Here is a 72,089-nt window from a genome sequence, read left to right on the forward strand (position 1 = left end):
TTGATTTTTGAGAGATAATGCCATTTGAAACTTGTTTAATTGCTAGTAATGATTATTTTGACATGTTATTTGAGTTAAATGCTTATGAACTTGGCGAACATTTTCGTATATGCTTATTTGAAAAAGTGTAGATTTGATAAAAATGTGAAAATGAGCTTAAGTTTGATATAAATTGATCATGTCATTGTAATTATTTTGATTGATGATTTTGCTGACACTAATGCATATTTGGATGCACAAAAATTGTGTTTGATGTGTTTTGCAGACTGAAAGGGGTGAATCTTCATCCCAAGCTCGCAATGCTCCTGCTGAGAATGCGGAACAACAGGAGGTGGATAACTACTACAAGCAGGATATACCTCATCCAGTCATGACATTTTCTGATATGCACTTGGAAGATTTGCACCCGAACCTGAGATTTGACAGACTTTGGATAGATTATCCAAAATACCAAAGGGGTTTGCATACTCTTCATTCTAAAGTTGTTGAGGTACCGAGGATCATAGAATGGGGACCCTTAGAAGCTGTAGAATTGGCCGGGCCAATTAGGGAATTACTTGTACAGAGGTATGGTAATTCTACTTTTAACGACTGGGTACTTTTATTCACCATGCGTAGACCTGTATATAAAGTATGGTGTGAAGAATTGTTGTGTAGTATAGAATTAAATGATCGGGTAGCTAGTTTAACCGATCGATCTTTTATTAGATTTTTGTTACGAGGTTCGATGCGCCACATGTCTTTACTAGACATGGCTCAGGCTTTACGTATATATATGCCTGAGGAGTTAGCATCTGCCGATTGTAGAGGGGTGATACTAAATGGTAGAAAGATAGATGAAAATTTTGATACACATGGTGTATGGAGTCAAATGACAAGCCATCACCGATTCAAAGGGGGAAATTACTCTTATTTGGATATAGATAGAGCTGAATTAAGAGTAATTCATAGGTTTTTAGCTAATTCGATTACACAAAGAGGTAAGAACAAGGAAAAGGTAAATGAACAGGATTTGTTTTACCATATGTGTATTCGAGACCCACAAAGCGCTGTAAGTATACCTTATTGTGTGGGATATTATTTACCAGCTATGGTTAGGGGGATGAGACCGCATAGCATAATAGGAGGTGGTATTTTTATTACTTTGATTGCTGAATATCTCGGTGTGGATATAAGTCGGGGGGATTATTAGTCGAAGAACCAGAACCCCGCGATACTATAGGTTTAAATGTATACCATGGTGCAAAAGTTTTGAAGAGGCGAAATAATGCCGTAGTACAATACCATGGTAGACATCCACATGTTGAGAGAAACCAACAGCAAGGTAATGTAGCAGGGGGAAATGAAATGCAAGAAATGCAAAGGTTTATAGCTTCACAGGAGTACGAAAATGCTAGACAGAGAGCATTTGAAGATTGGCAAGTTCATCAAAACCAAATCATAGCTCATTGCCAACATATAGGTAGAAACTATATTCCTACACCAAAACCCATATTCCCTCCCTGGTCTATAGAGATGCAACCACCGTATCCTACGTATAACCCTGCCGAAGCATTTTATAGCACCTATGGTTATGCTTGGAACCCCTATTGGTACCAGTATCATCCCTAGTCTACTTAGTTTTATTTATTTTGTAATTTGTAATGTTGATACGTTTAAAACTTATGTTAATATTGTAATAGTTTTTATAATTTTCTAACTTTTATTCTTAAATTTTAATAATTTTTGAATGTGGGGTAATATACCAAACTTCAAAAATATGTATATATGTTTGCAGTTTATCTTATGTACACAACAGGGTAAAACAACGCATTTTCAAAGACTGGCATTAAGTTCAGCAAAAGCAACTAATTTTGACGACAAGATGCAAAATATATGTGAAATAACAACAAGACGGAATGAACAAATGATGTGCACCATTTATCATTCAGCAAACAAACGCCAATATATTTGGAAACTTTGGTAAAAATTTAACCATTTTCACAAATCACCCTCAATAATTTAAATTGTTACTGATTTCTTGCAAATGAGGGCATTGCAAGATCTTAAGTGTGGGAAGGGGTTAAATTCTTTCGGATTTTAAAATTTTTTATTTATACACTTGGTTACCATTAAAAATACTAGAAAAGTAGTAGTTGTATTAGAATCTAGTGCTCTCTGATAATAAAGAACAGCCCTAGTCTTATATACTGACTACCCAATTCTAGTAAAATTTTTCAAAATTTTCAATTAAATGAACTCAAAATCATGTTTATACATATTTATGAACGATAAAACTAGGTTTTAACACCGAAATTATTGTTACCTCAGAAAGGACATAAATTGAGAAACAAACCAAAATGTTAAAATTCATTTAAAATGGAATAGAGGACAATAAAAAGGAAAATAAAAGTCAAGTGTGGGAAAATTCTCCAAGTTATTCAAAACATATATCACATATTTTTGTACAAATAACTGAAAATACTTTTGCTTTGGACTAAACTAAACTGTTTTACCCGATGAAAGAAAAGAAGAGATGGATCTACACGATGAATCAATTCCATCATTAAAAGGAAGTAAAGTATTCCGAAAAAGAAACGCGCTTCTTGATTTAGGTCATGAAGTTGTCGTCCAGACCAGCTGTAGGTTGACGAAAAATCTAGAAAAGTCATCACTAAAATCAGCAGGAAATCCACGGACCTCAGCATTAAACAGGGTCGCCAAGTGGTCAGATTTATCCTAACTATGAGAAGGATTTATCTCGTACAAGGGGGGGCACCATGAAAATTAGCTGGATAAGACTAATGAATCAGATACCCAGAAAGGATAATCTCCTTAAAGATCAAAAATCAGCTTTTAAGACTGATATTACTCAATTCTTGAGATTGACCTTAAAGATTGAGAATTACAAACTCATGGAATTCAATGATATCTAAACTCGAGCTTGAACGAGAAAATATTTTGATCAAAATTACAAACCGATTTGTTTTCTGAAAACCCTATTTTCAATGCGTTCATTACCATTGAACGTAAAATCCTAGGAATTCACCTGGAATTCATTAGGTCACCTGAACCAAATCGGGTGTCAACCGTAAGAACGGTGGTTGCATAGTGGTCAAAGACAGGACCTTGTGCCAGACCGAAAAATCATAAGGGTGAGCTTTACTATTGCTCCTACCAAGGATAGTAATTGCATCTGACACGTTATAGACCATAATCAAAAGCATGTCAGGGGACATTGCCTTAACAGTTGCTTGTTCAACGCTTTCCTTTACAACCGGACGGTAGTTTACCGAAAGGTAATATACGGGACAAGTAAACTGGATGTGTTGCTTTCCAAATACAAGGTTAGCAAGTGGGTGACACAAAACCGCAAGTTTTGAGCTAAAATTTTCAAATCTGAAACCCACCAAACCCACAAAAATATTTTGCAAACACCGGTAAAGGGTTATTCCGGAAACTTATCTAGGGTAAAAACTAGATTTAATTTTCAAAAGATCAAATGTTTTCATAAAGATCCAATTTCCTTAATGGATCTAAATTTTTATAGTCATGTGGGACTGTAAACCATATCGTTACTGCCATTGTTTATACCGCCGTATAGAAATCACTGATGTACAAAGTGTGAAGAATAAAGAAGTGATTCTAGTATTTCAAGACGATATTGCTTGAGGACAAGCAACGCTCAAGTGTGGGAATATTTGATAATGCTAAAAACGAACATATATTTCATAGCATTATTCCTCAAGAAAGACAAGCTTTTAGTTGCAATTGTTCTATTTACAAGTGATATTCGTTTAAATAATAAAAGGTGAAGACAAAAGACAGATTCGATGAATTGAAGACGCAAACGACCAAAAAGCTCAAAAGTACAAAATACAATCAAAGAGGTTCCAATTATTGATAAGAAACGTCTCGAAATTACAAGAGTACAAGATTCAAAACGCAAAGTACAAAATATAAAATTGTACGCAAGGACGTTCGAAAATCCGGAACCGGGACATGAGTCAACTCTCAACGCTCGACGCAACGGACTAAAAATTACAAGTCAACTATGCACATAAATATAATATAATATTGAAATAATTCTTATAATTATTTATATATTATATAAATAAATAAAAACCGTCGGCAAGAAACACTCCAAATTGTGTGAGCTGTATTTACAAACTCCGCGACTCGCGGAGTTTGAAGGCAAAATGGGCCGCGAGTCGCGGAGACCCAAAGTTTGAAACTCCCTATAAAGCCAACTGAATTCTGATCATTTTTCATAACATATATCCATCTCTCTATCTATATACGTAAAATATATATATATATAATTTATATTTTAATTTTAATTTTAATTTTAATCCTAATAATAAGGGTATGTTAGCGAATATTGTAAGGGTGTAAGTCGAAATTCTGTCCGTGTAACGCTACGCTATTTTTAATCATTGTAAGTTATGTTCAACCTTTTTAATTTAATGTCTCGTAGCTAAGTTATTATTATGCTTATTTAATCCGAAGTAATCATGATGTTGGACTAATTACTAAAATTGGGTAATTGGGCTTTGTACCATAATTGGGGTTTGGACAAAAGAACGACACTTGTGGAAATTAGACTATGGGCTATTAATGGGCTTTATATTTGTTTAACTAAATGATAGTTTGTTAATGTTAATATAAAGATTTACAATTGGGCGTCCCTATAAATTACCATATACACTCGATCGGACACGATGGGCGGGGTATTTATATGTACGAATAATCGTTCATTTAACCGGACACGGGAATGGATTAATAGCCACTAGAATAATTAAAACAGGGGTGAAATTATGTACAAGGACACTTGGTATAATTGATAACAAAATATTAAAACCTTGGATTACACTCAGTCGACATCCTGGTGTAATTATTAAACAAAGTATTAAAATCTTGTTACAGTTTAAGTCCCCAATTAGTTGGAATATTTAACTTCGGGTATAAGGATAATTTGACGAGGATACTCGCACTTTATATTTATGACTGATGGACTGTTATGGACAAAAACCAGACGGACATATTAAATAATCCAGGACAAAGGACAATTAACCCATGAGCATAAAACTAAAATCAACACGTCAACCATCATGATTACGGAAGTTTAAATAAGCATAATTAATTTATTTCATATTTTATTTCCTTTATTTTATATTTAATTGCACTTCTAATTATCGCATTTTTATTGTTATTGTATTTAATTGCATTTTTAATTATCGTACTTTTTAATTATCGCAAGTTTATTTTATCGCACTTTTATTATTCGCAATTTCATTATCGTTATTTACTTTACGCTTTAATTTAAGTCTTGTATTTATTTTTAATATTTTACATTTGGTTTTAACTGCGACTAAAGTTTTAAAATCGACAAACCGGTCATTAAACGGTAAAAACCCCCTTTATAATAATAATATTACTTATATATATATTTGTATTTTTATAAAAGTAAACTAATATAGCGTTAAGCTTTGTTTAAAGATTTTCCCTGTGGAACGAACCGGACTTACTAAAAACTACACTACTGTACGATTAAGTACACTGCCTATAAGTGTTGTAGCAAGGTTTAAGTATATCCATTTTCTAAATAAATAAATATCTTGTGTAAAATTGTATCGTATTTAATAGTATTTCCTGCTAAAATTAATAGCTATTTTATATACACCTCGCACGACATCAACATTGTATACGTGTCTATGGTATCCCAAGATTACATAATATATATTAGAATACATGAATAATACAATATAAGTTTGTTAAGTTATGATTTGTATAGAATTGTTACAATATTTCCCGTAGCTACAACAATCAAAAAATATCCAATCTTGTTTTACCCATAACTTCTTCGTTTTAAATCCGTTTTGAGTGAATCAAATTGATATGGTTTCATATTGAACTCTATTTTATGAATCTAAATAGAAAAAGTATAGGTTTATAGTCAGAAATAAAAGTTACAAGTCGTTTTTGTAAGAGATAGTCATTTCAGTCGAAAGAACGACGTCTTGATGACCATTTTGAAAAACATACTTCCACTTTGAGTTTAACCATGATTTTTGGATATAGTTTCATGTTCATAAGAAAAATCATTTTCCCAGAAGAACAACTTTTAAATCAAAGTTTATCATAGTTTTTAATTATCAAACCCAAAACGGCCCGCGGTGTTACTACGACGGCGTATGTCCGGTTTTACGGTGTTTTCCGTGTTTCCAGGTTTTAAATCATTAAGTTAGCATATCATATAGATATATAACATGTGTTTAGTTGATTTTAAAAGTCAAGTTAGAAGGATGAACTTTATTTGCGAACAAGTTTAGAATTAACTAAACTATGTTCTAGTGATTACAAGTTTAAATCGTTGAATAAGATAGTTTTATATGTATGAATCGAATGATGCTATGAACATCATTACTACCTCAAATTTAGTAGTTAAACCTACTAGAAGTGACAAGAAATTATCTAGCTTCAAAGGATCTTGGATGGCTTGAAAGTTCTTGAAGTAGGATCATGACACAAAAACAAGTTCAAGTAAGATTTTTACTCGAATTAAGATAGTTTATAGTTATAGAAATTGAATCAAAGTTTGAATATGATTATTACCTTGAATAAGAAAGATAACCTACTGTAAATAGCAAAGGTTTCTTGATCTTAGATGATTACTTGGAATGGATTAAAAAGCTTGGATGTAAACTAGTAAACTTGAAAGGATTTTCGAAGTGTTCTTGAAGTGTTCTTCCTAAAATGATTATAGCTTGATTCTTGAAGTAATTTTTGATGAAGATGATGATTAGCTACTGGAAAAATTCATTCATAAGAGTGTGTGTGTGTGTGTGTGTGTGTTGAGACAGAATTAGAAAGAGAATTGGAAGTGAAATGGAGTGAATGATGAGTGGTAAGTGGTGAGTGGTGAGTGGGGTTAAAAGGAGTTCTAGTTAGTTGACTAGTTCAAGGTAGAAGTTATAATTGATTAGTCATACATGACATAATCAAGAGTGGAATCCCATGCTAGTTCCTATTGGTATATACCTACAGTAAGTACGTCTAGAAGCTGTGTATAATACGGGTATGAATACGACTATAATTCTTGATGAAAAAAATGGGAATGTAACTGTACCCATTTTCATTAAGTATGAGTGTTTTGATATATGTCTTGAAGTCTTCCAAAAGTATATTAATACATCTAAATACACTACATGTATATACATTTTAACTGAGTCGTTAAGTCATCGTTAGTCGTTACATGTAAGTGTTGTTTTGAAACCTTTAAGTTAACGATCTCATTTAATGTTGTTAACCCATTGTTTATTATATCTAATGAGATGTTAAATTATTATATTATCATGATATTATGATATATTATTATATCTTTGTATGATATATATACATTTAAATATCGTTACAACGATAATCGTTACATATATGTCTCGTTTCGAAATCCTTAAGTCAGTAGTCTTGTTTTTACATATGTAGTTCATTGTTAACATATATAATTATTATTTTATCATGTTAAATATAGTGTAACAATATCTTAATATGATACATATGTATTTAGTAAGACGTTTTAATAACGATAATCGTTATATATACCGTTTCGACTTTCTTAACTTAGTAGTCTCATTTTTATTTATATAACTCATTGTTAATATACTTATGGAGATACTTACATATCATAATCTCATGTTAACTATATGTATATCTATATATATATCGTCATGTCATTTTTACAAGTTTTAACGTTCGTGAATCGCCGGTCAACTTGGGTGGTCAATTGTCTACTTGAAACTCATTTCAAATAATAAAGTCTTAACAAGTTTGATTGCTTAACATGTTGGAAACACTTAATTATGTAAAAATAAATTTCATTTAATATATATAAACATGGAAAAGTTCGGGTCACTACAGTACCTACCCGTTAAATAAATTTCGACCCGAAATTTTAAGCAGTTGGAGGTGTTGTCGTATCTTCTGGAAATAAGTGCAGGTATTTCTTCTTCATCTAATCTTCTCATTCCCAGGTGAACTCGGGTCCTCTATGAGCATTCCATCGAACCTTAACAATTGGTATTTTGTTTTGCTTAAGTCTTTAACCTCACGATCCATTATTTCGACGGGTTCTTCGATGAATTGAAGTTTTTCGTTAATTTGGATTTCGTCTAACGGAATAGTGAGATCTTCTTTAGCAAAACATTTCTTCAAATTCGAGACGTGGAAAGTGTTATGTACAGCCGCAAGTTGTTGAGGTAACTCAAGTCGGTAAGCTACTGGTCCGACACGCTCAATAATCTTGAATGGTCCAATATACCTTAGATTTAATTTCCCTCGTTTACCAAATCGAACAACGCCTTTCCAAGGTGCAACCTTAAGCATGACCATCTCTCCAATTTCAAATTCTATATCTTTTCTTTTGATGTCGGCGTAGCTCTTTTGTTGAATTTGGATGATCTTCTTGGTAGTTTCTTGTATTATCTCTGGACCCGTAATCTGTCTATCCCCCACTTCACTCCAACAAATTGGAGACCTGCACTTTCTACCATAAAGTGCTTCAAACGGCGCCATCTCAATGCTTGAATGGTGGCTGTTGTTGTAGGAAAATTCTGCTAACGGTAGATGTCGATCCCACCAGTTTCCGAAATCAATAACACATGCTCGTAGCATGTCTTCAAGCATTTGTATCGTCCTTTCTCTCTGCCCATCAGTTTGTGGATGATAGGCAGTACTCATGTCTAGACGAGTTCCTAATGTTTGCTGTAATGTCTGCCAGAATCGTGAAATAAATCTTCCATCCCTATCAGAGATAATAGAGATTGGTATTCCATGTCTGGAGACGACTTCCTTCAAATACAGTCGTGCTAACTTCTCCATCTTGTCATCTTCTCTTATTGGCAGGAAGTGTGATGATTTGGTGAGACGATCAACTATTACCCAAATAGTATCAAAACCACTTGCAGTCCTTGGTAATTTAGCGATGAAATCCATGGTAATGTTTTCCCATTTCCATTCCGGGATTTCGGGTTGTTGAAGTAGACCTGATGGTTTCTGATGATCCGCTTTGACCTTAGAACACGTCAAAATTCCCCTACCTATTTAGCAACATCGGCTTTCATACCTGGCCAACAAAAATGTTTCTTGAGATCCTTGTACATCTTTCCCGTTCCAGGATGTATTGATTATCTGGTTTTATGAGCTTCTCTAAGTACCATTTCTCTCATATCTCCAAATTTTGGTACCCAAATTCTTTCAGCCCTATACTGGGTTCCGTCTTCCCGAATATTAAGATGCTTCTCTGATCCTTTGGGTATTTCATCCTTTAAATTTCCCTCTTTTAAAACTCCTTGTTGCGCCTCCTATATTTGAGTAGTAAGGTTAGTGTGAATCATTATATTCATAGTTTTTACTCGAATGGGTTCTCTGTCCTTTCTGCTCAAGGCGTCGGCTACCACATTTCCCTTCCCCGGGTGGTAACGAATCTCAAAGTCATAATCATTCAACAATTCAATCCATCTGCGCTGCCTCATGTTCAGTTGTTTCTGATTAAATATGTGTTGAAGACTTTTGTGGTCGGTATATATAATACTTTTGACCCCATATAAGTAGTGCCTCCAAGTCTTTAATGCAAAAACAACCGCGCTTAATTCCAAATCATGCGTTGTATAATTCTGCTCGTGAATCTTCAATTGTCTAGACGCATAAGCAATTACTTTCATTCGTTGCATTAATACACAACTGAGACCTTGCTTTGAGGCATCACAATATATCACAAAATCATCATTCCCTTCAGGTAATGACAATATAGGTGACGTAGTTAACTTTTTCTTTAACAATTGAAACGCTTTCTCTTGTTCATCTTTCCATTCAAATTTCTTCCCTTTATGCGTTAATGCAGTCAAGGGTTTTTCTATTCTGGAAAATTCTTGGATGAACCTTCTGTAGTAACCATCTAGTCCTAAAAACTGGCGTATGTGTTTTGGAGTTTTTGGGGTTTCTCACTTTTCAATGGTTTCAATCTTTGCTGGATCCACCTGAATACCTTCTTTGTTCACTATGTGACCGAGGAATTGAACTTCTTCCAACCAACATGCACACTTTGAAAACTTAGCTTACAGTTTTTCTTTTCTCAGCAACTCTAGCACTTTTCTTAAATGTTCTTCATGCTCTTGATCATTCTTCGAGTAAATAAGTATGTTATCGATGAAAACAATGACAAACTTGTCAAGATATGGTCCACACACTCGGTTTATGAGGTCCATGAACACAGCTGGTGTGTTAATCAATCCAACGGCATAACCATAAACTCGTAATGACCGTAACGCGTCCTAAAAGCAGTCTTTGGAATATCATCCTCCTTCACCCGCATTTGATGATATCCAGAACGTAAATCGATCTTCGAATAAACTGACGAGCCTTGTAGTTGATCAAATAAGTCGTCGATTCTCGGTAGTGGGTAGCGGTTCTTGATGGTAAGTTTTTTCAACTCTCGGTAGTCGATACACAACCTAAATGTACCATCCTTCTTCTTGACAAACAAAATAGGAGCTCCCCACGGTGATGTGCTTGGTCGAATGAAACCACGCTCTAAAATATCCTGTAACTGACTTTGTAATTCTTTAATTTCACTGGGTGCTCTGTATGGAGTACGAGCTATTGGTGCAGCTCCTGGTACAAGGTCTATTTGAAATTCAACGGATCGATGTGGGGGTAATCCCGGTAATTCTTTCGAAAATACATCGGGAAATTCTTTTGCGACGGGAACATCACTGATGTTCTTTTCTTCAGGTTTAACTTCCTTGATGTGTGCTAGAATGACGTAACAACCTTTTCTTATTAGTTTTTGCGCCTTCAAACTACTAATAAGTTTTAATTTCGAGTTGTTCTTTTCTCCGTACACCATTAAAGGTTTTCCTTTTTCACGCATAATGCGAATCGCATTTTTGTAACAAACGATCTCTGCTCTCACCTTTTTCAACCAGTCCAGTCCAATTATTACATCAAAAATCCCTAACTCGACTGGTATTAAATCAATTTTAAACGTTTCCTCCCCCAGTTTAATTTCTCTCTCCCGACATATATTATCTGCTGAAATTAATTTACCGTTTGCTAATTCGAGTAAAAATTTACTATCCAAAGGTGTCAATGGGCAACTTAATTTAGCACAAAATTCTCTACTCATATAACTTTTATCCGCACCCGAATCAAATAAAACATAAGCAGATTTATCGTCAATAAGAAACGTACCCGTAACAAGCTCCGGGTCTTCCTGTGCTTCTGCCGCATTAATATTGAAAACTCTTCCACGGCCCTGCCCATTAGTATTCCCCTGATTCGGGCAATTTGTAATAATGTGGCCTGGTTTTCCACATTTATAACAAACATCATTGGTATTACTTGCTCCGACACTATTCGTTTCGGCATTACTTGTTCCGACATTATTTGTTCCTTTAGTTCTGTTAAACTTTGGTCCGTAGACCTCACACTTTGTTGCGCTATGACCATTTCTTTTACACTTGTTGCAAAATGTCGTGCAAAACCCCTGATGATTTTCTTCACACCTATGACATGGCTGTTTTTGATTTTTGTTACCGTTGTTGTTATTGAGGTTGTTGTTGGGATTGTTATTGTTGTTGAAACGGTTGTTGTAGTTGTTGTTGTTGTTGGGATGTTTGTTGTAGTTATTGTTAGGATTGCGGTTATTGTTGCGATTGTTGTTGCGGTTGTTAGGATAGTTGTTGCAGTTGTGGTTGTAATTGTTGTTGTTGTTGTTGTTGTTGTTGTACTGGTGACTTTTGTCACCGTTTTCCTCCCACTTCCTCTTGAGTTGTTTCGTATTGGCTTCTTCGGTAGCCTGCACTTTAATTCTTCCCTCAATCTGATTTATGAGTTTATGAGCCATTCGACTTGCCTTCTGTATATAAGCGGACTCGTGTGAACTCACATCTTCTTGAATCCTTACTGGTAACCCTTTTACAAACGCGTCGATCTTCTCTTCTTCATCTTCGAACGCTCCCGGACACAATAGGCACAACTCTGTGAATCGTCGTTCATATGTGGTAACGTCGAACCCTTGTGTTCGTAACTCTCTAAGTTCTGCCTTGAGTTTATTGACTTCGTTTCTAGGACGGTACTGCTCGTTCATCAATTGCTTGAATGTCGACCACGGTAGTGCGTAAGCAGCATTTTGTCCTACCTGTTCAAGATAGGTGTTCCACCACGTTAACGCAGTACCTGTGAAGGTATGCGTAGCGTAATTAACTTTGTCCTCTTCGGTACACTTACTTATGGCAAACACCGATTCGACTTTCTCGGTCCACCGTTTCAATCCAATTGGTCCTTCGGTTCTATCAAATTCCAAAGGTTTGCAGGCAGTGAATTCTTTGTAGGAGCATCCTACACGATTTCTTGCGCCATTAGCTGCATTGCTAGATTTAGAGTTATTGTTGGTATGTAGCGCAGCCTGTACTGCGGCTATGTTTGCAGCAAGAAAGGTACGAAATTCCTCTTCGCTCATATTCATGGTGTGTCGAGTAGTCGGTGCCATTTCCTTCAAAATAGCCAACTGAATCGAGTTAATCATACAGAGTATTAAGAGTAGTCAATAGTATTTCGTAGAATAATATGAACTCGTTTATAAAAGCTTTTTCTTCATATTAGCGTTTTATAAGTTTAAATTCGGGTACTACCTACCCGTTAAGTTCATACTTAATAGCTAATATACAATTCAACTACTACAATTCCATATGAAAAACGGATTATAATAATATATCACATACAAATATTCTTCAAACTTACAACTTCGCTATATTACATATAACATGAAATATAGTACACTATGATACATGACAGTTTTGAAGATAAATCTAGTTAATACGCAAGTTGTTCAGCAAAGGAAATAAAGACACGTAATTCATAAGTCCAGAAACAAGTCATGCATTCTGGTTTTACTAAGACGACTTCCCATCCTTGGTCTTGTGGAAAATAACCATTATGACCATTGGCTAGGCAGCATGTTGTAATGTCCTCAAAAGGACGAGGGTTTCGTAATGTCCAACAGCCCCGTAATAATCTAAAAACCTTGTTTCTCACCTGAACTACTGAATCCGTCACTTGTGCAAGGGTTTTATTTAAAAGTTGTAATTCGATATTCTTTTTCTCACTTTGGTAAGAAGCGAACATAACTAACCCGTAAGTATAACATGCTTCTTTATGTTGCATGTTAGAAGCTCTTTCTAACTCGCGAAATCCTATGTTAGGATATGTTGAGTCAAAATAGGTTCTTAACCCGTAGCGTAAAATTGCATTTGGGTTCCCCGCATTTAATGCTTTAAAGAAAACACGGCGTAACTTACGGTCTCCCCAATGTGATATACCCCACCTATCAAAGGAAAGCCTTTTATAAACTAAGGCATTTCTGGAAAGTCTTTCAAATGTTTGACAAGTTAATTTTGCCATAACTAAATGTGCTGATGAATTCTGACCGACTCTAGACAAGATTTCCTCAATCATATCCTCTGGTAGGTCTTCTAAAATATTAGGTTGTCTACCATTAACGTCCATTTTGTTTTTATACTGTAAAATAGACAAGGATTAGATTCGTAAAAGATAATTAACAAACAATACAAGCAATTTTTACATAGAACATAAAAGTACAAGCACACTATAATACATATAATACACAACATGATTACAACCCTCTAATCTGAATCACTGGTTTCTTCTTCTTTGGACTTGGTTCGTTTTCCTAATTTTCTAGGAATATATGGTGTTCCTCTAATACGAGCAATCGTTTTCCATAATGGTTTAGAAAAACCTGGTGGTTTAGAGGTTCCCAGGTCATTGTTACATTTTAGGAAATACAGATGTTGTCGATACATATAAAGTTCATCGGGGTTGGAATCGGGTTTCTCTATTTTTATACCTTTTCCCTTATTATTTTCTTTCGCTTTATTAAATTAGGTCGAGGTAATTTCTATTACATCATCGGAATCCTCATCGGGATCCGATTCATCGAAAAATTGGTAATCTTCCCAATATTTTGCTTCCTCGGCGGAAACACCATTGACCATTATTAACTTTGGTCCGTTGGTTGAGGATTTTCTTTTATGTAATCGATTTACTATAGGTATCAATATTTCTTCCTCCAGAACCTCTTCTTCTTCTGGTTCCTCCTCTTCCGATTCCTCCTCTTCTGGTTCCTCTTCTTCCGATTCCTTCTCTTCCGATTCCTCTTCGGGAATTTGTGAATCTTCCCAAAATATATTCGACTCTTCATTATTATTAGGTGAATCAATGGGATTTGTACTAGGGGTAGACATCTATCACATAATATCAAACACGTTAAAAGATTAATATATCACATAATATTTAAATGTTAATAATATATAGTTTCCAACAAAAAATGTTAAGCAATCGTTTTTGAAGAAAAACACGGTCGAAGTCCAGACTCACTAATGCATCCTAACAAACTCGGTAAGACACACTAATGCAATTTTCTGGTTCTCTAAGACCAACGCTCGGATACCAACTGAAATGTCCCGTTCATATTGATTATAAACGTTCCATATTAATTGATATCGTCGCGAGGTTTTGACCTCTATATGAGACGTTTTTCAAAGATTGCATTCATTTTTAAAACAACCATAACCTTTATTTTATCTATAAAGGTTTAAAAAGCATTACGTAGATTATCAAATAATGATAATCTAAAATATACCGTTTACATACGACCATTACATAATGGTTTACAATAAGAATATATTACATCAAAAAATTAGTTTCTTGAATGCAGTTTTTAAATAATATCATACAAGCATGGACTCCAAATCTTGTCCTTATTTTATTATGCAACAGCGGAAGCTCTTAATAATCACCTGAGAATAAACATGCGTAAAACGTCAACAAAAAGGTTGGTGAGTTATAGGTTTAACCTATATATTATCAAATCATAATAATAGACCACAAGATTTCATATTTCAATATACATCCCATACATAGAGATAAAAATCATTCATATGGTGAACACCTGGTAACTGAAATTAACAAGATGCATATAAGAATATCCCCTATCATTTCGAGAAATCCTTCAGACATGATAAAAACAACATCGAAGTACTAAAGCATCCGGTACTTTGGATGGGGTTCGTTAGGCCCAATAGATCTATCTTTAGGATTCGCGTTAATTAGTAGATCGGTTTACTAATTCTTAGGTTACCAAGCAAAAGGGGCATATTCGGCTTCGATCATTCACCCATATAATGTAGTTTCAATTACTTGTGTCTATTTCGTAAAACATTTATAAAATTGCATGTATTCTCATCCCAAATTATTAGATTTTAAAAGTGGGACTATAACTCACTTTCACAGATTTTTACTTCGTAGGGAAGTAAGACTTGGCCATTGGTCGATTCAAGAATCTATAACAAATATGTACATATATATCAAAGTATGTTCAAAATATATTTACAACATTTTTAATACGTTTTAATGTTTTAAGTTTATTAAGTCAGCTGTCCTCGTTAGTAACCTACAACTAGTTGTCCATAATTAGATGTACAGAAATAAATCAATATAAATTATCGTGGATCAATCCACGACCCAGTGTATATAAGCCTCAAGCTAGATCACAAATAAAACTATATATATTATTTTGGAATCAACCTCAACCCGGTATAGCTAACTCCAACATTACTGCATATAGAGTGTCTATTGTTGTTCCAAAATATATTATATAGATGGGTCGATATGATATGTCAAAATATTGTATACGTGTCTATGGTATCCCAAGATTACATAATATATATTAGAATACATGAATAATACAATATAAGTTTGTTAAGTTATGATTTGTATAGAATTGTTACAATATTTCCCGTAGCTACAACAATCAAAAAATATCCAATCTTGTTTTACCCATAACTTCTTCGTTTTAAATCCGTTTTGAGTGAATCAAATTGCTATGGTTTCATATTGAACTCTATTTTATGAATCTAAATAGAAAAAGTATAGGTTTATAGTCGGAAATAAAAGTTACAAGTCATTTTTGTAAGAGGTAGTCATTTTAGTCGAAAGAACGACGTCTTGATGACCATTTTGAAAAACATACTTCCACTTTGAGTTTAACCATGATTTTTGGATATAGTTTCATGTTCATAAGAAAAATCATTTTCTCAGAAGAACAACTTTTAAATCAAAGTTTATCATAGTTTTTAATTATCAAACCCAAAACAGCCAGCGGTGTTACTACGACGGCGTATGTCCGATTTTACGGTGTTTTTCGTGTTTCCAGGTTTTAAATCATTAAGTTAGCATATCATATAGATATAGAACATGTGTTTAGTTGATTTTAAAAGTCAAGTTAGAAGGATTAACTTTATTTGCGAACAAGTTTAGAATTAACTAAACTATGTTCTAGTGATTACAAGTTTAAATCTTCGAATAAGATAGTTTTATATGTATGAATCGAATGATGTTATGAACATCATTACTACCTCAAATTTAGTAGGTAAACTTACTGGAAGTGACAAGAAATGATCTAGCTTCAAAGGATCTTGGATGGCTTGAAAGTTCTTGAAGTAGGATCATGACACAAAAACAAGATCAAGAAAGATTTTTACTCGAATTAAAATAGTTTATAGTTATAGAAATTGAATCAAAGTTTGAATATGATTATTACCTTGAATAAGAAAGATAACGTACTATAAATAACAAAGGTTTCTTGGTCTTAGATGATTATTTGGAATGGATTAGAAAGCTTGGATGTAAACTAGTAAACTTGAAAGGATTTTCAAAGTGTTCTTGAAGTGTTCTTCCTAAGATGATTATAGCTTGATTCTTGAAGTAATTTTTGATGAAGATGATGATTAGCTAGTGTGTGTGTTGAGAGAGAATTAGAAAGAGAATTGGAAGTGAAATGGAGTGAATGATGAGTGGTAAGCGGTGAGTGGTGAGTGGGGTTAAAAGGAGTTCTAGTTAGTTGACTAATTCAAGGTAGAAGTTAAAATTGATTATTCATACATGACATAATCAAGAGTGGAATCCCATGCTAGTTCCTATTGGTATATACCCACAGTAAGTACGTCTAGAAGCTGTGTATAATACGGGTATGAATACGACTATAATTCTTGATGAAAAAAAGAATGGGAATGTAACTGTACCCATTTTCGTTAAGTATGAGTGTTTTGATATATGTCTTGAAGTCTTCCAAAAGTATATTAATACATCTAAATACACTACATGTATATACATTTTAACTGAGTCTTTAAGTCATCGTTAGTAGTTACTGTAACATCCCGCATTTTTCCGTTAAATTATTTTAACGTCCGTCTTTTTCTTTTTAAATAATACCCTTCGTATCTAGATTCGTATCCTTTGTTATGTAACGTTTTAAATATTCTCGTTATCGGATTTCAATATCTCCCGTACTCCCGTGAAATTTAAAATATTCAATCGGTTAAATCCCGCACCCGCTTCTAAACTCGAGGGTCTAAAATTGACACGGGGCAAACTAGTTGACTAGGTCAACTAGTCCACCCCAATCACCACCATTCAATCCCTCCATCTCTCTCTCTTTCTCTCTAGCAAGAACACACACACAAACACCCAATTCAATCATTCATCATCTAAATTCAATCTTGGAAGCTCACAACAAATCCGACAACATATTCGTGATCCTCTCATCATCCTCTTCGATTTGGTACCAATTTCATCCATTTTGGGTAACTTTCTAAAATCACTAAATTTCTCTAAATTCGTTTTATATACTTGAAATTGTGTTAGTTAGTGTCTATGGCTCGTGTATAACATGAATATATGTTTTGTTTGCTCGATTTGTCGATTTGGAGTAACTAATATGAACTTTGAAATGGGTTTGCTTAATCTTGCATTTTGGAAGATTAAATGTTGTTTGATTGTTAAAGTTCATGTTTTAATTGTGTTACTAGTATCACTAGCTTCGTTTTGATGCGTAGGTTGATTAAGAAAACTTCAAAAACCCGATTAATGATTTTGTGATGTTTGACTAGGGTTTGATAGTTCTTGACATGAACTTTTGATGCTTGAATGCCATGAAATGTTAATTGTTAGTGTTTAGTAGTAATGTATGCTTCATTACCTTCGAAACGGCATATCGTATGTGTAAATTGGATTCCCGAATCATAAAATACGTTTTACGAACTTGAAACTTTGAAAATAAACCTTTCTTGATCAATTGACGAGTTTTCGGTTATTGTAATTGATGTTTTTGTTTGATGATATGTGGTTAGTTGTATTCCTCGTCAAAATACCTTTCCAACGATATATGATAGGTATTATAAGTGTTTGCGGGTCAAGAGTTGGGTTGGAAAAGGTTTTGGTTCGTGCATACTTTGAAAACTGACCAGAAATCTCTGCCCAGATGGTGGCGCGGCGCGCCCCATCCCCGCGCGGCGCGCGGATTGGCCTGGCCAGATTCTGCTCACTTTGTCACATTTCACGCGAAATGTTTGACTAGCTACCGACCTCCGATTCACATGAAACTTGTTTTAATATACTTGTATATGAATATTTAGCATAGAAAAATAGTTCGGGACCCGACCCGAACGCGTTGACTTTTCGTTGACTTTGACCAAGTTTGACTTTTAGTCAAACTTAACCAAACTTTTATGCAATCGTTCTAACATGCTTTTATACTTGTTTCTTGTATGAAACTTGACAACGTGATTCACATGCTATACTTAATCGAGTCGTAACGAGCCATAGGACTAATTGAACATCTTTACCCTTCGTGATTATCGTTATTGATACAACCTATTTGTTTAGGTCAAGACTAGCTTTGTCTTTGCACGCGTTTACTTGTCGAAGTACTTTATTAACTCTTGCACTCAAGGTGAGATCATAGTCCCACTTTTTCAATCACTTTTATTCTTTACATCGTGGGCTGAGAAACACATACATTTCATACTTATTTACTTTTCATGCTTTTACATTGTGAACAAATACGAATACAAAGATGCATACGAGTTTGAACAAAAGTCCTCAATCCAATTATCATTAGTTCCACTTGCAGGGTGTAAGTGTAAGCGTGTAATTATGTTGTGTGGCCATACGGGTTTAACAAACCCTCATTCAGACGGTTCGCTACCGTTAGTGAATGAAATATAATTTCAACAATGTATAGTGTAAGTTCTAACACTAAATTCAAAATTCAGAGGGAAGATTCGGTTAAGCCTTGATAATTGGGTGCTCGTGATACAAATACTATTTTGGAATGTGAATGATTCTGGTTGAGCAATTCTTAAAGAACCTTGTGGTTCAATACAATTTACTTACTAAACCTATGATTTCACCAACGTTTTTCGTTGACAGATTTCTATGTTTTTCTCAGGTCTTGCACGATATGTGATACATGCTTCCGCTCATTATTTGATACTTGCTTTGGATGTCGAGTATACATGCATTTCATGGAGCGTCTTTTGACTTTACTTTAAACCGTGTCGCCTAGATTTCAATCGTATCTATAACGTTGTAACTTAACTTTTGGTTGAACAATTCTTGTAAACTTTGAAACAATCTTTATTTTGAAATGAAGGCGACATATTTTGGTCAAACGTTATCTTAAAGACTTATAATCAGGTAATGGGACCCACGTAGCCGACGCCGTCACTTGACGATTTGTCGGGGTCGCTACAGGTGGTATCAGAGCCTTGGTTGTAGGGATTTAGAGTTCATTTGTGTCCACCCCGAGTCATAAGGTACATAGGTGAATCTAGACTACAACCGGCATATAGACTGAAGTAGGAATTACTTGACTATTTGTGCATTTATACTCGAACTCTTCTATCATATCTAACTCGTATTCGATCTTGATCTTACGTTGATAAATTTTGTTGATGCGCCACCTTGACTTTATGAAGTAATGTTAAATGCACATGAGAATCAGGGTAATATAATTTCCGGGATTATATTACGGTGATTCACATGGATGTTCCGACATTATGACATAAAGAATTTAAGGCGAGTCAAGGATAATTTTCTCTTTATCTTTATTCCATATCGCGGTTAGTATTATTTAGAATACTAACCAACGATATTCTTGTGTCATGAAGGAACAATGGCTCGTCGACGCGCTCCTCCCGAAACTCCCGAACAAGCCCTCCAACGTATGATAGCCACCGCCATAGGTGCGGCTATGGCTAGTACCTCCTCCGACATCAATAACAACCACAACCACAACAACCATGGAGCCGGAAATTCAAACGAGGGTTGCTCCTACAAAACTTTCATGGGGTGCAAACCTCACACCTTCGATGGGACCGGAGGACCGGTTGTGCTCACCCGATGGTTTGAGCAAACAGAAGCCGTTTTTAGCATAAGCGGTTGTCGGGACCAAGACAAAGTCAAATATTCCACCCACACTTTTGCCGGTATCGCCCTCACATGGTGGAATACATATGTGCTGTCGGTGGGTATCGATGAAGCCCACACACTCTCATGGGCCGACTTAAAGAAAAAGATGATCACCGAATACTTCCCGCGCGAAGAGACCCGTAAGCTCGAACACGAACTAAGAACTTTAAAAGCGGTCGGGAATGACCTTAAGGCCTATAATCAACGATTCTCCGAACTTGCTTTGATGTGCCCAAATCTTGTGAACCCCGAATCTTTAAGGGTTGAACTTTACATGGATGGTCTCCCCAAGAGCATCAAACAAGGAGTAATGTCATCCAAACCCGCTAACCACCAAGAGGCTTTGAATATGGCCCGCCAATTGATTGAAACAGTGGACGAGATTGAAGTGCCGGCACCTAAAGCCGAGGATAAGTCGGGTGACAACAAAAGGAAATGGGAAGCCCCCCAATCAAGCAATTACAACAACCTCGCCAAGAAGCCCTTCATCCCCAACGGCAAGAAAGGTTATACCGGACACCTACCGTATTGTAACGAGTGCTACAAACATCATTTAGGCGAATGTGGCAAACCATTTTGCTTGAAGTGTCAAAGAAGTGGCCATGTAGCCCACGATTGTAGGAATACCGCTCCCGTCGCTCAAAAGGAGCCCAATGCACCCAAGACGGGTGTTTGTTTTGAATGTGGCCAACCGGGTCATTTTAGGAGTGCGTGCCCAAACAAGAAAATCAACCCCAACGCACGCCGTTGAACTTTCAACATCGACACCTAGGATGCCCGAGACGACGATGGACTAGTCACGGGTACGTTTCTTCACAACAAACAGTATATTTCATACTTATTCGATTCGATTACCGCTAGATGTTTATTAACCAAGTCTTTGACTCGTGCTCTTTACATACCACTTTTTTTTTTCCTAGATATTACTTAGACGATTTAAGTGACCAACGGAAAATATTGTGTGCCTATAAATTTTATTGGAGGATATACGTTAAGACTTTTGACTTGACACCTATAGAACTAGGGAGCTCGAAACCTTTTCGTAAAAAAAAAAAAAAAAAAAAAAAAAAAAAAATAAAAATAAAAATATTTCCCCATCATCTTGTATAGATTATTGTGAACTGAGTAATTTTCGGTTGGAAACCGATACCCTCTCCCTCGCATCCATGACCTCATGATTATTTGCACGAATCCCGTATGTTCCAAATCGACCTCCGTTCCGGTTATCATCAATTGGGGGTTAAGTGAGACGATGTCTCCTAAGCCACTTTCCGAACTCGCAACGTTAGTTGTAAAACTCTCTTAGTACCGTTTGATTTATTTAGGGCTCGCCCGTATCCATAAACCTCTTGAACCGCGTATGCAAATTCATATAGACTAATCTGTTATCGTATTTATAGATGACATCTTAACTTATTTAAGTAAAGAAGGAAAACGAACAACATCACCATCTTACGCTCGAACTTTTGAGAAAAGAGCAACTTTATACCAAATTCTCCGAGTGAGAATTTCTGTTGAACGAAGTCCAATTTCCTAGACCATGATGTTAATGGTCAAGGCATTACAATCAATCTCGAAATCAAGCCACATGTAATCAGGAAACTCTCCCAACTCAGACTTGTATTCGTAAAATCTTAGATCTCGCCTGTTATCACCGAAGATTCATTTCTGACTTTTCTCGTGTTACCCGACTTTTACACTCGTTAACTCACTAAGGGAAAACTTTAAACCTCTCCGTGTTCGAACCTTGAGCGTGATTCTTCACACCAACATTTCTAGTTAAAATCGTATAGCAACAGATGGAACTCAAACATGGAAATAATTCTACTTAAACGCCCGAAAGGCATACTCTCTCGACTCGAAATCAACGGAACTGAAATTCGTTATTTTACACGAAGAATTCGAATACTAAATTGTGGATCCGATCAACTTTCTCGTCATCACGTACCACACACATACCTCTGTTATTTCACCATTACTGTCTGATATTACTGGAATTTAAGATAACACACAATCCAACGATACTTCACTCTTCTTTGACTTAACGTCCTTGTGTTTCTGATAATCGGCCAACTATTATTCAACCCCGAACTATACAACTACGTGTACTATCTTTTTTCTCTTCCAGACTTCAATTTTCGACAACTAGAGGCGCGTTATGGCGACCTCGAGATGTAAGCTCATCCTATTCTCAGTCCTCATTTCACTCCTATCTTTATCGCTCGCATTTCCGTTTAAGGAAACTCCTTGTGACATTTCTCCATGGATAGAGAAATTCCTCATATTATATTAGTATTCGCCACGAGGGTGAATAGTCCTAACGAACATTTTTCGAACCCTAACTGACTTGTTCAAACATATCTTAAGAGATTCTATTCCAACACGGAGTATCTTTGTCAAATATCCCGTATTGAAATACTCGTTTCACCTCTAGCGTTGCAAGAGACCTTGGGAACCCGCTTAGACATATGTACCGCGTATCTCCCACGACCGACGAACCGAGCAAACGTACGATTCAATCTTGGAAAGACATGTTACAGACTGGTATTGTCACCTTTAGTAATTCCCCTTACTACGACAGCTATCACTCGTATATTAACGCAGCACTTCCGAAACCCTATATGACCGCAAATGTCATACCCCTGTTCATTTAACCAAAGCATGCGGCAAGCAAATCGCCAAATCTGAACTCCATCAAGAAACAACAATTGAGATCGTTCAAGTCCGAGGCGGGCTAGAGACAACCCATGGTCGCCAGAAGAGTTATACCAAACTTAGATGAAAACCTCACGAATCCCAGTGTGTAATCGCGTAATATTGAGAACTCGCACCTTGAAAAGGTGTAATCCATTTTGGGAAATCGAGGAAGGTCATAACCGCAATATTGAACCTTTTGAAACCTTGGGGCGTATTAGAACCGCTTCCTACCGTTTAGAACTTCCGACTCAATTAAGTTTCCATTTATCCTACATTTCGTGTAACAAACTTAGAAACGTGTCATGCGGAACAGGAATGTGCAATCCTTTTAGATGCACCAACTATTGATGACAAACTCCTCTTCATGGGAAAACTGGTTGAAATCATGGATCGTGAAATCGAACCTCAATACAACGTAACACCCCGACTATCCGGATTCGTGGAATGTCCAAGAAAGTACCTTCACACATTCGTAGGGTTACTACTCTAAGTCTCGAGTAAGAGATATCGACTACTACTTCCAACTAAATTTCGGGACGAAATTTCTTTTGAGGTGTGGATAATGTAACATCCCGCATTTTTCCGTTAAATTATTTTAACGTCCGTCTTTTTCTTTTTAAATAATACCCTTCGTATCTAGATTCGTATCCTTTGTTATGTAACGTTTTAAATATTCTCGTTATCGGATTTCAATATCTCCCGTACTCCCGTGAAATTTAAAATATTCAATCGGTTAAATCCCGCACCCCCTTCTAAACTCGAGGGACTAAAATTGACACGGGGCAAACTAGTTGACTAGGTCAACTAGTCCACCCCAATCACCACCATTCAATCCCTCCATCTCTCTCTCTTTCTCTCTAGCAAGAACACACACACAAACACCCAATTCAATCATTCATCATCTAAATTCAATCTTGGAAGCTCACAACAAATCCGACAACATATTCGTGATCCTCTCATCATCCTCTTCGATTTGGTACCAATTTCATCCATTTTGGGTAACTTTCTAAAATCACTAAATTTCTCTAAATTCGTTTTATATACTTTAAATTGTGTTAGTTAGTGTCTATGGCTCGTGTATAACATGAATATATGTTTTGTTTGCTCGATTTGTCGATTTGGAGTAACTAATATGAACTTTGAAATGGGTTTGCTTAATCTTGCATTTTGGAAGATTAAATGTTGTTTGATTGTTAAAGTTCATGTTTTAATTGTGTTACTAGTATCACTAGCTTCGTTTTGATGCGTAGGTTGATTAAGAAAACTTCAAAAACCCAATTAATGATTTTGTGATGTTTGACTAGGGTTTGATAGTTCTTGACATGAACTTTTGATGCTTGAATGCCATGAAATGTTAATTGTTAGTGTTTAGTAGTAATGTATGCTTCATTACCTTCGAAACGGCATATCGTATGTGTAAATTGGATTCCCGAATCATAAAATACGTTTTACGAACTTGAAACTTTGAAAATAAACCTTTCTTGATCAATTGACGAGTTTTCGGTTATTGTAATTGATGTTTTTGTTTGATGATATGTGGTTAGTTGTATTCCTCGTCAAAATACCTTTCCAACGATATATGATAGGTATTATAAGTGTTTGCGGGTCAAGAGTTGGGTTGGAAAAGGTTTTGGTTCGTGCATACTTTGAAAACTGACCAGAAATCTCTGCCCAGATGGTGGCGCGGCGCGCCCCATCCCCGCGCGGCGCGCGGATTGGCCTGGCCAGATTCTGCTCACTTTGTCACATTTCACGCGAAATGTTTGACTAGCTACCGACCTCCGATTCACATGAAACTTGTTTTAATATACTTGTATATGAATATTTAGCATAGAAAAATAGTTCGGGACCCGACCCGAACGCGTTGACTTTTCGTTGACTTTGACCAAGTTTGACTTTTAGTCAAACTTAACCAAACTTTTATGCAATCGTTCTAACATGCTTTTATACTTGTTTCTTGTATGAAACTTGACAACGTGATTCACATGCTATACTTAATCGAGTCGTAACGAGCCATAGGACTAATTGAACATCTTTACCCTTCGTGATTATCGTTATTGATACAACCTATTTGTTTAGGTCAAGACTAGCTTTGTCTTTGCACGCGTTTACTTGTAGAAGTACTTTATTAACTCTTGCACTCAAGGTGAGATCATAGTCCCACTTTTTCAATCACTTTTATTCTTTACATCGTGGGCTGAGAAACACATACATTTCATACTTATTTACTTTTCATGCTTTTACATTGTGAACAAATACGAATACAAAGATGCATACGAGTTTGAACAAAAGTCCTCAATCCAATTATCATTAGTTCCACTTGCAGGGTGTAAGTGTAAGCGTGTAATTATGTTGTGTGGCCATACGGGTTTAACAAACCCTCATTCAGACGGTTCGCTACCGTTAGTGAATGAAATATAATTTCAACAATGTATAGTGTAAGTTCTAACACTAAATTCAAAATTCAGAGGGAAGATTCGGTTAAGCCTTGATAATTGGGTGCTCGTGATACAAATACTATTTTGGAATGTGAATGATTCTGGTTGAGCAATTCTTAAAGAACCTTGTGGTTCAATACAATTTACTTACTAAACCTATGATTTCACCAACGTTTTTCGTTGACAGATTTCTATGTTTTTCTCAGGTCTTGCACGATATGTGATACATGCTTCCGCTCATTATTTGATACTTGCTTTGGATGTCGAGTATACATGCATTTCATGGAGCGTCTTTTGACTTTACTTTAAACCGTGTCGCCTAGATTTCAATCGTATCTATAACGTTGTAACTTAACTTTTGGTTGAACAATTCTTGTAAACTTTGAAACAATCTTTATTTTGAAATGAAGGCGACATATTTTGGTCAAACGTTATCTTAAAGACTTATAATCAGGTAATGGGACCCACGTAGCCGACGCCGTCACTTGACGATTTGTCGGGGTCGCTACAGTTACATGTAAGTGTTGTTTTGAAACCTTTAAGTTAACGATCTCATTTAATGTTGTTAACCCATTGTTTATTATATCTAATGAGATGTTAAATTATTATATTATCATGATATTATGATATATTATTATATCTTAATATGATATATATACATTTAAATGTCGTTACAACGATAATCGTTACATATATGTCTCGTTTCGAAATCCTTAAGTTAGTAGTCTTGTTTTTACATATGTAGTTCATTGTTAACATATATAATTATCATTTTATCATGTTAAATATAGTGTAACAATATCTTAATATGATACATTTGTATTTAGTAAGACGTTGTAATAACGATAATCGTTATATATACCGTTTCGACTTTCTTAACTTAGTAGCCTCATTTTTATGTATATAACTCATTGTTAATATACTTATGGAGATACTTACTTATCATAATCTCATGTTAACTATATGTATATCTATATATATCGTCATTTCGTTTTTACAAGTTTTAACGTTCGTGAATCGCCGGTCAACTTGGGTGGTCAATTGTCTACATGAAACTCATTTTAAATAATCAAGTCTTAACAAGTTTGATTGCTTAACATGTTGGAAACACTTAATCATGTAAAAATCAATTTCATTTAATATATATAAACATGGAAAAGTTCGGGTCACTACACCTTTGAAGCTAGATCTATTTTTCTCATTTCCAGTAGGTTTATCCACAAAACCTGAGGTAGTAATGATGTTCATAACATCATTTGATTCATATATATAAAACTATCTTATTCGAAGGTTTAAACTTGAAATCACTAGAACATAGTTTAGTTAATTCTAAACTTGTTCGCAAACAAATGTTAATCCTTCTAACTTGACTTTTAAAATCAACTAAACACATGTTCTATATCTATATGATATGCTAACTTAATGATTTAAAACTAGAAAACATGAAAAACACCGTAAAATCGGATATACGCCGTCGTAGTAACACCGCGGGCTGTTTTGGGTTTGATAATTAAAAACTATGATAAACTTTGATTTAAAAGTTGTTCTTCTGGAAAAATGATTTTTCTTATGAACATGAAACTATATCCAAAAATCATGGTTAAACTCAAAGTGGAAGTATGTTTTTCAAAATGGTCATCAAGACGTCGTTCTTTCGACTGAAATGACTACCTCTTACAAAAACAACTTGTAACTTATATTTCTGACTATAAACCTATACTTTTTCTATTTAGATTCATAAAATAGAGTTCAATATGAAACCATAGCAATTTGATTCACTCAAAACGGATTTAAAACGAAGAAGTTATGGGTAAAACAAGATTGGATATTTTTTGAATGTTGTAGCTACGGGAAATATTGTAACAATTCTATACAAATCATATCCTAGCTAACTTATATTGTATTATACATGTATTCTAATATATTATGTAATCTTGGGATACCATAGACACGTATGCAAATGTTTTGACATATCATATCGACCCATTTATATATATTATTTGGAACAACCATAGACACTCTATATGCAGTAATGTTGGAGTTAGCTATACAGGGTTGAGGTTTATTCCAAAAATATATATACTTTGAGTTGTGATCTAGCCTGAGATGTGTATACACTGGGTCGTGGATTGGGTCAAGATAATATATATCAATTTATTTTTCTGTACATCTAACTTTGGACAACTAGTTGTAAGTTACTAACGAGGACAGCTGACTTAATAAACTTAAAATATTAAAACATATTAATAATGTTGTAAATATATTTTGAACATACTTTGATATATATGTACATATTTGTTATAGGTTCGTGAATCGAGCAGTGGCCAAATCTTACTTCCCGACGAAGTAAAATCTGTGAAAGTGAGTTATAGTCCCACTTTTAAAATCTAATATTTTGGGATGAGAATACATGCAGTTTTATAAATATTTTACGAAATAGACACAAGTAATTGAAACTACATTATATGGGTGAATGATCGAAGCCGAATATGCCCCTTTTGCTTGGTAACCTAAGAATTAGTAAACCGATCTACTAATTGACGCGAATCCTAAAGATAGATCTATTGGGCCTAACGAACCCCATCCAAAGTACCGGATGCTTTAGTACTTCGATGTTGTTTTTATCATGTCCGAAGGATTTCCCGAAATGATAGGGGATATTCTTATATGCATCTTGTTAATGTCGGTTACCAGGTGTTCACCATATGAATGAATTTTATCTCTATGTATGGGATGTATATTGAAATATGAAATCTTGTGGTCTATTATTATGATTTATCTAGGTTAAACCTATAACTCACCAACATTTTTGTTGACGTTTTAAGCATGTTTATTCTCAGGTGATTATTAAGAGCTTCCGCTGTTGCATACTAAAATAAGGACAAGATTTGGAGTCCACGCTTGTATGATATTATGTAAAAACTGCATTCAAGAAACTTATTTTTGATGTAATATATTCTTATTGTAAACCATTATGTAATGGTCGTGTGTAAACAGTATATTTTAGATTATCATTATTTGATAATCTACGTAATGCTTTTTAAACCTTTATAGATAAAATAAAGGTTATGGTTATTTTAAAAATGAATGCAGTCTTTGAAAAACGTCTCATATAGAGGTCAAAATCTCGCGAAGAAATCAATTAATATGGAACGTTTATAATCAATATGAACGGGACATTTCACATATATCCCTAGGAAATTAGCGAAACGAACCAAGTCCAAAGAGGAAGAAACAAGTGAGTAGGAATGAAGAGTAGTAACCATGATGTGTAATATATGTATTGTAGTGTGCTTGTATCTTTATGTTATATGTAAAAATTGCCTGTATTATTTGTTAATTATCTTTTACGAATCTAATCCTCGTCTATTTTTACAGTATAAAAACACAAAATGGATGTTAAGGATAGACAACTGAGTATTTTAGAAGACCTACCAGGAGATATGATTGATGAAATCTTATCCAGAGTTGGTCAGAATTCATCGGCACAATTATTTATGGCGAAATTAGTGTGTCGAACATTTGAAAAACGTTCAAGGCATGCCTTAGTTTATAAAAGGCTTTCCTTTGAGAGATGGGGTATATCACATTGGGGAGATCTTAAGTTACGCTGTGTTTTCTTTAAGGCATTAAGTGCGGAGAAACCCAAATGCAATTTTACGCTACGGGTTGAGAGCCTATTTTGACTCCACATATCCCAACATAGGACTTTGTTCTTTAGAAAGAGCTTCCAACATGCAACTTAAAGAAGCATGTTATGCTTACGGGTTAGTGATGTTCATTTCTCACCAAATTGAGAAAAAGAACATTGGATTGCAACTGTTAAATAAAGCATTCCCACAAGTGACGGATTCAGTTGTTGGAGTGAGAGACAAGGTTTTTAGATTGTTACAGGGCTGTTGGACATTACGTAACCCTCGTCATTTTGACGACGTTACAACATGCTGTCTTGCCAACGACCACAACGTTTATTTTCTACAAGACCAAGGATGAGAAATAATACTAGTAAAACCCGAATGCATGACTTGTTTCTGGACCTACGAATTACGTATCTTTATTACCTTTGCTAAACGACTTGTGCTTAACTAGAATTGACTTCACAACTTCCTTGTATCAAAGTTATTGTGTGGTATATTTCATGCTATATGTAAAATAACTGTATTGTAAGTTTGTAAAATATTGTATAAAAGTTTGAATGTGAAATATTATTTATATTTAGTTTTTCATATAGAATCGTAGTAGTTGAATTGTATAGTAGCTACTAAGTATGAACTTAACGAGTAGGTACCACCCGAATTAAAACTATAAAATGCTAATATGAAGAAAAAGCTTTTATAAATAAGTTCATATTATGCTACGAAATACTATTGACTACTGTTAAATTCTATATGATTAACTCAATTCTTTTGGCTATTTTTAAAGGAAATGGCACCGACGACTCGTTAGAACTTGAACATGAGTGAGGAAGACTTCTGTGTTTTCCTTGCTACGAACATAGCTGGAGTGCAGGCCGCAATGCAAAATAACAGCAATAACTCTGGTTCTAAAAGTGGAACTAATTCCACAAGAGATCGTGTAGGATGCTCCTACAAAGAATTCACTGCCTGTAAACCTTTGGAATTCGATGGAACCGAGGGTCCAATTGGATTAAAACGGTGGACCGAAAAGGTTGAATCGGTGTTTGCCATAAGTAAATGTACTGAAAAAGATAAAGTAAAGTACGCTACGCATACCTTCACAGGTACTGCGTTAACATGGTGGAACACCTATCTCGAGCAGGTGGGACAAGATGCTGCTTACGCACTACCGTGGTCAGCATTTAAGCACTTGATGAACGAGCAGTACCGTCCCAGAAATGAGGTCAATAAGCTCAAGGTAGAGCCTAGAGGATTACGAACGCAAGGTTTCGACATCACCACGTACGAACGACGATTCACAGAGTTGTGCCTATTGTGTCCAAGAGCGTTCGAAGATGAAGAGGAGAAGATTGACGCATTTGTAAAAGGGTTACCAGAAAGGATTCAAGAAGATGTGAGTTCACACGAGCCCACCTCCATATAAAAGGCAAGTCGAATGGCTCACAAACTCATAAATCAGATTGAGGAAAGGATTAAAGAACAGGCGGCCGAAGAGGCCAACACGAAACAAATCAAGAGAAAGTGGGAAGAAAACAGTGAAAAGAGTCACCAACACAACAACAGTAACTATCACTTCAACAATCAACACCACAATCACAACCACAATCACACCATTTTTTGCAACAACAAACGCAACAAAAACCATCCCAACAACAACAACTACAACAATCATCCCAACAACAATACCAACCGCAACAACAACAATCCCAACAACAATCTCAATAACAATACTGGCAATCAAAATCAGAAAATTCCTTGCCTAAGGTGTGAAGGGTACCATCCAACTACTTTTTGTTCGTCATCATGCATCAAATGTAATAGAAAGGGTCATGATGCAACGAAGTGCGAAGTTTATGGACCAGCGGGTAAATGAACAAGTAATACCCACATTATTTGTTATGGATGCGGGAAGAAGGGCCACTACAAAACTACGTGCCCAAACCAGGGAAACAATAATGGACAAAGTCGTGGAAGAGTTTTTAACATTAATACAGAAGAAGCACAGGAAGACCCGGAGCTTGTTACGGGTATGTTTCTTATCGATGAAAAACCTGCTTATGTTTTATTTGATTCGGGTGCGAATAGAAGCTATATGAGTAGAGATTTTTGTGCTAAATTAAGTGGTCCATTGATGCCAATGAATAATAAATTTTTACTCGAATTAGCAAACGGTAAATTAATTTCAGTAGATAAAATATGTCGGAATCGAGAAATTAAACTGGTTAGCGAAACGTTTAAGATTGACTTGATACCATTAGAGTTAGGGAGTTTTGATGTGATAATTGGCATGGATTGGTTGAAAAAGGAGAGTGCAGAGATCGTATGTTACAAAAATGCAATTCGCATTGTACGAGAAGAAGGAAAACCCTTAATGGTATACGGAGAAAAGAGCAACACGAAGCTACATCTTATTAGTAATTTGAAGGCGCAAAAGCTAATAAGAAAAGGTTGCTATGCTGTTATAGCACACGTCGAGAAAGTACAAACTGAAGAAAAGAGCATCAATGATGTTCCCATCGCAAAAGAATTTCCCGATGTATTTCCGAAAGAATTACCGGGACTACCTCCACACCGATCCGTTGAATTTCAAATAGATCTTATACTGGGAGCTGCACCAATAGCTTGTGCTCCATACAGACTCGCACCCAGCGAAATGAAGGAACTCCAAAGCCAATTACAAGAACTTTTAGAGCGTGGTTTCATTTGACCAAGCACATCACCATGGGGAGCTCCTGTTTTATTTGTCAAAAAGAAGGATGGTACATTCAGGTTGTGTATCGACTACCGAGAGTTGAACAAACTTACCATCAAGAACCGTTATCCACTACCGAGAATCGACGACTTATTTGATCAACTATAAGGCTCGTCAGTTTATTCGAAGATTGACTTACATTCTGGGTACCATCAAATGCGGGTGAAGGAGGATGATATTCCGAAGACTGCTATCAGAACGCGTTACGGTCATTACGAATTTATGGTTATGCCATTTGGGTTGACTAACACACCAGCTGTGTTCATGGACCTCATGAACTGAGTGTGTGGTCCATACCTTGACAAGTTTTTCATTGTTTTCATTGATGACATACTTATTTACTCAAAGAATGATCAAGAGCACGAAGAACATTTGAGAAAAGTGCTAGAGTTGTTGAGGAAAGAAAAACTGTACGCTAAGTTTTCAAAGTGTGCATTTTGGTTGGAAGAAGTTTAATTCCTCAGTCACATAGTGAACAAAGAAGGTAATCAAGTGGATTCGCTAAAGATTGAAATCGTTAAAAAGTGGGAAACCCCGAAAACTCCGAAGTATATACCCTAATTTTTAGGACTGGCTGGTTACTGCAGAAGGTTCATCCGAGATTTTTCCAAAATAGCGAAACCCTTGACTGCATTAACGCATAAAGGGAAGAAATTTGAATGGAATGATGTGCAGGAGAAAGCGTTTCAATTGTTGAAGAAAAAGTTAACTACGGCACCTATATTGTCATTGCCTGAAAGGGAATGACAATTTTGTGATATATTGTGACGCCTCAAAGCAAGGCCTCGGTTGTATATTAATGCAACGAACGAAGGTAATTGCTTATGCGTCCAGACAATTGAAGATTCACGAGCAAAATTATACGACTCACGATTTGAAATTGGGCGCTGTTGTTTTTGCATTAAAGACTTGGAGGCACTACTTATATGGGGTCAAAAGTATTATATATACTGACCACAAAAGCCTCCAACACATATTTAATCAGAAACAACTGAACATGAGGCAGCGTAGGTGGATTGAATTGTTAAATGATTACGAATTTGAGATTCGTTACCAGCCGGGGAAGGCGAATGTGGTAGCCGACGCTTTGAGTAGAAAGGACAGAGAACCTATACGGGTAAAAGCTATGAATATAATTATTCGTACTAACCTTACTACTGAAATAAAGGAGGCGCAGCAGGGAGTTTTAAAAGAAGGAAATTTGAAGAATGAAATACCTAAAGGATCGGAAAAACATATTAATATTCGGGAAGATAGAACCCGATATAGGGCTGAAAGAATTTGGGTACCAAAGTTTAGAGATGTGAGAGAAATGGTACTTAAGGAAGCACATAAAACCAGATATTCAATACATCCCAGAGCGGGGAAGATGTACAAAGATCTCAAGAAACACTTTTGGTGGCCGGGTATGAAAGCCGATATTGCTAAATACGTAGGAGAATGTTTGATGTGTTCTAAGGTCAAAGCTGAATATCAGAATCCATCAGGTTTACTTCAACAACCTGAAATCCCGAAATGGAAATGGGAAAACATTACCATGGATTTCATTACTAAATTGCCAAGGACTACAAGTGGTTATGATACTATTTGGATAATAGTCGATCGTCTCACCAAGTCAGGACACTTTCTGCCAATGAGAGAAGATGATAAAATGGAGAAGTTGGCACGATTATATTTGAAGGAAGTTGTCTCCAGACATGGAATACCAATCTCTATTATCTCTGATAGGGATGGCAGATTTGTTTCAAGGTTCTGGCAGACATTACAGCAAGCATTGGGAACTCGTCTAGATATGAGTACTGCTTATCATCCACAAACTGATGGGCAGAGCGAAAGGACGATACAAACGCTTGAAGACATGCTACGAGCATATGTTCTTGATTTTGGAAACAGTTCGGATCGACATCTACCGTTAGCAGAGTTTTCCTACAACAACAGTTACCACTCGAGTATTGAGATGGCACCGTTTAAGGCACTTTATGGTAGAAAGTGCAGATCTCCGATTTTTTGGAGTGAAGTGGGGGATAGACAAATTACGGGTCCAGAGATAATCCAAGAAACTACCGAGAAAATCATCCAAATTCAACAACGATTGAAAACCGCCCAAAGTCGACAAAAGAGCTACGCGGACATTAAAAGAAAAGATATAGAATTTGAAATTGGAGAGATGGTCAAGCTTAAGGTTTCACCTTGGAAAGGCGTTGTTCAATTTGGTAAACGGGGGAAATTAAATCCAAGATATATTGGACCATTCAAGATTATTGATCGTGTCGGACCAGTAGCTTACAGACTTGATCTACCTCAACAACTCGCCGGGGTACATAACACTTTTCATGTCTCGAATCTGAAGAAATGTTTTGCTAAAGAAGATCTCACCATTCTGTTAGACGGAATCCAAATCAATGAAAAACTTCAATTCATTGAAGAACCCATCGAAATAATGGATCGTGAGGTTAAAAGACTTAAGCAAAATAAAATACCAATTGTTAAGGTTCAATGGAATGCTCATAGAGGATCTGAATTCACCTAGGAACGTGAAGATCAGATGAAGCTGAAATACCCTCACCAATTTCCAGAAGATGCGTCAACACCTTCAACAGCTTAAAATTTCGGGACGAAATTTATTTAACGGGTAGGTGCTGTAGTGACCCGAACTTTTCTGTGTTTATATATTAATTGAAAACTTTATTTGTATGATTAAATGTTTCCAACATGTTAAGCAATCAAACTTGTTAACACTTGATTATTTGAAATGAATTTCATGTAGACAACTGACCACCCAAGTTGACCGGCGATTCACGAACGTTAAAAGCTTGTAAAAACTACATGATATATATATATATATATATATATATATATATATATATATATATATATATATATATATATATATGGTGTGCCTTTTCAAAAGAATGCAATGTTTACATGAGAATAAACTATGACGATCTGTACATAAAGGTGGATCACAAGATTTCAGTTGTTCAATCCAGAAACGTTTATCAAAATATTCTACGAAATTGAGCACCCTGGTAACTAAACTTAACGTATATATAATTTGTACCCTTTGTATAATCATCTTAATAATACACGCAAACCGACGTGTACGCTTCTCAAATAGCATACGTCCGTTAAAAAGCTAGTGCTCTAGCTCGGACGGGGATATCAAGCCCTATGGATCCATATACTACTACTCGCGCCCACCAGTTCTTATAACCGGCAGTTACTAGTTACCAAAGCTAAGGGATTTTCGGTTCAAACTCAGTATAGAATTTAGTATGTACTTGTATCCATTGCGTTTAAAATGAAGTGCATGTATTCTCAGCCCAAAAATATATATTACAAAAGCAATTAAAAAGGGAGCAAATGAAACTCACCTTAGCAGCATATAAAGTCGTTCACCAAAATGTGATCGAAACTCGAATTACCAAATAACCGTAGATCTCAACCTAGAGAACATATGTTGGTCAATAAATGTCTATTAAGCTAGGTCAGGTCATAGTGTATCACAATCTTAATGCTCGAGATCGACATACAAAAGTTATCCAAAGTCGTTTCAAAAAGTCAATTTTGACTATAGTTCAACAAAACGAGACGTGCCTTATATAAGGATTCATTTACTCGGTTGGTAATATTCAAAAATCCAATTTATCAATCTTACAAACAAGTTGTTTAAATATTAATTGCAGATTCAAAAGCAATTCCAATTAACGTCAAACATAATTCAGTTGACCATATCTTTTAATTCGTTCATCGAAATTACTCGATTTCTAAATGAAAAGTTATTGATTTTTCGCCACCTTTCCAAAAACATGTATATCATATACCTTTTACCAGTAATATATGTATTTAATTCATGATTCATTATAAACTGTTTAACGACGAAATTTAGCATACAAGCATGTATAAATATATATACTCGAGCACTAGACATGGACACACAATTAATGTATAAAAGGTAAAATATGAGTGCTTACGTATCAATATTGAGATTCAATATTGTAGGAAACTACGTAGATGCAACAGAGATGATAAATACTAGATTTGATTCACAAATATACCCTCGAACATTACCCATAACCTCCTTGGCAATAACCCATAATTTCCTTAGCTCTATCCCGCTCAAAAACCCATTTTGAAGGTGACACGCTCATAACCTCGTCGTAGTATTTTAGGTATATATACTACTAATAATAATATTATAATAAGATTAATAATAATAATAATATTAATCTTAATAATAATAATAATAATAATAATATAAAAAATAATAATGCGGAGGAATGAATCGAGCTTTTATAGTATGTGGCCTGCTACAGTACCTCATGCGATCGCATGAGTTTTCAGTGTTTTTGCCATGCGATCGCATGGCCGCCTTATCTGTTTTTGTTTGCTAGGTCGTCGACATCAAATAGTGTTTAACTGTAGCAAATAGTGTGTTACTGTAGCAAATAGTGTTACTGTAGCAAATAGTGTTTGCAAAGTCGTTTTCACTGTAGCACTGTAGCAAAATATGGTTCACTGTAGCAAATAGTATTTTACTGTAGGAAAGTCATTTTTACTGTAGCAAATAGTATTTTACTGTAGGAAAGTCGTTTTTACTTGTACATATATATATATATACATACATATAATTGTTCATGAATCGTCGAGAGCAGTCAAATGTAATTTAATACATGAAACAGTTCTAAAATTTTGAGATTCAACTTCATAGACTTTGCTTATCGTGTCAGAAACGTTAAATCATTTAAAGATAAAGTTTAAATTTGGTCAAAAATTTCCAGGTTGTCACAGTACCTACCCGTTAAAGAAATTTCGTCCCGAAATTTGAGTGAGGTCGTCATGGCTGACAATAAAAATATTTTCATGAAGAATATGAGTTGGTAAATAGAATTTTATCACCATTGGATAATACGGATAAAACAATCCGATTACTCGAAGCGTATGTGAGAAGTTATCGTAATAGAGTGAAATGGAAAATAGAGATTCGTCTTATCTCTTGATGTAGTAACGATTGATTTTCGGAATTTAAGGAATAGAAAATCTTCATAATTTAAATAAGATTTGATTCTTCGGAATTTAAGGAAATTAGGATTTCCTTTGATTAAATGCGTAATCTGCCTCGATTGCTATGTCTGATATTTTGCTATAAATTAACCTCTTCCGTTTCATTTATTCTCACCACTCCTATAATCTTCTTTCTTATTTCATACTTACAAAAGATTTGTGAAAATGCTTCATCCAGTTCTAATTCTTGATATTTTCTTGGCTATCATATCATTCATTCTTCTTTTTCATCTGCCACCAGAGGAAGTTATTTTCTTCTACCATTACCTTGAGGTTATAGTGTTTTTCATTCTCCCGTGTCTTTATATTGCTATACGCATTGATATACACGGTTTGTAAATTTCGGGGTTGTTATCGGGCTTATATTCTCCTTTATATTTCGGAGCTTCATGCTTTCGTTTTCTCTTCCCGACTTTAAGTCAAGCAAATAATGGTTCAGAATTCGTAGGTATGAAATTTTGGATAAACAATACTAACGTTCTAAGAAAGAAATTGTAATGGCACGATCTTGATTTGTCAAATTACCAGAATATCTGGAAAAGACCGAATCATCAAGAAAAATATTTTCTTGATATGTTTAGAGATTAGAATGTAAGAGTCGTGTAACATGGCACATGATGAGGGTGGAATCTGTGAACCCTTATCACGTTCCATTAGAAACTCAGCATGACGTACTGTAATATAATCACGTTGATCAAGTGTCATTATATTATACTAATTCATACTTCAGTTCCCAACACTACTTCAAAACATTAAAAAAAATTTTAATTTTTCAGATGTTAGAAACTAAAATAGTTTCTTTTATGTTATAACACAGATAGCGCGAAGAGATGAATGATTTCAAATAAGAATGGTTATGAAAATATCTTCAGAAATATCGAGGATATTTATAATGAAAGATATGATGATATCTTAGAATATTTAAGATAATGATGATGATGAAGAATATTGTCCGCAAAGGTTTTAGAGTAAAGAGCAAGGTATTTACTAAGGATTTTAGCAAACACTGAATCATTTGGATTCTTTGAAGGCAGGTTCAGTCTTTGTGATTTTTCCACAGCCTCTTTCATACTTTGCTCAATCCGTTTTCCAGTTCCAAACCTTCTCTTTTTCTTAGCTTTACCACCATACTATTCTTTATCATTAAACTTTTGACTGTTAAGGTCGTTTACAGTTTTTGCTGCTTCATCAGCATTGTTCCAATTTCAGAGAACTAGTTCATAGTTTGGGATGTTTTTCAGAAACTTCACATTTGAAGTATGTAAGTCTAGAAGATAGACATTATATGTATATATAACTGTTGACGTAGAATTGCTGCGATATTCGAAATACTAATTGCTAATTCCCGGTAGTTGATATGGCAATTATTGTTACAAGATGTGGATGAGTACATGATACAGTTTCAATGAGTATAAGGATTTTTCAGAAGGTCAAAGATCAATGAAGTTGTTGGTAAATTTACTGCTAATGTGGTAGAACATGAAAGGTTCCCCAGTAACGAAAACGTATGTAACAACCCGACTTCATAAACCCAAAAATGCGTACCAAAAAAAAAAAAATTCTATGTCAGTGCATCTGGACGGCGTCCAGAATCCTGGACGGCGTCCAGCTCAGAAAGGTGGGACGGCGTCCAACGTTTGGGACGGCGTCCAGCTCAAACAACTGGGATGGTGTCCAAGCAATTGGGACGGCGTCCCAATGGTCTTCCAGCTACTGATCACGGGTCCAACTCACACGAGCGGAAAACCCGCTTCCCGACACTTTCAAACGAAAACCTTTTTACCACAAGTCAATAATAGTGAAACTAAGAGATTTTCATCATCAAATCAAGTTTTACATCAACGGGCCCACATCGCCCATTTTACGAGTTTCGTTCAAAATATAAGTTTCGACCAAATATAAGTTTAAGTTTCAAACGACACTAGAGCATGGTGTTTGGGGTTAAACTACCCAATCTCGGTCGAACTCCAAAAGCTAACACCCAAAAGCATCCCCTAACAAAACAAGCGGGAGATCACTAATCCAATTGAACGCTCTTACCCTTGTCAATGCCCGAGCCTATAAAAAAAGTAAACAACGTGAGGGTAAGCAAAGCTTAGTGAATGCAATATTTATACGAATACATATATAATTCTACCTACTTTCATACACTTACACAACCGCAAACATGCTAGCAAACAACATTAGCTTAACGTCGCAATAACACGCTATAATTCACCAATACCCCCAAGCTAGCATAACATCCGCATATAAATATAACTCGAATAATATAATATGCTTACAACACAAATAACCATGGTTAACCAATAGTACAAGGGAACGGCGCTTGCGAAAACGCCATCGGTGTTCATAACATCCGTTAGGGCACTTAACACCTCGCACCACTAACCCCTAGGGTGGCACCTTAACACCTCGGCACATCACCCCGAGTGGCATCTTAACACCTCGATGCAACACTCATTATTTTACGGAGTGGTGTCTTAACACCTCGACACTACACTCCTAGGTGGCATCTTAACACCTCGATGCTACACCCGAGTGGCATCTTAACACCTCGATGCTACACTCTTCACGTGAAACGTGGTGTCTTAACACCTCGACACTACACCTTTCACACTACAACAAATAGATACATTATATACATACGCATATAATTATTCCACTCACCTCAAAGTCTTCGTATAAGATAACCGAACTTGCAACGTCAATGTAACGTACCTATTACATTTTAGCACATAATCAATTCACAACTCAAGTCGGCCAAGCAACTCACTTAACAATTTAGAGTCTTTTGACCCTAAGTGCAATCCCGACCCATTTTGCCCCTTTAACGCTAATAATGGGTTAACTTCACCAAAAACACTAACCTTAGCCAATTAAGGTATTAACACACTTTTAACCACAAAGTTAACTCATTTTCATACATGCAATACAACCTAGGTCATCAAAGACCCATTTGACCCATTTCTAGGTCAACACACCCATTTGGGTCACCCACAACCCAAATCACACCCACTAACATTAACTATAAGTGTATTAGTATTTACTTAGGTCTTTAAGACCCATTTACATCATTTACCCTTTCAAAACCCTAGGTTAGTCACCATTTGGGTCTTCATGACCCAAACTTACCCAAAAACCCCAAATTACTCACAAATGGGTTTTATGTGCAATACTAACCCAAACCCTAACCCTTAAACACATTAAACTAAGGTAATCAAGTTTAGGGCTTACCACAACAATCAAAACGAAGCTAACGAGGAGATGAACAACTTTAATGCTCGAGCTAAAACCCGAAACACGCTTCTTCTTCTCCGATTTGAGCTTTCTCACACTTGAATCACACTCTCTCACTAGGATTTAAGTGGATGAAGTTTGGTGGTTAGAAATGGAGTAATGAGGCTCAACCAAACTGATCTAGGGCCTTTAATTCGTCCACCAAGTGAAATTACCAATTTACCCATCTAAAATATTTAAAAGCAAAAAGACATGCCTGTCAGCCATTCTGGACGGCGTCCCAAAATGTTGGACGGCGTACAGGTCTTCAAACTGGGACGGCGTCCCAAATGTTTGGACGACGTCCAAACCCAAAAAGGAAAACAGGATCTTACAACTCTCCCCCACTTGAACCGGATTGCGACCTCGCAATCCAAGCCGCATGACACGAGGGAAGATAAACTAACACGAACTCTTCGGGCTCCCAAGTGAACTCGGAACCTTTACTTCGCCGCCATTGAACCTTGAAAGTTCTCACCTCTTTATTCCTCAACATTTTCACCTTCTCGTCAAGGATAGCTATCGGTTCCTCGACATATTCTAACTTGTTGTTTAGCTCGATCTCGTCTAAAGGCATCAAGGAGGAATCATCCGCAAGACACTTACGGAGGTGGGAAACATGAAATGTATTATGGATCCCCGCAAGTTCTTCGGGTAATTCCAAACGATAAGCAACTTCGCCAACACGAGCTAAAACTTTGAATGGCCCAATAAACCGAGGAGCTAACTTTCCCCGTTTTCGAAATCGAATAATACCTTTCCATGGCGAAACCTTAAGCATCACCATGTCACCTTCTTGAAATTCGATCGTTCGTCTACGTTTATCGGCATACGACTTTTGTCTATCTTGAGCCTTCTTCAAGTGATCCCGAATAATATCAATCTTGTTGTTCGTCTCCAAAACCAAATCGGTACTCCCGATTTCCTTTTGTCCCACTTCACCCCAACAAATTGGGGTTCGACACCTACGCCCATAAAGCATCTCATATGGCGGCATCCCGATACTAGTATGATAACTATTATTGTACGAGAATTCCACCATAGGTAAGTGCTCGTCCCAACTACCACCAAAATCAATAATACACACCCGTAACATATCCTCCAAAGTTTTATTCGTACGTTCGGTTTGACCGTCCGTTTGAGGATGATACGCCGTGCTCAACTTTAATTGCGTGCCCATATCTTCATGAAACTTTTCCCAAAACCGAGATGTAAAACGGGTATCTCGATCCGATATAATAGATATAGGAACCCCATGTCGAGCGACCACTTCCTTGATAAACAACTTAGCCAAGGTCTTCGACGATATCACTTCTTTAACGGGAAGAAACAAAGCACTTTTCGTCAACCGGTCAACTATCACCCAAATCGTATCAAATTGGGTTCTCGACGTCTTAGGTAACTTTGTTATGAAATCCATGGTAATGTGCTCCCATTTCCATTTCGGGATTTCTATCGGTTGCAACTTACCATACGGCTTTTGGTGTTCGGCTTTTACTTGTAAACACGTGACACATTGCTCAACATACTTCACAACATCACGTTTCATGCCCGGCCACCAATAATCTTTCTTCAAGTCAAGATACATTTTCGTCGCGCCCGGATGAATGGAGTATTTTGACTTATGTGCTTCATCAAGTAGCACTCATCGGTAATCACCCATCTTAGGCACCCACACCCTTCCTTGGAAAGACAACAAACCACGCGGACCCATAGTAATAAACTCCGATTGGCCCACGATTCGCTCCGTATGCTTGTTGTGAACATAAGCCTCTATTTGAATCTCACCAAGCTTTTCAAGAAAATCGTTGGAAATAATCAAACGTAACGACCCCACTTTTATCGCCGGATGTTGACTCTTTCGACTCAACGCATCCGCGACCACATTCGCCTTACCCGGATGATAAAGTATTTCACAATCGTAGTCTTTCACCACATCCATCCACCTACATTGGCGATAATTCAAATCTCGTTGATTAAAGAGATGTTTGAAACTCTTATGATCCGAATAAATCGTACACTTGACACCATACAAGTAATGGCGCCAAATTTTCAACGCATGCACTACCGCTGCCAACTCAAGATCATGAGTCGGATATCTCGTTTCATGTTCCTTTAATTGTCGAGAGGCATAAGCGATGACTTTACCTCTTTGCATTAGAACACACCCGAGACCATTTAAGTAAGCATCACAATAAACCACCATATCTTCTACCCCTTCCGGTAACACTAACACCGGAGCTTGACACAACTTCTCTTTTAACAATTGAAAAGCAATCTCTTGCTCGTTCTCCCAATTAAACCTAGCATTCTTTCTCGTCAACTTCGTCAATGGAGAAGCAATCTTAGAAAAGTCTTGGATAAACCGACGATAATAACCGGCCAATCCGAGAAAACTTCGGATTTCCGTAGGCGTAGTCGGTCGTCCCCAACTCTTCACCGTTTCGATCTTCCCCGGATCTACTTGAATACCGTTTTCGTTCACAATATGACCAAGGAATTGAACTTCCCTTAGCCAAAATTCACATTTGGAGAACTTTGCATACAACTTCTCCTTTCGTAGCGTCTTCAATACTTCACGCAAATGATGTTCATGCTCGTTCATACTTTTCGAGTAGACTAGTATGTCATCAATGAACACTATTACCGACTTGTCCAACATAGGTTGGCACACTCGGTTCATAAGATCCATGAATGCCGCCGGTGCATTCGTAAGACCAAAGGGCATAACTACAAACTCATAATGCCCGTAACGAGTTCGAAAAGCCGTTTTCTCTATGTCTTCCTCACGGGCCCGCATTTGGTGATAGCCGGACCGTAGGTCGATCTTAGAGAAATACGTTGCACCTTGAAGTTGATCAAATAAATCGTCAATCCTAGGTAATGGATAACGATTCTTGATCGTCACTTTATTCAACTCACGGTAATCAATGCACATACGCATACTACCATCTTTCTTCTTCACAAATAACACCGGAGCGCCCCATTGCGAAGCACTCGGTCGAATAAAACCCTTCTCGAGCAACTCTTGGGTTTGATTTAACAACTCATGCATTTCCGTTGGTGCTAAACGATAAGGAGTTTTAGCAATGGGATTAGCTCCCGGAACCAACTCAATACGAAACTCAACTTGTCTTTCCGCCGGAACACCCGATAATTCGTCCGGAAAAACGTCTTCGAATTCACTAACAACCAGAATTTCACGAATAGGTGGTGGCTCATTGCGAGTATCAACAACATGAGCAAGGAAAGCCATGCCACCGGTAACAACAAAACGACGTGCCCGTGCAAAAGTGCATATCGGCACCGGTCTCCTTCGCTTATCACCATGAATAATTAACTCTCCCCCACTTAGGGTCTTCACACGAATAAACTTATCATGGCATGCAATATCGGCTCTATAACGATCGAGCCAATCCATACCAACGACAATATCAAAGTCGCCCAAGGTCATTAGAATAAGATCAATTTTAAAGGTTTCGGCACCAAAAACAACATCACAATTTTCACACACATCAACCACTAGCACCGTCTTGCCGTCCGCTATTTCGACTTCTATCGGACGACTTAACTTAGCTAACGGTCTATTAAGTTTAGGCACAAATTTAGGAGACACAAACGACAAATTTGCACCGCTATCGAAAAGAATCCTTGCCGGATTAGAATTAACCATGTAAGTACCTGAGACAACTTCGTGCGATTGTTTGGCTTCATCATTGGTCATCAAGTAGTTGCGACCCCTAGCCGTACCCGCCGCCTTCTCTAACCGCTTCACATTATCATTTCGCAAATCTGGACACTCCGGCTTCTTATGCCCCTCTTTGCCGCAATTAAAACAAGTGATTTTGTTTTCGGAACGTGGTTTCGGACACTCACGAGCCATATGACCCGGTTGCCCACAATTGTAGCACGTATAAGAAAACCCGCCGGTAGTGCCCTTCTTTGAACTATTGACACTTTCGGCCCCCCTCTTACTCTTGCTCTTCTTGCTTGAGGCGTTAGAGTAACTAAAACCTTCAAATTTTCTTTTGGAAAACATGAAATCACTCTTTCTTGGAACCTCCGGCTCAAAACCCCGAGCCAACTCAAACAATTCATCAAAAGTCTTAGCCATACCCCGACTAATCTTCCCCTTGTACTCATCATTCAAAGTACGGTAGAAATCCTTCATTAGCTTGTGATCATCACCAACATACTCCGGGCAAAAACGAGTCTTTGCCAAGAAGGTAGACTTAAGAGTAACTAAGTCCATTGAGCCTTGTTGCAAATGGTGCAACTCGTCCCAGATTCTATCGAGATTGGAAGAAGTTCGGTATTCCTTGAAAAATTCTTTCTTGAGCTCCTCCCATGTCAAGCCCATACATTGTTCTTCACCATACAAGTTGATTTTATCGTCCCACCACAACTTAGCTTCTTCGCGTAACATGCTAGAACCATACCTCGTCTTCTTTTCGGGAGGACATTCCACGGTACGAAAAGCTCCCTCAATATCGGAGATCCAACATGTACTTTTTAAAGGATCCCGCACCCCATTAAACATCGGGGGTTGAGCATCCTTGAAGTTCTTGTAGTGGAAGTCCCGCCTTCCTTCACCTCCTTCACCGCGAGGGTAGATATTCCTAGCGTCAAGGGCCTCTTCGATAGTGGCCTTCATTCGTTCATTTATCAAATCGGTCACCTGCCCATCGACCGAATCTTGAAAGACCTTTCGGACGTCCGTAAGAAAATCCGCTTTTAACTTTTTAAAGACGGCCTCAACCTTGGCCGAAAACTCGGCGTCCTCGCTTGTACTTCCGTTATCATGATCGGGACCGTTTCTCGTCCTCATTCTATGAAACGAAATAGGTTAAACCACAAAAACGAAAGGACAAATTACATGTGTATATACATATATGCCACACTACTCCATCTCGCTCAACAATCGTCGTACATTACTTGTTTGACACGATTTTCACTTGTAGTGATGGTAGCTAGTCATTACTACGCGAGCACGTCGCGTTAACTCGCTAGTACAACGTCCGTCTTGCTTGATGATTGCTAAACACAACACAAAACAATTAGCACAAGGTTAGTTCTCATAAACCAAAGCACTAACAATTCCCGGTTAGACCCAAAGTCCTACAAGTCCCGCATAAGGCGCTCACACAATAAAGTCTAAGTCTAGGCACCTATCTCAAGTCGCCTAAATCCCTTAGACCATGCTCTATACCACTTGTAACAACCCGACTTCATAAACCCAAAAACGCGTACCAAAAAAAAAAATTCTATGTCAGTGCTTCTGGACGGCGTCCAGAATCCTGGACGACGTCCAGCTCAGAAAGGTGGGACGGCGTCCAAGGAATTGGGACGGCGTCCCAATGGTCTTCCAGCTACTGATCACGGGTCCAACTCACACGAGCGAAAAACCCGCTTCCCGACACTTTCAAACGATAACCTTTTTACCACAAGTCAATAATAGTGAAACTAAGAGATTTTCATCATCAAATCAAGTTTTACATCAACGGGCCCACATCGCCCATTTTACGAGTTTCGTTCAAAATAAAAGTTTCGACCAAATATAAGTTTAAGTTCCAAACGACACTAGAGCATGGTGTTTGGGGTTAAACTACCCAATCTCGGTCGAACTCCAAAAGCTAACACCCAAAAGCATCCCCTAACAAAACAAGCGGGAGATCACTAATCCAATTGAACGCTCTTACCCTTGTCAATGCCCGAGCCTATAAAAAAAGTAAACAACGAGAGGGTAAGCAAAGCTTAGTGAATGCAATAATTATACGAATACATATATAATTATACCTACTTGCATACACTTACACAACCGCAAACATGCTAGCAAACAACATTAGCTTAACGTCGCAATAACACGCTATAATTCACCAATACCCCCAAGCTAGCATAACATCCGCATATAAATATAACTCGAATAATATAATATGCTTACAACACAAATAACCATGGTTAACCAATAGTACAAGGGAACGGCGCTCGCGAAAACGCCATCGGTGTTCATAACATCCGTTAGGGCACTTAACACCTCGCACCACTAACCCCTAGGGTGGCACCTTAACACCTCGGCACATCACCCCGAGTGGCATCTTAACACCTCGATGCAACACTCATTATTTTACGGAGTGGTGTCTTAACACCTCGACACTACACTCCTAGGTGGCATCTTAACACCTCGATGCTACACCCGAGTGGCATCTTAACACCTCGATGCTACACTCTTCACGTGAAACGTGGTGTCTTAACACCTCGACACTACACCTTTCACGCTACAACAAATAGATACATTATATACATATGCATATAATTATTCCACTCACCTCAAAGTCTTCGTGTAAGATAACCGAACTTGCAACGTCAATGTAACGTACCTATTACATTTTAGCACATAATCAATTCACAACTCAAGTCGGCCAAGCAACTCACTTAACAATCTAGAGTCTTTTGACCCTAAGTGCAATCCCGACCCATTTTGCACCTTTAACCCTAATAATGGGTTAACTTCACCAAAAACCCTAACCTTAGCCAATTAAGGTATTAACACACTTTTAACCACAAAGTTAACTCGTTTTCATACATGCAAGACAACCTAGGTCATCAAAGACCCATTTGACCCATTTCTAGGTCAACACACCCATTTGGGTCACCCACAACCCAAATCACACCCACTAACATTAACTATAAGTGTATTAGTATTTACTTAGGTCTTTAAGACCCAGTTACACCATTTACCCTTTGAAAACTCTAGGTTAGTCACCATTTGGGTCTTCATGACCCAAACTTACCCAAAAACCCCAAATTACTCACAAATGGGTTTTATGTGCAATACTAACCCAAACCCTAACCCTTAAACACATTAAACTAAGGTAATCAAGTTTAGGGCTTACCACAACAATCAAAACGAAGCTAACGAGGAGATGAACAACTTTAATGCTCGAGCTAAAACCCGAAACACGCTTCTTCTTCTCCGATTTGAGCTTTCTCACACTTGAATCACACTCTCTCACTAGGATTTAAGTGGATGAAGTTTGGTGGTTAGAAATGGAGTAATGAGGCTCAACCAAACTGATCTAGGGCCTTTAATTCGTCCACCAAGTGAAATTACCAATTTACCCATCTAAAATATTTAAAAGCAAAAAGACATGCCTGTCAGCCATTCTGGACGGCGTCCCAAAATGTTGGACGGCGTCCAGGTCTTCAAACTGGGACGGCGTCCCAAATGTTTGGACGGCGTCCAAACCCAAAAAGGAAAACAGGATCTTACAACGTATATGCCAAAATAACAAGTTTGAATGGTCGTCATTGACTGGTTGAATGGTTGATAATACTGGATACTTTTGAAAGGAATTGCAAGGTTATTTTTGGTAAAAACAATGCTAAAGGATCTTGCATAGTTTTGAAGTCAAAGTATAGCTTTGAAAGATGTAGAGATCTAAGAATGATGTCACCGGTTCAGAGTTATGGCTTGGATTCTGATCCGTCGATATCAGAATATGTGATTGAATTTGTATAAAATGATTGTGTATCATTGTGAAGATAGTGAGTAGAGTTAATGATTTTTGAATCAAAATTGAAGAATGTACAGTGTAACATATTAATTGTAAACTTAAATATTTCTCGAGTAGTACCTACCCGTTAAAGATTTCACAATTAATACTTTGTACAAAAGAATTTTTACTACCGTCTTTATGAAAATATATGTATGTATATTTTTTTTCAAATCTAATACAGATTTAATGAGTTAATATCATATTAAGCTCCTTTGATTTTCGACTTGACTTAGAAATGATTAATCTCTAAAACATTAAAGATTACATAATCTTTGCGGAGTATTTCGCTAATGTAATCGATACTTCATTATTTATTCTTATTTCTCGGTGAAGGATGTTGATGCTTGTGGAATCTTTGTGAACCTTACAAGGCACAGATGATGTTTTCTGGAAAGTTTCGAGTACATCGAAAATGAAAATGTAAAATCAATTATGTAATTGAATAATACACTTGGTTTATTATGAAATGGATTTCATTAAGTTGAAACAGAGATTGTAGTTAACAATGGTTAAGTTGTTAAGGAAGGATGTACATCATTGCATATTAGTAATATGAACTAATCGAGTAGTACATACCAGTTAAGATTCACACGTAATAGCTTAGTACGAAAAGATTTATTTTGATTTCAAAATTCATATATATTAAATATACATAAAATTTCCTCAGGGGAAATAAGTTAATACTTCATCGGTTATTGTTGCTGGTATTTCTTGGTAACTACGATGCGTATGACGTTGATGTTCAAGGTACATATTGTGAAGTTGAGGTTTGCGATGCGGATGTTGTTGGTGGTGGTAATGGTACTGTTGGTGTTGTTGCCGGTGGTACTGTTGATGCCGGAGATTCTGCTGGTGCTTGTAACCTTTGCACCATATTCTCCAAAGCCACTACCCGAGCGCGAAGCTCGATGACTTCTTCTACTACACCGGGATGGTTGGCGGTTCGAACGAGCGGATGAATAAGATCCAGAATTTGAGATAGTATATTATCGTGATGAGATACTCTGGAAATGAGAGAGAAAATGGTGTCTCGAACAGGTTCGCCGGTAAGTGCTTCAGGTTCTTCGCCAAGAGGGCAATGTGGTGGATGGAAGGGATCGCCTTCATCTTGTCTCCAATAATTAAGTAGGCTACAAACTCATCCCCAATTCATCCAGAATAGATGATGGCTAATTGGTTGATCCATTCCGGTTACACTGTCTTCGGAATTCAGGTGAATATCCATATCGGAATAGCTGTCATAGTTTAAGAAATTTGAACTAGATACGGGATCCATCTTGTATAATTAGGGAGATGATTTTTGATATGAATTAGATTATAGAATTTAGTTTGGTATTCTTCAATACATAATTTACATATGTATATATAATACCAAATTCCGTAAATCACGGAGAAATTTTCGGAAGATGTCAAGAAAAGTTTACAGTAACAGATACGCTAAGATATGAATTTTGTCTATACAATATTCATTCAATCAATGCAGTAAAACGTGTCTAGACTAGGAATGATAAGCATGTAATTTCTGACAAGAAATGATAAGCAAAACTTTTGACATGCAGACACGGTCGAAGTCCAGACTTACTAATGCATCCTAACAACTATCAGTTAGACACACTCATGCAAGACCTGGTTCGCTAGGACCAATGCTCTGATACTAACTGTGACGATCGCCCCAAATCCATATGGACGAACATGTCATTCATCGATTTCATTGCAAGGTATTTGACCTCTATATGATACGTTTTGTAAACATTGCATTCTTTTGAAAAGGCACACCATAAATGAATATTTAAATCAAAGGTTTTCGACATCTGATGATTTCTACATATTGACAATCACTGTAATATAATAATTTACAATAATACTTCCGTTGATAATGCAGTCAAAATAAGATACATGATGATGATTTGGTGAATGCAACGTTTCCTTGAAAAATATGCCATGTATGACTCCATGCACATAGCTTGTCTAACATATAAGCACACAGCGGAAGACTTCTAGGGAACCTGAGAATAAACATGCTAACAAGTGTCAACACAAAGGTTGGTGAGTTCATAGTTTTAATGTTTTGCATAATCTGTACATAAAGGTGGATCACAAGATTTCAGTTGTTCAATCCAGAAACGTTTATCAAAATATACTACGAAATTGAGCACCCTGGTAACTAAACTTAACGTATATATAATTTGTACCCTTTGTATAATCATCTTAATAATACACGCAAACCGATGTGTACGCTTCTCAAATAGCATACGTTCGTTAAAAAGCTAGTGCTCTAGCTCGAACGGGGATATCAAGCCCTATGGATCCATATACTACTACTCGCACCCACCAGTTCTTATAACCGGAAGTTACTAGTTACCAAAGCTAAGGGATTTTCGGTTCAAACTCAGTATAGAATTTAGTATGTACTTGTGTCCATTGCATTTAAAATAAAGTTCATGTATTCTCAGCCCAAAAATATATATTGCAAAAGCAATTAAAAAGGGAGCAAATGAAACTCACCTTAGCAGCATATAAAGTCGTTCACCAAAATGTGATCCAAACTCGGATTACCAAATAACCGTAGATCTCAACCTAGAGAACATATGTTGGTCAATAAATGTCTATCAAGCTAGGTCATGTCATAGTGTATCACAATCTTAATGCTCGAGATCGACATACAAAAGTTATCCAAAGTCGTTTCAAAAAGTCAATTTTGACTATAGTTCAACAAAACGAGACGTGCCTTATATAAGGATTCATTTACTCGGTTGGTAATATTCAAAAATCCAATTTATCAATCATACAAACAAGTTGTTTAAATATTAATTACAGATTCAAAAGCAATTCCAATTAACGTCAATCATAATTCAGTTGACCATATCTTTTAATTCGTTCATCGAAATTACTCGATTTCTAAATGAAAAGTTATTGATTTTTCGCCACCTTTCCAAAAACATGTATATCATATACCTTTTACCAGTAATATATGTATTTAATTCGTGATTCATTATAAACTGTTTAACGACGAAATTTAGCATACAAGCATGTATAAATATATATACTCGAGCACTAGACATGGACACACAATTAATGTATAAAAGGTAAAATATGAGTGCTTACGTATCAATATTGAGATTCAATATTGTAGGAAAGTACGTAGACACAACAGAGATGATAAACACTAGATTTGATTCACAAATATACCCTCGAACATTACCCATAACCTCCTTGGCAATAACCCATAATTTCCTTAGCTCTATCCCGCTCAAAAACCCATTTTGAAGGTGACACGCTCATAACCTCGTCGTAGTATTTTAGGTATATATACTACAAATAATAATATTATAATAAGATTAATAATAATAATATTAATCTTAATAATAATAATAATAATAATAATAATAATAATAATAATATAAAAAATAATAATGTGGAGGAATGAATCGAGCTTTTATAGTATGTGGCCTGCTACAGTACCTCATGCGATCGCATGAGTTTTCAGTGTTTTTGTCATGCGATCGCATGGCCGCCTTATCCGTTTTTGTTTGCTAGTTCGTCGACATCAAATAGTGTTTACTGTAGCAAATAGTGTTTACTGTATCAAATAGTGTTTACTGTAGCAAATAGTGTGTTACTGTAGCAAATAGTGTTTACGGTAGCAAATACGGTTTCACTGTAGCAAATAGTGTTTTACTGTAGCAAAGTCATTTTTACTGTAGCAAATAGTGTTTTACTGTAGGAAAGTCGTTTTTACTTGTACATATATATATATACATACATATAATTGTTCATGAATCGTCGAGAGCAGTCAAATGTAATTTATTACATGAAACAGTTCTAAAATTTTGAGATTCAACTTCATAGACTTTGCTTATCGTGTCGGAAACGTTAAATCATTTAAAGATAAAGTTTAAATTTGGTCAAAAATTTTCGGGTTGTCACACTTAAGATTTTCGAAACGAGGCATATATGTAACGATTATCGTTGTAACGACATTTTTAATGTATATATATCATATTAAGATATATTCATAAATCATAATATCATGATAATGTAATAATTTAACATCTCATTAGATATAATAACAATGGGTTAACAACATTAAATGAGATCGTTAACTTAAAGGTTTCAAAACAACACTTACATGTAACGGCTAACGATGACTTAATGACTTAGTTAAAATGTATATACATGTAGTATATTAAGAAGTATTAGTACACTTTTTAAAGACTTCAAGACACATATCAAAGTACTTCTACTTAACAAAAATGCTTACAATTGCATTCTCATTCATTTTCATCAACAATTCTACTCGTATGCAACCGTATTCGTACTCGTACAATACCCAGCTCCTAGACGTATATACTATTGGTATATACACATAATAATTCAGCTCTTAGCAGCCCTAGATAGTCAACGAACATGTGGAACCAACAATTAGACAACTAGCATGACTTATGAGCAAGGAAACAAAAACAAGAACTCCTTTTAACCCCATTCACCCTTTACCACTCACCACCCACTCCATTTCATTTCCAATTCCCTTTCTAATTCTCTCTAAACACACACACTCTTAAGAACGAAATTTCCAGTAAACTAATCATCATCTTCATCAAAAATTACTTTAAGAATCAAGCTATAATCATCATAGGAAGAACACTTCAAGAACACTTCGAAAATCCTTTCAAGTTTGCTAGTTTACTTCCAATCTTGCAAATCCATTTCAAGTGATCATCCAATCTCAAGAAATCTTTATTATTTACAGTAGGTTATCTTTCTAAATCAAGGTAATACTCATATTCAAACTTTGATTCGATTTCTATAACTATAAACTATCTTAATTCGAGTAATAATCTTACTTGAAATTGTTTTCATGTCATGATTCTGCTTCAAGAACTTCCAAGCCATCAAAGATCCATTCAAGCTCAAGATTATTTTTGTCATTTCCAGTAGGTTTACCTACTATATTTGAGGTAGTAATGATGTTCATAATATCATTCGATTCATACATATATAACTATCTTATTCGAAGATTTGAACATGTAATCACTAGAACATAGTTTAGTTAATTCTAAACTTGTTCGCAAACAAAGTTAATCTTTCTAACTTAACTTTTAAAATCAACTAAACATATATTCTATATCTTTATGATATGCTAACTTAATGATTTAAAACCAGGAAATACGAAAAACACCGTAAAACTGGACATACGTCGTTGTAGTGAAACCGGGGGCTGTTTTGGGTTAGATAATTAACAACTATGATAAACTTTGAATTAAAAATTTTCCTTCTGGGAAAATTATTTTTCTTATGAACATGAAACTATATCCAAAAATCATGGCTAAACTCAAAGTGGAAGTATGTTTTTCAAAATGGTCATCAAGACGTCGTTCTTTCGACTGAAATGACTACCACTTACAAAAATGACTTGTAATCTGTATTTCCGACTATAAACTTATACTTTTTCTGTTTAGTTTCATAAATTTCATTTCATTATGAATCCATAGAAACTTGAATCGCTCAAAACAGATTTAAAACGAAGAAGTTATGGGTAAAACAAAATTGGATATTTTTTGCTTGTTGTAGCTACGTGAAATTTGTAACAAATCTATTCTAACCATAACTTAATTTACTTATATTATATTATACATGTACTCTAATATATTATGTAATCTTGATAGACCATAGACACGTATACAATGTTTTGATATATCATATCGACGTCATCTATATATATTATTTGGAACAACCATAGACACTCTATATGCTGTAATGCTAGAGTTCACTATACAGGGTTGAGGTTGATTCCCAAATATATATACTTTGAGTTGTGATCTAGCCTGAGACTTGTATACATTGGGTCGTGGATTGATTTGAGATAATATATATTGATTTATTTTTGTACTATTAGCTATGGACAATTAGTTGTAGATTACTAACGTTGGACTGCTAACTTAACAAACTTAAATCATTAAAACGTAATAAAAATGTTGTGAATATATTTCGATCATACTTTAATATATATGTATATATTTGTTATAGGTTCTTGAATCGACTAGTGGCCAAGTCTTATATCCGGCAAAGTAAAAAATCTGTGAAAGTGAATTATAGTCCCACTTTTAAAATCTATTATTTTTGGGATGAGAATGCATGCAGTTTATAAATGTTTTACAAAATAGACACAAGTAATCGAAACTACTTTCTATGTTGGATTATCGAACCGAATATGCCCCTTTTTAGCTTGGTAGCCTAAGAAATAGGGAAATGGCCCCTAATTGACGCGAATCCTAAAGATAGATCTATTTGGCCCAACAAGCCTCATCCGAGTTACAGATGCTTTAGTACTTCGATTTATCATATCCGATGAGAGTCTCGGAATGATGGGGATATTCTATATGCATCCTGTTAAGGTCGGTTACCAGGTATTCAACATATGAAAGAATTTTATCTCTATGCAGTTTGCGAAATGCCTGATATGAGATGTATATTTATGGAAACAATGAAATCTTGTGGTCTATTATTATGATTTGATAATATATAGGTTAAACCTATAACTCACCAATATTTTTGTTGACGTTTTAAGCATGTTTATTCTCAGGTGATTATTAAGAGCTTCCGCTGTTTCATGTTAATTTAAAGACAAGAATCGGAGTCAGCATGCTTGTATAATATTGTTTAAAAACTGCATTTCGAAGACTTAAATTGTTATGTAATATTATTGTAAACCATTATGTAATAGTCGTGTGAAAACGCTATATTTTAGATTATCATTATTTGATAATCTTCGTAATGTTTTAAACCTTTATCGATAAAATAAAGGTTATGGTTTGTTTTAAAAACAAATGCAGTCTTTGAAAAACGTCTACATATAGAGGTTAAAACCTCGCAATGAAATCAATTAATATGAAATGTTTATAATCAATATGAACGGGACATTTCATCATCTTCTTAATGGAAGTGTCTTGCTCTTTAGAACATACTTGCATCTTGATTGAACTAGTTTGATTTTAGTTGGAGCTTAAATGAACCTTGTTACAACCTTGACTAGCTTGAATATTATTAAAACTTACATACATACAAATGGTACTTAAAAGTAATGGGAGAGCACCTCTTTAATTGGGACTTTGATGACCATTATTAGTATGTATTTAAATGACATTTTGTAACACTTGAAAAGTAAAACACTTTTGTGTTTAATCTTATTTGAGCTTAAAATGTCATTAAGATGTCGTTAGGTGTGATTAGTAAAAAGTAACATCTTTTGGTTCAAAACTCTTTTGAAATCAAAGAAGGCAACTACTATAAGTATGTTTAAAAAGGTTTTGTAAATTATAGATGTCTCAAAGTGGTCTATATTAAAGTGGATGAATTTGGTTACAGAGAAAACTGCGGTCGAACTGCAGTCGGCCGTGATGTTAGCCGTAGATTGACAGTTTTAGAAAAAGGTGCAATCGCTGGAACAGGGCATCCACGGTCAGACTCACGGTCGACCGTGGTGCAGCCGCATAGAAATTTTACCAAGTTAATTATTGGTCTTTTGCTAGAGATAGTGTGGGCTTATGAACTCATGTCATCTTACATATGATTAAGCACTTATCACTTTTGTGTCATCATTAAAACAAAGTGATTAACTTTTGAATATTATAATTGGATTCTCAGCCAACAGAGATGATTCGTGCTCGCCTCAAAGCGGCACAAGATGGACAAAAGTCGTATACGAATAAACGTAGATGACTGATTGAGTTCCAAGAAGGTGATATTGTGATGCTTAAGGTGTCGCCATAGAAGGGTTTGATTCGGTTCTTAAAATGGGGAAAGCTTGCTCCTCGATTTATTGGGCCATTTAAAGTGTTGGCACGTGTTGCTGAAGTTGCCTATCGGTTAGAGTTATCCGAAGAGCTTGCGGAGATCCATAATATATTTCATGTTTCCTACCTTCGTAAGTGTCTTTTAAATAACTCGATGTGGGTTCCTTTGAATGAGATTACTCTAAATAACAAGTTGGAGTATGTGGAAGAGCCGGTTATGATTCTTGATAATTAGGTTAAGGAGATTCGTAATAAGAGAATTCGGACTTATAAGGTTCAATGGCGTCACCGAAAGGGGTCTGAGTGTACATAGGAATCAGAGGGTTTTGTGTTGGAGCATGTGCCATCGTTACACGCTGCTTGGATCGCGAGGACACGATCGGGTCTAAGTGGGGGAGATTGTAACAACCCGAATATCTGAAACAGGTGAAGGTCGCGCCGCGACCTCATCATGTCGCGACGTGACATGTGACTGAAACTGTTGGGGCTGTTTTGTAATTCAAATAAATAAATTCTCACATTTCACTTCTTCAAACACACACACTAACTAAAGTGAGAAAGTTAGAGAGAGAGAGAGAGAGAGAGAGTTTGAAGCTCCACCTTGTTGAAGTTACTTTCTAGCTCCATTTCATTCTTGAGGTAAAACCCTAACTCGATTTTAATTGTGTAATTTAGGATTTAATTAGGTTTTGGGTTTGAAATGGGTTGTAAAACTCTTTTCTTGAGGAAATTGGGGTTTTTGGGTGGGGTTTGGGTGTGTGAACACCAATTTTTGATTTTGGGTAATTAATGAATTTGCTAGTGCATGAACTTGCAAAGGCTAGATGAACACTGAACACTTGGAATTTGGTGGGTTTATTGTTGGATGAGCTTGATTTTGGGTGTTGTTTCCAAATTGGGTCAAAATGGGTCTTGTGTTGAAATGAGTCATGAAGTGCTTTAAGCACTTGACCATAAGTTGCATTTTGGTGAGTTTGGGTCAAAATCACTAGCCATTAGTGATTTGAGGTGTTTAAGTCTTAATTGACCAAGTTGGAGGTTAAGTTGCAATTTGGGTTGAAATTTCACTTGGGTGTTTTGGGTTAAGCTATTAGTGATTATAGCTTGATGTTGTGATTTTGATGCTAGGTGAATTGCTTTCGGAGCATTCTTGAAGCACTAGCGCGTTTCTAGCTCATCTAAGTGTTCAAGGAGCGTGGAGTATATATATGTGTGTATATATAAGTTGTTTGCTTGTATTGTGATGTGGTGAGTGACCCCGGTTCTAAGGTTCACTTTTTGTTTGCCACTTGATGCATAGTGGTGAGTGATATCCTTGAGATTCACTCTTCGTGACCACGTTTGCGGTTGAAGTGTGGTAAGTGTTATTCACTCTTAGGTGGCCACGTTTGCGGTTGAAGTGTGGCAAGTACCTTCGTTGGCCATGTGCATGTTTTAGATAGTGTTAATGCATTTGATGACTAGCACTATTATGTATGGTTAACCATATTTGCATGTTGTAACGTAATGTGTTATATCATGTTGTATGCTTGTGATGCTATCTTGTATGCGGAATTTGTGTAAGTGGTACAAGTAATTAATTTATGTAAGTATGCATATAAGTATTGCACTCACTAAGCATTGTTGCTTAATCCCTCGTTGTTTATCTTTTTATAGATTCTTGCACTTCGGAGGATAAAGGTAAAGGCTTAGATTAGCTCCCATGTTGGTAGTTTCAGGAGGCACGCTTTTGGTAATGGTCCCGATGGTCATGCTCTCTTTTAGGTCAACTTGGTATAATGAGATGTGATAAACGTTTGTCAAATTATAAGACTTGAGTTCCTGATGTTGTAACTCGTGACTTAATGTATTTCGCATCGAACTTAAGTTTTGGACAGGTTAATGTATTTAAAGACTTGTAATTGTTGAAAATTTGGTTGTGTTTAAAGTGTTGCAAACAGAACCTGTCACAGCGTGGGGTCGCGACGCACAACCCTAAGTCGCGATGCGACCCTCAGTGTAAATTTGGTGCCGAGCATTATTAAAGGACATGATCATCTGGCTTGGTGTGAGGTCGCGAAGCGACCATGCAAGGTCGTGACGCGACATGGTGCTGGCACACATGGTCTGGTTTGGACAGAATGCTCGACATTTGAAATAGATTTGGCATCGCGCAGCTACCAGTTTGGTCCGTGACGCGATGGGTCACTGGTATAAAAAATGTGAGTCTTTTCCGAATACGAGTTTGAGTCGTTTCAGAAGGCAACGACTCACAAAGGTATCACGCTTACCAAGACCAAAGGCTTGAGATTAAGTTACGGGATCGCCTAGGACAAAAGCAAGTTATGAGCAGGATAACCTTTTTAAATATTACCACCCATATGACAAATGGGGAATAAAACCAACATTACTTCCTTAGTCTTCGGAACCTTCCCAGTCAACCGAATGGAAAGTCAACCAAATCTTTCCAAGACTGCCCTGAAGACCGATCAATGCATTGGAAGCTAGGAGAAACACTAAAAGAAATTCTATAAAGCAGGAGACACGATCCATGGATAGAACATACTCTCAACTCATACTAAAATGAATCATATTCAACTCACAACAATGTATCTTCGTATCTTAGTGACGTATAATAAGAAACCTTCTTATTAACTTCGGGAAATCGCCAACAAACATACTTCGTCATTCCACACACCAAATTCATCATCCATTGTGATCATATACCTTATTCCAACAATAAGGTGTACCTCAAAGTACACTTTTATTGATATTTGATATAGAACTGATATTTACAATCATATTCTAGGAGTTTTTAGGAACGCAAAGAAATTTCTACGAGAGATTGAAATTAATTACGTACTAATGGAGATTAAAGAATAGTAGTAAATTTTATGGACAATATACGAAAGATTCGAAACGATTCGTAGATTGTTACTTTTATGTACATCGCTAATCACTAATGAAGCGATTATACTGTGTACAATCATCATCACATTTTATTAGAAAATCGGGTCCAACTAACGACTAGTTTACCGAACATACCTATTATAGTTCATGACTGAGAAGTTGATTGAAGAAAGAGGGAGTTAATTAAAAGATAATGGACATGTTTGGTAAATATGACTTTATTAATCGAGTCAACAGTAAACGTTGATTTATTGGCGACTTGACTATCGCTTAGAGCCTAAATTGAAATTCATGCAGTTTTAAAACTCATGGAATTTTTTATTCTACCATTTTCATGGCGTCTCACACTTTTTTACCTACTTGTTGGTCGGACGTCAATTCGAAAGCAATCTCTCAATCTATAGAACATTGAGAGGGTGAACTTTATTTACTCTTGGGGTGTTTTCACTCTGAGTGGAGAAATGACTTCTCTTTATTCTAAGATAGGGGCAAAAAGTTTGTCTACATCTTACTTTCCCCATATCCCACTTATGTGGGATTGAGTTTTGTTGTTGTTAGTGAACATGTTTGGTAAAACTGGCTGATAGCTATTACCTGATAGCTGTTAGCTGGTTGTCACAGTTGTTAGCTGGTAGCTAATAGCTGTTACGTTTTTAAATGTATTAAGTTGTTTGACAATGTAGCAAGAACGGTTAACAATACTAAAATGACATAAATTATTCGTTTTTTTCTAAAACGTTAGTACTAGTAATTTTTATGTTAGAAGCTTTTCATCCGTCCTAAAGCTTCAAACACTTTTAACTAAACAAAGTTTTATTTCATATGCTAACCAACTCAACGAAACTATTGTAAGGTCCAATGTTGACCTAATTACGTTAGTGTGGGGCTCCACGTCAATAACTTCTATCTTGAGTTCCAATTGGCAATTCATCTAATAATCTTAACTGCATGATTAATTGGCTTTTGATTAATTAATTAATACTGTAACATAATATGTTCACATATAATCAATCTTTTAAAGTATTGGTTACATAGCTTTAAATTGTGCATGTACAAAAATTATTCAAATCAATGCTAGTAGACATGTCAATAAATTGGATATTAATCGGATTACGTCATATCCACATTCATATTTAATAATTAAAGTTTCATTCATATCCACATTCATATCCATTTAATTATAATTCATTTATCTATATCCATATTCGATGAATTATTCGAGTTAATGGATAACCGTTGAATAATTTATCGTTATTTTTTTTTTTTTCAATTTAGCACTATTTTAAGTCATAACTAGTTATATAATATATAATTACTTAAAAATAAATAATTACATATATAACCTAAATGCTCAAAATCACTTAACTTACTACTATGTCGTAACTTTTTTTGTAGATATACATATATACGATATGATGACAACAAATAAACACTATACATATAAATAATATGATCATTTATACGGGTACATTGATCGAAATATGTAGGGAAATATACCTAGTCATTATAACTATGACATATTAAAATTTTAATGCAATAAAAAGGTGAAAGGGATACGTATATATTTAATGAAATATTATATTTAATTTTAAAGTAGTTATGACAATTATTTATATATATATATATATATATATATATATATATATATATATATATATATATATATATATATATATATATATATATATATATATAAGCATTTCGGTGAAATCGGATTTATCCATGAGTGAAAATTGGTATCCATATCTGATCTAATAAACATTTATATCCGTGCCCATATCCATTATTCATCCATTTAAATCATCCATATCTGCTTTAAGCAGATCGGATCTGATAAATATCCATGGAATCATATGATATTGCCATCCCTAACTGTTAGTCCTTGAATTTTTTTCATCAGTGATAGTTTGTAGTTTGCAAACTCATCAACGATAATCCTTATAATTAATGATCGTTAGTTTGCAAACTCATCAACGATAGTCCTGCTCTAACACTTAACTCACTCTTTATCACACATTCCCAATGGAATTTATCACTCTTTATATCACTCAAGAAACACACTTTATATTCAACATTCCCGATGAATTTGTAGTTCAATTTGTCAATCATCTCCTATGTATTGGACAAGTAACCCCTCTTTATCACACATCTTGCGGCGTTATACAAATATATGTAAAGTGCATTTCACATTTATCAATCCAAAATGGAAAATGTGCGCGCGAAATTTTTTATCTTCTTCATGGCGTTTATGTGTTGAAATTGTTATGTGGTCATATCAATTAATCTCTGCCCGTGTTATTAGAAAAGAGGATTGTTGGTTTGTGAATATGGAACCGGATTGAAACTAGAATCGTGTGAACACTTTTTCAATAAAGTAATTCGACCCAATTGGACACGGGTTAAACGAAATCAATATTGGGATAAGACTAGTTTGATCAACTTTCTTGTCCAAAAGAGAATTGATCCTTCCAATTGTAGAGAGTAAAATCTGACAGTTTGAGAGTAGAAAGTGTGTTAAAAATGTTGAATTTCTGGAACATTTCTCCAAAAAATGAAAAACTTATTTATAGTAAGTCAAAAGGTACAACCGAAGAGTTGCAAATTTTGAAGATGGGTCATATTGATATGACACATCTCTTGGTAATAAACTCTTTGAAAAGGTGTTAAAAAATGCTTTAAAACATGTTAAAACCGTCCCTTAACTTCCAGGAAACTTGTATAACTTTTGGTGAACCGAAGCAACTTTTCAGTCAAAAGTTACCACCTTTTCAGTGCAGCCCGTATGTGGCACGGCGTGCCACTTCACTTCTGCTAGTGGCGCGAGGTGCCACCCTGTTTTTGACCAAGTTCGCACGGTTTAAGTCTTTCAAACATTACCAAGCTCATTTCCGATTTCCACAATCTATCTCACTCTTTACGAACGTGTACTCCACACTTCACCAAATTCTATTAAATTATTGATAGATCACAAACACTTTCTACCTAGTAAATCCGATAACACCAAAATAATTCATTGGATCACACTAAAATTACCAACACGTGTGACGATTGGCAACCAATTCCTAATGTAACGGCGAGTTTATAGTAGTCATATCAAAGTTTGTCATAGACGAGTAGAACCGAATGGATTACAACATAATGATTAAGGCCGCAAACAGTGATGTAGATAATAGTTATGCAGCTCTTGTTAACGACATACCTTTTCAACGTACGTCTTGTAGTGACCCGAACTTTTCCATGTTCTTATATATTAAATGAAATTCATATTTACATGATTAAATGTTTCCAACATGTTAAGCAATCAAACTTGTTAACACTTGATTAATTGAAATAGGTTTCATATAGACAATTGACCACCCAAGTTGACCGGCGATTCACGAACGTTAAAACTTGTAAAAACTATATGATGACATATATATGGATATATATATATATATATATATATATATATATATATATATATATATATATATATATATATATATATATAGTTAACATAATATTATGATAAGTAAACATATCATTAAGTATATTAACAATGAACTACATATTTAAAAACAAGACTACTAACTTAATGATTTTGAAACGAGACATATATGTAACGATTATCGTTGTAACGACATTTAATGTATATATATCATATTAAGATATATTAATACATCATAATATCATGATAATGTAATAATTTAACATCTCATTTGATTTAATAAACAATGGGTTAACAACATTTAACAAGATCGTTAACCTAAAGGTTTCAAAACAACACTTACATGTAACGACTAACAATGACTTAACGAGTCAGTTAAAATGTATATACATGTAGTGTTTTAATATGTATTCATACACTTTTGAAAGACTTCAAGACACTTATCAAAATACTTCTACTTAACAAAAATGCTTACAATTACATCCTCGTTCAGTTTCATCAACAATTCTACTCGTATGCACCCGTATTCGTACTAGTACAATACACAGCTTTTAGATGTATGTACTATTGGTATATACACTCCAATGATCAGCTCTTAGCAGCCCATGTGAGTCACCTAACACATGTGGGAACCATCATTTGGCAACTAGCATTAAATATCTCATAAAATTACAAAAATATGAGTAATCATTCATGACTTATTTACATGTAAACAACATTACACATTCTTTATATCTAATCCATATACCAACGACCAAAAACACCTACAAACACTTTCATTCTTCAATTTTCTTCATCTAATTAATCTCTCTCAAGTTCTATCTTCAAGTTCTAAGTGTTCTTCATAAATTCTACAAGTTCTAGTTTCATAAAATCAAGAATACTTCCAAGTTTGCTAGTTTACTTCCAATCTTGTAGAGTGATCATCCAACCTCAAGAAATCTTTACTATTTACAGTAAGATATCTTTCTAATACAAGGTAATACTCATATTCAAACTTTGATTCAATTTCTATAACTATAACAATCTTATTTCGAGTGGAAATCTTACTTGAACTTGTTTTCGTGTCATGATTCTGCTTCAAGAACTTTCAAGCCATCCAAGGATCCTTTGAAGCTAGATCCATTTTTCTCATTTCCAGTAACTTTATCCAGAAAACTTGAGATAGTAATGATGTTCATAACATCATTTGATTCATACATAAAAGCTATCTTATTCGAAGGTTTAAACTTGTAATCACTAGAACATAGTTTAGTTAATTCTAAACTTGTTCGCAAACAAAAGTTAATCCTTCTAACTTGACTTTTAAAATCAACTAAACACATGTTCTATATCTATATGATATGCTAACTTAATGATTTAAAACCTGGAAACACGAAGAACACTGTAAAACCGGACATACGCCGTCGTAGTAACACCGCGGGCTGTTTTGGGTTAGTTAATTAAAAACTATGATAAACTTTGATTTAAAAGTTGTTCTTCTGGGAAAATGATTTTTCTTACGAACATGAAACTATATCCAAAAATCATGGTTAAACTCAAAGTGGAAGTATGTTTTCTAAAATGGTCATCTAGACGTCGTTCTTTCGACTGAAATGACTACCTTTACAAAAACAACTTGTAACTTATATTTTCGGCTATAAACCTATACTTTTTCTGTTTAGATTCATAAAATAGAGTTCAATATGAAACCATAGCAATTTGAATCACTCAAAACGGATTTAAAATGAAGAAGTTATGGGTAAAATAAAATTGGATATTTTTTATTTTTGTAGCTACGGGAAATATTAACAATTCTATACAAATCATATCCTAGCTAACTTATATTGTATTATACATGTATTCTAATATATTATGTAATCTTGGGATACCATAGACACGTATGCAAATGTTTTGACATATCATATCGACCCATGTGTATATATTATTTGGAACAACCATAGACACTCTATATGCAGTAATGTGAGAGTTAGCTATACAGGGTTAAGGTTGATTCCAAAAATATATATACTTTGAGTTGTGATCTAGCCTGAGATGTGTATACACTGGGTCGTGGATTGATTCAAGATAATATATATCAATTTTTTTCTGTACATCTAACGTTGGACAACTAGTTGTAGGTTACTAACGAGGACAGCTGACTTAATAAACTTAAAACATCAAAATGTATTAAAAGTGTTGTAAATATATTTTGAATATACTTTGATATATATGTACATATTTGTTATAGATTCGTGAATCGACCAGTGGCCAAGTCTTACTTCCCGACGAAGTAAAAATCTGTGAAAGTGAGTTATAGTCCCACTTTTAAAATCTTATATTTTTGGGATGAGAATACATGCAGGTTTTATAAATAATTTACAAAATGGACACAAGTACGTGAAACTACATTCTATGGTTGAATTATCGAAATCGAATATGCCCCTTTTTATTAAGTCTGGTAATCTAAGAATTAGGGAACAGACACCCTAATTGACGCAAATCCTAAAGATAGATCTATTGGGCCTAACAAACCCCATCCAAAGTACCGGATGCTTTAGTACTTCGAAATTTATATCATATCCGAAGGGTGTCCCGGAATGATGGGGATATTCTTATATATGCATCTTGTTAATGTCGGTTACCAGGTGTTCACCATATGAATGATTTTTATCTCTATGTATGGGATGTATATTGAAATATGAAATCTTGTGGTCTATTGTTACGATTTGATATATATAGGTTAAACCTATAAATCACCAACATTTTTGTTGATGTTTTAAGCATGTTTATTCTCAGGTGATTATTAAGAGCTTCCGCTGTCGCATACTTAAATAAGGACAAGATTTGGAGTCCATGCTTGTATGATATTGTGTAAAAACTGTATTCAAGAAACTTATTTCGTTGTAACATATTTGTATTGTAAACCATTATATAATAGTCGTGTGTAAACATGATATTTTAGATTATCATTATTTGATAATCTACGTAAAGCTTTTTAAACCTTTATTGATGAAATAAAGGTTATAGTTTGTTTTAAAATGAATGCAGTCTTTGAAAAACATCTCATATAGAGGTCAGAATCTCGCAACGAAATCAATTAATATGGAACATTTATAATCAATATGAACGGGACATTTCAGTTGGTATCCGAGTGTTGGTCTTAGAGAACCAGAAAATTTGCATTAGTGTGTCTTTTCGAGTTTGTTAGGATGCATTAGTGAGTCTGGACTTCGACCGTGTTTTCTTTAAAAATGATTGCTTAACATTTTTGTTGGAAACTATATATTTTTAACATGTGAGTATTATGTGATATATTAATCTCTTAACGTGTTTGATATTATGTGATAGATGTCTACCTCTAGAACAAGTCCCATTGACTCACCTAATAATAATGAAGAGTCAAATGTAAATTGGAATGATTCGTGGACTGATTCACAAGTTCCCGAAGAGGAACCGGAAGAAGAGTCGGAACCGAAAGAAGAATCGGAACCGGAAGAAGAAATAGAACCAGTGGGGGAAATAATAAAACGGTTAAGTAGAAGAAAATCCTCAACCAACCGACCAAAGTTAATTATGGTCAATGGTGTTTCCGCCAAGGAAGCAAAGTATTGGGAGGATTACCAATTCTCCGATGAATCGGATCCCGACAAGGATTCCGATGATGTTATAGAAATTACCCCAACACAATTTAATAAGGCAAAAGAGAACAATAAGGGAAAGGGCATAAAAATAGAGAAATTTGATTCCAAACACGATGAACTTTATATGTATCGTCAACACCCGTATTTCTTAAGTTGTGACAATAACCCAGGAACCTCTAAACCACCAGGTTTTTCTAAACCAATGTGGAAAACGACGGCTCGTATTAGGGGAACATCATATATCCCTAGAAACTTGGCAAAATGAACCAAAACTGAAGAAGAAGAAACGAGCGAGTCGGAATAAGATAATTGTATTCGTGTGGTGTAATATATGTAATATAGTGTGCTTATGCTTTATGATATATGTAAAAATTGCTTGTATTAATAAGTATTTTTTTTATGAATCTAACTCTTGTCTATTTTACAGTATAAAAACACAAAATGGATAGACAACCCAATATTTTAAGAGACCTACCCGGAGACATGATTATGAAATCTTGTCTAGAGTCGGTCAGAATTTCTCGGCACAACTATTTAAGGCGAGATCAGTTTGTAAGACATTCGAAGAACGTTCCAAGAATGCCTTGGTTTATAAAAGGCTTTCATTCGAAAGATGGGGGATATCACATTGGAAAATTCATAAGTTACGATGTGTTTACTTTGACGCATATATTGCGGGGAACCCAAATGCTATTTTACGCAACGGGTTAAGAAATTATTTTGACTCAATATATCCGAATATAGGACTTCGTGATTTAGAAAAAGCGGCTAACATGCAACATAAAGAAGCATGTTATGCTTACGGGTTAGTAATGTTCGCTTCTCACCAAAGTGAGAACAAGAACATCGGGCTACAACTATTAAACAAAACGTTCCCACAAGTGACGGAGTCGGTAATTGGGGTAAGAAATGAGGTTTTTAGGTTATTACGAGACTGTTGGTCATTACGTAACCTTCATCCTTTTGACGACGTTACAACACATTGTCTTACTATCGGTCACAACGGCTATGTTTCACAAAACCAAGGATGGGAAGTGGTATTAGTAAAACCAGAATGAATGACTTGTTTCTGGACGTATGAATTACGTGTCTTTATTGCCTTTGCTGAGCGCCTTATTTATTAACTAGAATTATCTCTGCAATTACTTTGTATCAAAGTTTTATGTGCTATATTTCATGCTATATGTAAAAAAAAAGCGGTATTGTAAGTTCGCAAGTTATTGTATAAAGGTTTGAATATGATTTTTTTTTTTTTTTTTTGTGATTAGTTTTTCATATAGAATTGTAGTAGTTGAAATGGTATGTTAGCTACTAAGTATGAACTTAACGGGTAGGTACTACCCAAATTAAAGAGTATAAAACGCTAATATGAAGAAAGAGCTTTTATAAATAAGTTCATATTACGCTACGAAATACTATTGACTACTCTTGATATTCTATATGATTAACTCGTTTCATTTGACTATTTTGAAGGAAATGGCACCGACTACTCGACACACCTTGAATATGAGCGAAGAGGAATTTCGTGCCTTTCTTGCTTCAAACATAGCCGCAGTACAGGCTGCGCTACATACCAACAATAACTCCGAATCTAGCAATGCAGCTAACGGCGCAAGAAATCGTGTAGGATGCACCTACAAAGAATTCACTGCCTGTAAACCTTTGGAATTTGATGGAACCGAAGGACCGATCGGATTAAAACAGTGGACCGAGAAGGTCGAATCGGTGTTTGCCATAAGTAAGTGTACTGAAGGGGACAAAGTGAAGTACGCTACGCATACCTTCATAGGTACTGCATTAACATGATGGAATACCTATCTAGAGCAAGTGGGACATGATGATGCTTACGCACTACCGTGGTCAGCATTCAAGCACTTGATGAACGAGAAGTACCGTCCTAGAACCGAGGTCAATAAGCTCAAGACAGAACTTAGAGGGTTACGAACCCAAGGATTTGATATTACCACGTACGAAAGACGATTCACAGAATTGTGCCTATTGTGTCCGAGAGCGTTCGAAGATGAGGAAGAGAAGATCGACGCGTTTGTGAAAGGATTACCAGAAAGAATCCAAGAAGATATAAGTTCACACGAGCCCGCCTCCATACAACAGGCATGTAGAATGGCTCACAAACTAGTGAACCAGATTGAGGAAAGAATTAAAGAACATGCGGCTGAAGAGGCCAATGTGAAGCAAGTCAAAAGAAAGTGGGAGGAAAACGGTGATAAGAATCACCAATACAACAACAACAGCAATTACAACAATAATCGCAACAACTATCCCAACAATCGCAACATCAATCGCAACTACAACAAACGGCTCAACAACAACAACAACAACAACAACAACAACAAAAACAGCAACTACAACAATCATCCCAACAACAATAACAACCGCAACAACAACAACAATCAGAAGCAGCTATGCCAAAGGTGTGAAAAGTATCACTCGGGGTTCTGCACCAAATTTTGCAACAAGTGTAAAAGAAATGGTCATAGCGCTGCGAAGTGTGAGGTCTACGGACCAGGGGTTAACATAATGAAAGGAACAAATGGTGTCGGAACGAGTAATAGCGGAGCAAGTAGTGTCGGAGCAAGTTAAGCCAATGTAGTTTGTTATAAATGTGGAAAACCTGGCCACATTATTAGAAATTGCCCGAACCAAGAGAACACGAATGGACAAGGCCGTGGAAGAGTTTTCAATATTAATGCGGCAGAGGCACAGGAAGACACGGAGCTTGTTACGGGTACGTTTCTTATTGACAATAAATCTGCTTACGTTTTATTTGATTCGGGTGCGGATAAAGCTATATGAGTAGAGATTTTTGTGCTAAATTAAGTTGTCCATTGACGCCATTGGATAGTAAATTTTTACTCGAATTAGCAAACGGTAAATTAATTTCAGCAGATTATATATGCCGGAATCGAGAAATTAAACTGGGTAGCGAAATATTTAAGATTGATTTGATACCCATAGAGTTAGGGAGTTTTGATGTAATAGTTGGCATGGACTGGCTGAAGAAGGTGAAAGCAGAGATCGTATATTATAAAAATGCAATTCGCATTGTGCGAGAAGAAGGAGAACCCTTAATGGTGTACGGAGAAAAGGGCAACACGAAGCTACATCTTATTAGTAATTTGAAGGCACAAAAACTAATAAAAAAAGGTTGCTATGCTGTTCTAGCACACGTCGAGAAAGTACAAACTGAAGAAAAGAGCATCAATGATGTTCCCGTTGCAAAAGAATTTCCCGATGTATTTCCGAAGGAATTACCGGGACTACCTCCACATCGATCTGTTGAATTTCAGATAGATCTTGTACCAGGAGCTGCACCAATAGCTCGTGCTCCTTATAGACTCGCACCCAGCGAGATGAAAGAACTGCAAAGCCAACTGCAAGAACTATTAGAACGTGGTTTCATTCGACCAAGTACATCACCATGGGGAGCTCCTGTTTTGTTTGTCAAGAAGAAGGATGGTACATTTAGGTTGTGTATTGACTACAGAGAGTTGAACAAAGTTACCATCAAAAACCGTTATCCACTGTCGAGAATTGACGACTTATTTGATCAACTACAAGGCTCGTCGGTTTATTCGAAGATCGATTTACGTTCTGGATATCATCAAATGCGAGTAAAGGAGGATGATATTCCAAAAACTGCTTTTAGGACGCGCTATGGTCATTACGAGTTTATGGTTATGCCGTTTGGATTGACTAACGCACCAGCAGTGTTCATGGACCTTATGAACCGAGTGTGTGGGCCATATCTCGACAAGTTTGTCATTGTTTTCATCGATGACATACTTATTTACTCAAAGAATGATCAAGAGCACGAAGAACATTTGAGAAAAGTGCTAGAAGTATTGAGGAAAGAAAAACTGTACGCTAAGTTTTCAAAGTGTGCATTTTGGTTGGAAGAAGTTCAATTCCTCGGTCACATAGTGAACAAAGAAGGTATCTAGGTGGACCCGGCAAAGATTGAAACCGTTGAAAAGTGGGAAACCCCAAAAACTCCGAAGCATATACGTCAATTTTTAGGATTGGCTGGTTACTACTGAAAATTCATCCAAGATTTCTCCAAAATAGCAAAACCCTTGACTGCATTAATGCATAAAGGGAATAAATTTGAATAGAAGGATGAACAAGAGAAGGCGTTTCAATTATTGAAGAAAAAGCTAACTACGGCACCTATATTGTCATTGCCTGAAGGGAATGATGATTTTGTGATTTATTGTGACGCATCAAAGCAAGGTCTCGGTTGTGTATTGATGCAACGGACGAAGGTGATTGCTTATGCGTCTAGACAATTGAAGATTCACGAGCAAAATTATACGACGCATGATTTGGAATTAGGCGCGGTTGTTTTTGCATTAAAGACTTGGAGGCACTACTTATATGGGGTCAAAAGTATTATATATACCGACCACAAAAGTCTTCAACATATATTTAATCAAAAACAACTGAATATGAGGCAGCGTAGGTGGATTGAATTGTTGAATGATTACGACTTTGAGATTCGTTACCACCCGGGGAAGGCAAATGTGGTAGCTGACGCCTTGAGCAGAAAGGACAGAGAACCCATTCGAGTAAAATCTATGAATATAATGATTCACACTAACCTTATTACTCAAATAAAGGAGGCGCAACAAGGAGTTTTAAAAGAGGGAAATTTAAAGGATGAAATACCCAAAGGATCGGAGAAGCATCTTAATATTCGGGAAGACGGAACCCGGTATAGGGCTGAAAGAAGTTGGGTACCAAAATTTGGAGATATGAGAGAAATGGTACTTAGAGAAGCTCATAAAACCAGATACTCAATACATCCTGGAATGGGGAAGATGTACAAGGATCTCAAGAAATATTTTTGGTGGCCGGGTATGAAAGTCGATGTTGCTAAATACGTAGGAGAATGTTTGACGTGTTCTAAGGTCAAAGCTGAGCATCAGAAACCATCAGGTCTACTTCAACAACCCGAAATCCCGGAATGGAAATGGGAAAACATTACCATGGATTTCATCACTAAATTGCCAAGGACTGCAAGTGGTTTTGATACTATTTGGGTAATAGTTAATCGTCTCACCAAATCAGCACACTTCCTGCCAATAAGAGAAGATGACAAGATAGAGATGTTAGCACGACTGTATTTGAAGGAAGTCGTCTCCAGACATGAAATACCAATCTCTATTATCTCTGATAGGGATGGCAGATTTATTTCAAGATTCTGGCAGACATTACAGCAAGCATTAGGAACTTGTCTAGACATGAGTACAGCCTATCATCCACAAACTGATGGGCAGAGTGAAATGACGATACAAACGCTTGAAGACATGCTACGAGCATGTGTTATTGATTTCGGAAACAGTTGAGATCGACATCTACCGTTAGCAGAATTTTCCTACAATAACAGCTACCATTCAAGCATTGAGATGACGCCATTTGAAGCACTTTATGGTAGAAAGTGCAGGTCTCCGATTTGTTGGAGTGAAGTGGGGGATAGACAGATTACGGGTCCGGAGATAATTCAAGAAACTACCAAGAAGATCATCCAAATTCAACAACGGTTGAAAACCGCCCAAGTCGACAAAAGAGCTACACTGACATTAAAAGAAAAGATATAGAATTTGAAATTGGAGAGATGGTCATGCTTAAAGTTGCACCTTGGAAAGGAGTTGCTCGATTTGGTAAACGAGAGAAATTAAATCCAAGGTATATCGGACCATTCAAGATTATTGATCGTGTCGGACCAGTAGCTTACCGACTTGAGTTACCTCAACAATTCACGGCTGTACATAACACTTTCCACGTCTCGAATTTGAAGAAATGTTTTGCTAAAGAAGATCTCACTATTCCGTTAGATGAAATCCAAATCAATGAAAAACTTCAATTCATCGAAGAACCCGTCGAAATAATGGATCGTGAGGTTAAAAGACTTAAGCAAAACAAGATACCAATTGTTAAGGTTCGATGGAATGCTCGTAGAGGACCCGAGTTCACCTGGGAACGAAAAGATCAGATGAAGAAGAAATACCCGCATTTATTTCCAGAAGATACGTCAACACCTCCAACTGCTTAAAATTTCGGGACGAAATTTATTTAACGGGTAGGTACTGTAGTGATCCGAACTTTTCCATGTTCTTATATATTAAATGAAATTGATATTTACATGATTAAATGTTTCTAAAATGTTAAGCAATCAAACTTGTTAAGACTTGATTAATTGAAATAGGTTTCATATAGACAATTGACCACCCAAGTTGACCGGCGATTCACGAACGTTAAAACTTGTAAAAACTATATGATGACATATATATATATATATATATATATATATATATATATATATATATATATATATATATATATATATATATATATATATATATATATATATATAGTTAACATGATATTATGATAAGTAAACATATCATTAAGTATATTAACAATGAACTACATATGTAAACACAAGACTACTAACTTAATGATTTTGAAACGAGACATATATGTAACGATTATCGTTGTAACGACATTTAATGTATATATATCATATTAAGATATATTAATACATCATA

This window comes from Rutidosis leptorrhynchoides, chromosome 8 (assembly GCF_046630445.1).
Source record: "Rutidosis leptorrhynchoides isolate AG116_Rl617_1_P2 chromosome 8, CSIRO_AGI_Rlap_v1, whole genome shotgun sequence".
NCBI lineage: Eukaryota > Viridiplantae > Streptophyta > Magnoliopsida > Asterales > Asteraceae > Rutidosis > Rutidosis leptorrhynchoides.